This window comes from Bubalus bubalis, chromosome 14 (assembly GCF_019923935.1).
Source record: "Bubalus bubalis isolate 160015118507 breed Murrah chromosome 14, NDDB_SH_1, whole genome shotgun sequence".
NCBI lineage: Eukaryota > Metazoa > Chordata > Mammalia > Artiodactyla > Bovidae > Bubalus > Bubalus bubalis.
The window spans coordinates 35288470-35360558 of record NC_059170.1 but is presented as its reverse complement, the minus strand read 5'-3'; positions in this window follow the sequence as shown (position 1 = coordinate 35360558).

Here is a 72089-nt window from a genome sequence, read left to right as displayed (position 1 = left end):
TTGCTTCTTTTTTTTTTCTTATTAGACACAGTTTGGATTTGGAAGAGAAACAAAGCTATAGACCTTACTGTCAAACAGTTAACATAAGAGCAGAATACATCAGTTTTTCTTTAAAAATTCAGAATTTTTTCCCATATTCCCCAAAGTATGTATTTAATTCTCTTGGCATGTTACACAGCAAACTGAAAGTATTTATGAATGTGGCTACTTCTTTTAACAAGTTCCAATAACTGCTTCCTAAACTTGTGTTTTTATATCAATTACATACAGTAAGCACTGAAATCAACCAAAGAGAACTGCGGAGGCCAACTTGAGATATTCATGTTCAATGAGGACTGAGCCTGCCAGAAATAAAATGTGGATATAATTTTATAACACCATTTTATAATTAAAGTCATAAGTGAGGTTTCCTGCTATTGTTTAAAAATGTGTCACGATAAATTTAAATCAAAGATATGGGCAAAGAAAGGTCTGTAAAGTAACAGATGAAGGCAACTAAGATGGTACAGGAACACAGCCCAGTGCAGAAAAGAAACACATGCAAACAATTTTAGTGAAATAATTACATTTATTGTAGATGGAGTTCTGTTTTAGAAACTATAACCACTTAGAAATGGTTTTCATTCATGTCAGACTGAGGTTAACTTGTTGGTACTGTCTGTCTATAGAGAGATTTTTTACCAGCAGAGAAACTTAATACACTGATTTAATGATAAGACTATGTCTTCTGACCAAATAGCCACCAAACAAAATCCCCTAAAACAGAAGAACGTAGTTCTTGCATGTGGTCCACAGTTAATGTCACCAGATTTAGCAAATAAAAATACAGGACACCCAGTTAAATTAGAATTTCAGATAAATTACAAATACATATTTAAGGGTAAATATGTCTCACACAATATTAGGAACTAAATTCTAAAAAAGTTATTTGTTGTTTATTTGAGATTCTAATTTAACTGGGTGTCTTGTATTTTATCTGACAAGTTTAACATTAGTAAAAACCACAAAGTTTGGCAATGGATTTTTGTAATTTTAAGCTAAACATTTGAATGACAATACATTTAAATGATCAGAGCAGAGAATGAGGTAAATTTATTTTTGCACTGTCAGCTCAAAAAATTTCTAATGTTCATAGCTATACGGATGAGGGATGATTTCTGTTCAGTAATGGAGAAGATTTTTGTTTTGCTAGTGAACACAGCTCATTTAAAAGAACTTCTTCCCATAGGATATACGTTGATTCACATAGATGGATAGATTTAATCATTAGGGCATTCCTGGCTTTAATAAGGCATGTTTGTCTAATGCACAGGCCGTTCCCAATGTATCAATTCATTCATCTTGTCTCTAATACAAGCCATGTGTTTCTTATGGGAGTTGAAAGGACATTAATCAGAATCTCCCCCTTCAGCCAGTCCAAGGGGACACAAAGTTCTTGGTTACATCTCAAATGTCAAGATATGGGGAAATGGAGAATAACATTCAAAGCCTATCAGTTGTAATTCATACCGTTGTTACAATTGCTGTGAAATGTGTTGGGGGTGGGGCAGCAACGAACCATAAAGCAAGGTCTTTTCTGTGGAAACTGGCTGGAAGGGCCTGGAGGGCTGTATCTGTTTTTCCTCAACAGACAAAACTTCCACTGAATCCACGAGAAAGCAGGATTTGGTATCCAAACTTATGTATAGCTTGATTGTCCTTTAAGAGTAAGGGAAAGATGTAGTCATCTCTGACTTGATTTCCTTGTTATATATCAGTGGTTCTAAATCTTGGCTGCAGATAGGTACCACCTGGGAGCTTTTAAAACTCCTGAGGTTTTTGCCACACTCCAGACCAATTAAATCACAATCTCTGGATTGGGATCTAGGCATAAGTCCTTATCAACAAGTCCCCACGTAGTGCCCGTGTGCAGCCAGGCTGGAGAACCACTGGCTCATCACAGGAAATTGTGTTTATAAACATGGAAACACTTACTGACTTGATATTCATGGCATTTGATTTCATATAAATTTATGCTGTTATTTGGCAACTTCTCTATATTTACAAAGTTTTGGTAGTTCACTATCATCATTCATATTATGAATATCATCTCTTATGCACTTAGAGGAAAAGTGATGGCAAACAATTAAGCATAATAAATATCTTGTAATGAGATGCTGGTCTTCCCTGGTGGCTCAGTGGTAAAGAATCTGCCTGCAATTCAGGAGAGGCAGGTTCAATTCCTGGGTCGGGAAGATCCCTTGGAGAAGAAAATGGCAACCCACTCCAGTGTTCTTGCCTGGGAAATATCATGGACAGAAGAGCTGGCAGGCTACTGTTCATGAGGCTGCAAGAATTGGACACAAGTTAGTGATTAAATCACCACCAATGAGATGCTAATATTTGAAATGGATGGAATATACCAGGTGGTGGGCTAGGGTAATCAGAAAAGCCCTCCTCTTCAGATGACTTTCAAGTGAAGCTATAAAACTGGTTCTCAAAGTATGGTCCCAGCCTCCATGTTACCTGGAAACTTGCTCAAAATGCAAATTCTCAGGTCCCACCCACTCTAGCATTCTTGATCAGAGACTCTGGGAGTGGGGCCTAGAGACCTACATTTTGACAAGCTCTTCAGCTGCTTCTGATGTTTGGGCAAGTTTGAGGTTATACATTGGAGAAGGCAATGGTACCCCACTTCAGTACTCTTGCCTGGAAAATCTCATGGACCAAGGAGCCTGGTGGGCTGCAGTCCATGGGGTCGCTAAGAGTCGGACACGACTGAGTGACTTCACTTTCACTTTTCACTTTCATGCATTGGAGAAGGAAATGGCAACCCACTCCAGTGTTCTTGCCTGGAGAATCCCAGGGACGGGGGAGCCTGGTGGGCTGCCGTCTATGGGGTTGAACAGAGTCGGACACGACTGAAGCGACTTAGCAGCAGCAGCAGCAGCAAAGGTTATAAATATTTCTCCTAATGTTGATTTAAAGCAATCCCATAGGAATTGCTGTGCTCTTATTAACTTTCAGTTTTGATCTACCTTTTAATTTAAGGGTGATAGAGAAGAATGTTTTAGATTCCAAGTTGGGTAACTTTTGGTTGCTAATTTCCAGTTTTTTTTAATTTAAATTTTATTTTTTTAGCACCAAAAATATTTTGTATTGAAAGTGTTAGTCACTCAGCTGTGTCCAACTCTGCAACTCCATGGACTGTAGCCCACCAGGCTCCTCTGTCTGTGGACTTCTCCAGTTAAGAATACTGGAGTAAGTAGCCATTCCCTTCTCTAGGGGATCTTCCCAACCCAGGGATAGAACCCAGGTCTCGTGCGTTGCAGGCAGATTCTTTACCATCTGAGCTATATAAATATCTTATTTTGTACTTGGATATAGCCTATTAATAATGTTGTGATAGTTACAGGTGAACAGTGAAGGGACTCAGCCATACATATTCATGTATTCTCCCCCAAGCTCCCCCCTCCTATTCAGGCTAGCACATAAAATTGAGCAAGGTTCATGTGCTATACAATAGGTCTTTGTGATTATCCATTTTAAATATAGCAGTGTGCACATATTGGTACATGTTACCCTTGGCAACCATGAGTTTGTTTTCTAAGTCTGTGAGTCTCTGTTTTGTGAGTAAATTCCTTTGTATCATTTCTTTTTAGATTCCATATATAAGGGATGTCGTATGATATTTCTCTTTCTCTGTCTGACTTACTTCACTCAATATGACACTCTCTGTGAAAGTGAAAGTTGTTTGTGTCCGACTCCTCGTGACCCCATGGACTATACAGTCCATGCAATTCTCCAGGCCAGAATACTGGAGTCGGTAGCCTTTTCCTTCTCCAGGGGATCTTCCCAACCAGGATTGAACCCAGGTCTCCCGCAGTGCAGGCAGAATCTTTACCAGCTGAGCCATAAGGGAAGCCCAAGAATACTGGAGTGGGTAGTCTATCCATTCTCCAGCGGATCTTCCTTACCCAGGAATCAACCCGGGGTTTCCTGCTTTGCAGTCGGATTCTTCACCAGCTGAGCTACCAGGGAAGCCCATGACATTCTCTAGGTCCATCCAAATTGCTGCAAATGGCCTTATTTCATTCTTTTTAATTAATTTCCAGTTTTATTGTATTGTCTTTATATAACATCACATAGATGATTTCTTTGAGGCTATCAGACCAATTTTACAATATTTCATGGATTTTTGAAAATAATATATATCTTTTGGAGTACATATTCATATCTATGAAGTCAGGCTTGCTTATTCAGTAATTTTTTCTGTGCTTGATCTGTCAATCTCTGATGATGTGAAAGGCTTCGACTCTGGGGCTGGCTGTTTTTCACCTTTCCAATATTTTTGTTTCATGTGTTTCAAAATGATGTCCTTACATAAAAATTCGTGTGTGTTTTACCTTGATAATTCTATTAGCGTTTATAGCATTTTATCAGCTTGTCATTCCCTATTAATGTTATTTTTGCCATTCTATTTTGTCTATTTACTTTGCTTCATGCATCTTTATTCATCACCTTAAAATAATTTTATTCATTTATTTTTAATTTAATTTTATTTATTATTTTTGGTTGTGCTGGGTCTTCATTGCTGCATGGGCTTTTCTCTGGTTGTGGTGAGCGGGGGCTCCTCTTTTTTGCACTATGTGGGCTTTCCGTTGTGGTGGCTTCTCTTGTTACTGAGCATGGGCTCTAGGGTGTCCGGACTTCAGTAGTTGTGGCACATGGGCTCAATAGTTGTGGCTCCCGGGCTCTAGAGCACAGGGTGATAGCTGTGGCGCACAGGCTTAGTTGTTCTGTGGCATACGCGATCCTCTGGGATCCGGGATCGAACCCATGTCTCCTGCATCAGCAGACAGACTCTCTCCACCACTGAGCCCCACTAGGGAAACCCTGTCCGTCACTTTTGCTGTCATATTTCTTTTCATACATTATGTCTCTTAAGACAGCCTACAGTCTGTAGATAGTTACTGGTTTTGTTAGTTTTGAATCTAATTAGAAATCTCTGTTTTTAACAGCAGAAACTAGCCATTCATATTCATTGTACTTTTTGAAACATTAAAACTGCCATGTTATTTTGTGATTACTAGTTTTTAAATTTTGTTATTTCACTTTCCCTCTGACTTTTGATAGAACTATATATATATATATTTATACATATATATATTTATATATATATTTAAAGCACTTTTTCTTCTTTTGATAGGACTACGTATATATATATATATATATATATATATATATATATTTAAAGCACTTTTTCTTCTTAAAGCACTAGTAAGTTTTTGGAAATAATACATCTGAAACAACTTAGAAATCTGTCTTCAAGTTCTTTGACACTTTTGCATTAAGAAGTGAGGTCTAAACCCCCTTCTCCTAAATAAATGCCAGGTCTAACAAATAGAATGTGATAAAATGATACAGGTACCACATCTTCTGTCTGGTGTTCTCTCTCTCAGTTTCTCTCTCTCAGAATGCTTGCCACCGGAACCCAAGCACCAGGCTACAAGGAAGCTTGGTCTGCATGGTGAGGCCATGTGCAGGTGTTCTGAGTGATAGCTCCTGAGGTTCCAGCAGAGACTCAGCATCAACTAACACATGTATAGATGAAGAACCTTCAAGCCTAGTTGTGCTCAATCATCCCCCAAACCATGAGAGAGGAAAAAGGAATGGTTATTGTGTTTTTATATTTGTTAGTTTTACATTTATACTGATGACAAAATCAAGCATTAATCAATATTTATTGTCTATAACCTGAGCAAGGCAAGGTCTTTAGCAAATTTATACTTAACCTCCTTCTCCCTTTTGGTTTATTGGAAATAAATATGGGATTGTTATTATATCTTAAATTGTGTCTTTGTTATTTAATATTTTATTATTAATAGTGTTTTAATTGTCCTATGGATATTACCAGCAATTGTTTAGATTCAATTGTAAGTTTTGTTGCCTATCTTACTCACTACTCTTCCAGGTGTCCCATGTCTCTCTCTTTCTTGTATTTATTATTTCATTTCACTTTGGTATATACTTGGATCATTTTTCAAAGAAGATATATGAATATTGAATATTTTGATCCCTTACCTATCTAAAGCTTTAATTTTGTTCTCACATGTCAATGATGTTTCTCCTGGGAGTAGAATTCTCAGTTCTAAATAATTTTCCTTCAGAAATATGAAAACAATTCTCCATTGTCTAGTAGTACCTCCTGTCAATGACAAATCAGATGCCAATTCAGCATTTGTTCTTTTGTTTATAAGGTGCTTTTTTACTTTTGGGATTTTCAGTTTAGTTTTTAATATAAATATTTTTGCCAATCTGAACCTCTGCATATGACTTAAAATTATTTCTGCTTATGCTTTGATGGTCTATTTCAGACTGAAGACTCAAGTCCTTTAGCTCAGGACTTTTTTCCTATTATTTCTTTGGTTATTCTTTTTGTCCTCCATTCTCTCTTTTCTCTGTTTCTTGAATGCCTACCAGATGAATGTTGGCATCCCGGGACTCTCTTCCATGTTTTTCAAATTATATTTTTGTATTTTCAATCTAATCAGTTTCTTTCCTTCTTTTCCTCTCCCTCCCTCCCTTCCTTTCTTGTTTTCTCTGTCTCTTCCTTTCTGTCTCTTTCTTTTTGTGCTTTATTATGAGAATGCCTATTCTTATGGGTCAACTGTCTTATCATAATTAGAACTTAAAAAATTATCATCTATTTCTTGTATTGTTGATTTCTGCTTATATCGATTGTGCCTTTGTATCTTCAGATATCTGGTGATAGTGACCACCTGTTCATAAAAGGAGGATTAAATTGTTTACTAAAGTTATGAGGCACATGTACTATCTGGAGGTATTTTTCCACAACAGGCGTGTTTCTTTTTAACTTGCGTGAACAGAAAGCAGTGAGGAGAGAGAAATCTGGATGAACCTGGAGTCTGATTTCCTTCTGATAGTTTAGCAAAGAACTGACTCAGCAGGCCTGAGTTAGCTTAGCAGGCAGATAGCAGGCACTCAGCTTCCAAAACTGCTTCTAACAATGTCTCTTCCCTGGCCAGAATATTCCAAAGTAACATATTTTTCATAGCCATTCCCTTTTCTTGATGCTATAAAAACATATACTATCATGGGCTAGAGTCCTATGACTGGAATTTTGGCCATGTTCACACACTTTATCCATGCTTGGCGTAAGCATGGCTTAATGAGAGGCTCAAAGACTCCATGCGCTCCACTACTTCTTTGCTTATAATCACTGTTTTTCACTTTGGTAAACTCTAGTGTCTGCACTAGATACATGGATCTATGGCCCACCCATTTGTATGACAAACAGGCTTGGGGAACCCTAAGTTATCCAAAGCTGAGATAGGTTTGCTCTAGGCATGGATGATGTTTTTATTTTCTATGCATTGCTGCCTTTCGCTTTTTTCTTCATGCTTACTGTGGAGTTAGGGACTTCCCTCTTTGGACCTAAGTTCTGCCCTGGAGTCTTCCCCCAATACTCTTCTCCCACAGTTGTGATTGACCTGGAAGCAAAAGCAACTGAAGCAGCTCTGTACATAGAGGGTCAGGACATATGTTCATTTGGGTGTTTTGACATCAACTATAAAAGACGCTTACTCATTGAAAGGAAAGTTATGACCAACCTAGACAGCATATTAAAAAGCAGAGACATTACTTTGCCATTAAAGGTCTGTCTAGTCAAGGCTATGGTTTTTTCAGTGGTCATGTATGGATGAGAGAGTTGGACTGTAAAGAAAGTTGAGGGCAGAAGAATTGATGCTTTTGAACTGTGGTGTTGGAGAAGACTCTCGAGAGTCCCTTGGACTGCAAGGAGATCCAACCAGTCCGTCCTAAAGGACATGAGTCCTGGGTGTTCATTGGAAGGACTGATGTTGAAGCTGAAACTCCAATACTTTGGCCACCTGATACGAAGATCTGACTCATTGGAAAAGACCCTGATCTGGGAAAGATTGAGGGCAGGAGGAGAAGGGGACGACAGAGGATGAGATGGTTGGATGGCATCACCGACTCAGTGGACATGGGTTTGGGTGGACTCTGGGAGTTGGTGATGGACAGGGAGGCCTGGCGTGCTGTAGTTCATGGGGTCGCAAAGAGTTTGACACGACTGAGTGACTGAACTGACCCAGAGGTGGGGGGCAGTTGGGGGTTGGGGGGCAGAGAGAGAGAGAGAGAAAAGGAAACTAAAAGTATTACAGTGACGAAACTTCCAATCTATTCAGTGGTGAAGAACAAGAGCAGGTGTGAATCTGTTTTGGTTCCAACATGCCACTCAGGTTGAGCATCTTATCAGACTGAGTGTGATTCTAACCTTTAAAAATATCTTTTATTTTCTGTATGCTCTTAATGTATGTCATAAACTATCTGGGCCTCCAGTGAAAAGCTATGATCTGTCCCAGTGCTGGACGAAAATCTATCAACTTGTAGACTCCATGGTGACCGAAGATATTTTCAAGGTGATAATGACTCCAAGCAACTTCTGCCTTATGTGATGATCTTAAAAGGCTCCTTGAGAGCCTGACTCACTCACATGGGTCAAACTTTATTTAAACTCCTGTAGAATTGTTCCAAAACCCAACCCTATCCCCTGCTTTGGTAGCTCAGAGCTTGGAAATTCTTTGGGACTTTTGGAAACGAGGTTATTTATCCTATATAAATTTATTTGCAAATTCTATTTTAGGTTGGAATATTTTTTCTCTTCTATATTAATCTTATTCCATCTACTTACATTGAAAAAATATTATTTTTGTACTATAGCAAAAAAAAAAAAAAAGAGAAAGTTCTCTGTAGGTGGAACTAATTGAGGGGTATAAAATAACTGTTAACAATAAAAATTTTCACTAAAAAAATATTATTTTTTAAATTATCCATTCTCAACGTAAAATTTCAGTCCATCAGATCAGATCAGATCAGATCAGATCAGTCGCTCAGTCATGTCTAACTCTTTGCAACCCCATGAATCGCAGCACGCCAGGCCTCCCTGTCCATCACCATCTCCCGGAGTTCACTCAGACTCATGTCCATCGAGTCAGTGATGCCATCCAGCCACCTCATCCTCTGTCGTCCCCTTCTCCTCATGCCTCCAATCCCTCCCAGCATCAGAGTCTTTTCCAATGAGTCAACTCTTAGCATGAGGTGGCCAAAGTACTGGAGTTTCAGCTTTAGCATCATTCCTTCCAAAGAAATCCCAGGGATGATCTCCTTCAGAATGGACTGGTTGGATCTCCTTGCAGTCCAAGGGACTCTCAAGAGTCTTCTCCAACACCACAGTTCAAAAGCATCAATTCTTCACCGCTCAGCCTTCTTCACAGTCTAACTCTCTCATCCACACATGACCACAGGAAAAACCATAGCCTTGACTAGACGAACCTTTGTTGGCAAAGTAATGTTTCTGCTTTTGAATATGCTATCTAGGTTGGTCATAACTTTCCTTCCAAGGAGTAAGCGTCTTTTAATTTCATGGCTGCAGTCACCATCTGCAGTGATTTTGGAGCCCAGAAAAATAAAGTCTGACACTTTCCACTGTTTCCCTGTCTATTTGCCATGAAGTGGTGGGACCGGATGCCATGATCTTCGTTTTCTGAATGTTGAGCTTTAAGCCAACTTTTTCACTCTCCACTTTCACTTTCATCAAGAGGCTTTTGAGTTCCTCTTCACTTTCTGCCATAAGGGTGGTGTCATCTGCATATCTGAGGTTATTGATATTTCTTCTGGCAATCTCGATTCCAGCTTGTGTTTCTTCCACTCCAGCATTTCTCATGATGTACTCTGCATATAAGTTAAATAAACAGGGTGACAATATACAGCCTTGACATACTCCTTTTCCTATTTGGAACCAGTCTGTTGTTCCATGTCCAGTTCTAACTGTTGCTTCCTGACCTGCATACAAATTTCTCAAGAGGCAGGTTAGGTGGTCTGGTATTCCCATCTCTTTCGGAATTTTCCACAGTTTATTGTGATCCACACAGTCAAAGGCTTTGGCATAATCAATAAAGCAGAAATAGATGTTTTTCTGGAACTCTCTTGCTTTTTCCATGATCCAGTGGATGTTGGCAATTTGATCTCTGGTTCCTCTGCCTTTTCTAAAACCAGCTTGAACATCAGGAAGTTCATGGTTCACATATTGCTGAAGCCTGGCTTGGAGAATTTTGAGCATTACTTTACTAGCGTGTGAGATGAGTGCAACTGTGCAGTAGTTTGAGCATTCTTTGGCATTGGGAATGGAATGAAAACTGAAATGAAAACTTTCTTTGGGATTGGAATGAAAACTGACCTTTTCCAGTCCTGTGGCCACTACTGAGTTTTCCAAATTTGCTGGCATATTGAGTGCAGCACTTTCACAGCATCATCTTTCAGGATTTGGAATAGCTCAACTGGAATTCTATCACCTCCACTAGCTTTGTTTGTAGTGATGCTTTCTAAGGCCCACTTGACTTCACATTCCAGGATGTCTGGCTCTAGGTCAGTGATCACACCATCGTGATTATCTGGGTTGTGAAGATCTTTTTTGTACAGTTCTTCTGTGTATTCTTGCCATCTCTTCTTAATATCTTCTGCTTCTGTTAGGTCCATACCATTTCTGTCCTTTATCGAGCCCATCTTTGCATGAAATATTCCTTTGGTATCTCTGATTTTCTTGAAGAGATCTCTAGTCTTTCCCTTTTTGTTGTTTTCCTCTATTTCTTTGCAATGATCGCTGAAGAAGGCTTTCTTATCTCTTCTTGCTATTCTTTGGAACTCTGCATTCAGATGTTTATATCTTTCCTTTTCTCCTTTGCTTTTCGCTTCTCTTCTTTTCACAGCTATTTGTAAGGCCTCCCCAGACAGCCATTTTGCCTTTTTGCATTTTTGTTCCATGGGGATGGTCTTGATCCCTGTCTCCTGTACAATGTCACGAACCTCATTCCATAGTTCATCAGGCACTCTATCTATCAGATCTAGGCCCTTAAATCTATTTCTCACTTCCACTGTATAATCATAAGGGATTTGATTTAGGTCATACCTGAATGGTCTAGTGGTTTTCCCTACTTTCTTCAATTTCAGTCTGAATTTGGCAATAAGGAGTTCATAGTCTGAGCCACAGTCAGCTCCTGGTCTTGTTTTTGCTGACTCTGTAGAGCTTCTCCATCTTTGGCTGCAAAGAATATAATCAATCTGATTTCGGTGTTCACCATCTGGTGATGTCCATGTATAGAGTCTTCTCTTGTGTTATTGGAAGAGGGTGTTTGTTATGACCAGTGCATTTTCTTGGCAAAACTCTATCAGTCTTTGCCCTGCTTCATTCCGTATTCCAAGGCCAAATTTGCCTGTTACTTTAGGTGTTTCTTGACTTCCTACTTTTGCATTCCAGTCCCCTATAATGAAAAGGACATCTTTTTTGGGTGTTAGTTCTAAAAGGTCTTGTAGGTCTTCATAGAACTGTTCAACTTCAGCTTCTTCAGCGTTACTGGTTGGGGCATAGACTTGGATTACTATGATATTGAATGGTTTGCCTTGGAAACGAACAGAGATCATTCTGTTGTTTTTGAGATTGCATCCAAGTACTGCATTTCCGACTCTTTTGTTGACCATGATGGCTACTCCATTTCTTCTGAGGGATTCCTGCCCGCAGTAGTAGATATAATGGTCATCTGAGTTAAATTCACCCATTCCAGTCCATTTCAGTTTGCTGATTCCTAGAATGTCGACATTCACTCTTGCCATCTCGTTTGACCACTTCCAATTTGCCTTGATTCAATTTTTTTTTTTTTTTGCTATGGACTAAAGTTTCAGTGCATAGCAAAAAAAAAAAAAAAAGAAAGGCTACCTTCGACATCCAACCTAGAGTTGACCTGAATTTCTATTTTCCCCCATTACTCTGTTAAATGTTTATTCAAATGTATTTTTAAAATTTGATCTTCTTTATCCAAATATGTATATATATGCATAGTTTTAAAATGTGTTTCAGCTCTCTAGTGATCTCTGTCTACAAATCACTCCAAACTCAGTGGCTTAAAACAACATATATTTTATTATATCTCATGATTCCATGGATTGACCATGGTTAAGCTCATCAGTTTTTCTACTGGCCTTGCTTGGACCCTGTAGATAAAAATGTCCACAACAATATTCCCTATTCTACATGCTACACTCTGAGCAAATGGTGGAGATTATGTCCCCTCCTCTTAAGTTAGGTAGGCCATTGTGAATTGCTCAATACTAATAGAACACAGTATAGCAGAAGAGATTCTATGTAACTTCAAGGCTAGTTCATGAAACGTAATATGGCTTCCACTGGGACACTCTCTTGGGACAATTTCTCTTGGGACACTCACACTTGGAACCCCGCCTGAAGAAGCCCAGGTTATATGAAGTCTCAGTTCTGGCCACACAACTTAGCAAGCTTGTATGTGAATCCTTTAGCCCTCAATCAAGTTTACTCCAGGTGGCACAATGCATAGCATCAGGCAGCGATGCCAAGCTCTGCACAAGTTGAAGATGTATGAGTAAGTAAATGTTACTTTTGAGCCACTCCAAATGTTCTGGAGTGGTCTGTTATGCAGTAGTAGGATAATGGGATAACTCTCATGCAGGAGCATCTGATGGTGGTGTGGAGTAAGATGTATGGTGCCTTGTATTCCTCAAGGCAGACTCTCACCCCGATGGGAGCCTGTACACCTTTCGTGGAAACTCAGAACTCCAAAAAGGAGAAAGTGGAAATTTCCAGGCCTCTTTCATGCCTCAGCTTGGAAGTCCCAGAATGTTACTTCATCCACACTTGATTGGTCAAAGCAGTCAGAGACTCAGCCCAAATTTCAGTGGGGAGACATAGCTCCAGCTGCTGATGGGAGGAAGAAAGAACATGATGTGCATACAGGAGGGAGAGGGAATTGATGTTGGCCATCTTGGAAACCAACAGCCAAACTGTCCTTCATTAGAATATCAGGTCCACACAAGCTCCAGCCTTGCCTGTCTTGTTCACCATCGCATCCCCAGCACCTACTGCTGTATTTGGCACATGGTTTCTGTGAAAATATTTATTGCAAAAGTAAATGAGTATACAGAACAAAGGAAAAGTGTTTTTGTATGAGATGATTTCTTTTGACCAGAACACTTCCTTCTCTCTCCCCTGTTGACTATTTCTCTCTCCTTTTCAAACCTCAGTTTATGTGCTGTTTCTTTTATGGCTCTAGGCAGGGTCATTCTCTCCTCCTGGATTCCTCGGTCCATTGCTCATGTCTCATTGTTGTGTTGGGCATTTCTTGGTTTCCTTCTGGGAGGACCTCAAAGGGCAAAAATCGTGTCTTCATCATATATTTGAGTGATTTCCAGTGTCTGGCAGGTAGTATGCTCAGAAATAGAGCCATGCTTAGATGAACACTCAAAAATGGAATCAATTACTTCTAATTCTGGGCTCCATCACTCAACAGAGAAATGAAAAATTTGAAGTACATTTTAAGGAGAGGTTAAAGGCATTGGAGTGGGAGTGGGGCAGGCAAAGACAGAGATCAAGAAATCAAGAAAAGACAGAATCAAGAACATGCAGTTATTTCCAAGGAAAAACATGGAGATTACTAAAATGTTAAAAAGAATTACATGAACTTGCAACAATAGGAATGTATAACCTTCTAGACTTCATCTGTAAATTGGGGATAAAATAGTTCTTATAAAAATTTAAGGTTGATGTGAAGAGTAAATGAAATAGAATATGCATAGTGCTTGGATCAATGTGTGGAGCATACTAAGTGTTTGATAAATGCTAACTTTAATGAAGAATTGATGCTTTTGAATTGTGATGCTGGAGAGACTCTTGAGTCCCTTGGACAGCAAGGAAATTAAGCCAGTCAATCCTAAAGAAAATCAACTGATTGGAACTATTACAGCTATTCCAACTATTCATTGGAAGGACTGATGCTGAAGCTAAAGCTCCAATACTTTGGCCACCAGATGGGAAAAGCCAACTCATTGTAAAAGAGCCTGATGCTGGGAAAGATTGAGGGCAAAAGGATAAGGGAGGTGGCAGAGGATGAGGTGGTTAGATAGTATCACTGACTCAAAGGACATGAATTTAAGCAAACTCTGGGAGATAGTGGAGGATAGAGGAATCTGGTGTGCTATATAGTCCATGAGGTTGCAAAGTGTTGGACACAACTTAGCGACTGAATAACAACAACAACAATAATGAAAACTCTAGCAATATTTGCCATTGGCTGACTGACCACTTTGTGCCAGAAACTTGTCTCACAGATATGGATGCCAAGCAATGGATGTTTGTTTACTACAGTAATTCAACATGATGCAAGAAAGGGATGGTAGCCTTTCCGGAAACAACAAGTTTGTGGCACTTCAAGAAGTTCTCTCCTGTCATTTATCACTTGGCACTTTCAGAGTCTAGAATCTTCTCCAGTGCAGGAGGGAAGAGCAGGTGAACCTGAGGTTGGCAGTTTCTGCAACGTGGTGAATGGGAGGAGAAGCCTAGGACTTGCTTGTCTGTCACTTAGAACAGAAAAAATCCATGTCTGAAGAGAAATCTCTGGGTCTAAGATTTCTAGATTTTGGGAATTTGAAGCTTGTTTTATGTAGCAATTCCTTTCCATCCAGCTACTAGAACAAAAAATGTCTGCTATATTAAAATCAGTCTTCCTGAGACTGGTTATTCTGAATAGAGTTATGAGTGAGAGTTATTCTGAATAGCCGAGTTATTGCTCACCTGATGTAGGACCCAGCGAACATGTCACAGGCAGTCTCTCATGCATACTCAGCAACACCCTCAAGGTTTCTTGGAGAATCCATCGTCAACTGAAATTGCTTTGTCTGATACCTTACATGGCCTGTTCAAGGCAAGATGGCCCAGACAGACCTCATTGCTAACTGGCAGCTAATTAGTTTACCTCCAAAATACAAAATAAGGTCTACTGTTCATATTGTTTTTTCCTCTTCTTTCTCACCACTGTTTTTTTTCCAGTCCTGCTTTTACGTCTGTTCACTGACAACAATCCAATAGCCATCTCCTTTACATACAAGTGAATTGTTTGTCATGCAGATAATTAACTACATGTCTCTGAGTCATTCTTTGACATATGACATCATGGAGATTTACTGTCATCTTATATGCAGTCCCTTAAAATATTAGTAAATATTCTGTTTTGATATTTTCAATATAAATGCTACTTTTGGAGACTGATTTTAAAATACAGAAATGAGGGTAGATGCCTTTTTGAAATAGGATGCATCATTATATAAATGGCCTTTGGACACTGGTTGATCTGGATGCCAGATTTTGAAAATACCTGGAGATGTATTGGTTGAAGATACAGGTAAATATTTTAATCAGCATTATCCAGTTAATATCAATATATAAGTGAAAGAAGATTAATTATTTTCTAAGATCTCTAGGATAGTGGTTTCTCAACTAGAGGACAGTTTTGCCCTCCAGGGAACACTTGGCACCATCTAGAGACATCTTTGGTTGTCGCAAATGGCACAGGGTGGGGGAGGGAGTAGAGTGCTACTGGCCTCTGGTGGGTAGAGGCCAGGGATGCTGCTAAAGATCCTACTGTGCACAGATCCTCACAATTACCAATTATCTGGTCCCCAATGTCAAAAGGGGCAAAGTGGAAAACCTGATCTAGGGTTACAAGTCTCCGTGACCATCACCCCAGGTAGCACTCATTAAGTTAAAAGTTCCTTTTTTCTCCTTCCACTATCTCTACCTATGTTGTTTTGTCAACTAAGCCAATGTCAAACACAGGGCCTGGCATACACTGAACACTCAAACACTTCTCTTTGACTTCTGTGACTTTGGTGAATATTTGTTAGATGAGTCAAGGGTCTAACTTTACCAGCTAACTGCAGTGTTTGTCCTCCTCAAACATTGTGAGCTTTCTGTTTTCTTGCCTTAGATGACTTTCCTCTGGGTTCACTGGGATTCACATTTGCAATTACCCAAGACATTAATTGGAGAAGGCAATGGCACCCCACTCTAGTACTCTTGCCTGGAAAATCCCATGAACGGAGGAGCCTGGTGGGCTGCAGTCCACGAGGTCGCTGAGAGTCAGACACGACTGAGTGATTTTACTTTGACTTTTCACTTTTATGCATTGGAGAAGGAAATGGCAACCCACTCCAGTGTTCCTGCCTGGAGAATCCCAGGGATGGGGAAGCCTGGTGGGCTGCCGTCTATGAGGTCGCACAGAGTCGGGCACGACTGAAGTGACTTAGCAGCAGCAGTAGCAGCAAGAGTAATTCTCCTGGGATTTGGAAAGATAGTAGTGAAGCTACAAGTGGCAGGGAGGTAAGTAAGTAACATTTCTCTGATTCTAAGGTTACTAGGCCCTCTGGATTACAGTGAATTTATAAGGGATTACATGATTTGCAGAAATATTCACACATTAAATACATTTGTTAAAAACTCACTTGAATTAACTAATCCCCATAATGCTCGTGCAGCAGATCTTTTATTAATCTTTATGCCTATGAGAATTTATTGAATGCCTTTTACAAACCAAACCCAATTATTTCCCCAAACTTTGATGAAACCAAGAGACTTTATATCATTAGCTGGTGAGTTGTTCCAAAATTGTTGGCTTATTCATGACCAGAGAATTCCATCTCTTTTGTGGCCTTGGCTAGATTTTATAAAGCATAGCTTCTTGTTTATTTATAATGAACTTTGAGATCCTTGGACGAGATGTATTACATATGTGCGAAGGATTAGAGGGCAGATTTTAATAACAACAGGAATAATACTGCTTTGTACTGCTAAACTGTAGATCTTTTCTTCTAAAGATTTAAAGCCCATTATAGACATAATTTGATTGTTGCTCTATTGCAACAGTGTTTTTCCTTCTCTCCCTGTCCAGTCAGATTTTTTTCTTTATTAAAGATGGCACAGATACTTTCTCATGTTATGACCTCTTTGATAAACAGCTCAGGATGTTATAAAAGCAAAGCAGGAGATGTCCCAAATAATTAACGACAGAAGGCTTGCTGATGCTTGGGTGTTAATGTTGCCAGAAAGCTCGGCTATTTGTGGGTTGCTCAGTACGTTTTTGTACAGATGTGCATGAGGTTGAGTTTCAGCCATATGCCTGTAACAGCATCAGGAAACATTTTGTCATGCTACTTCCTTGGGTGATCTTTTATGACCAAAAGAAAAAAAAAAGTCATATTTCTGTCTTGTGAAATTGAGCTCGAATTCTGGGTAGTTTAACAGTAATCGGTATATGCCTGAATCGCAGCTGCATGGAATGGTTTGTATTATATACCAATGGCAACTATTGCTCTAAATATGGAAATTAAATACTTTAGGTTCAGGCTGATTCAAATCTGTGGGTAGGAAATGTCTGATTTTTCTCAAGATAAGTTTAAAGTGTGTGGAGGTTTCTCTAGGGCTACAAATCCTGTTCACATTCATATGTATTTCTTTGGGGATGGTCCCTTGAGACCTCTTGGCAGACCTCCTTCTTTAATATAATGGAGAGACTGAGATCCAGAGGAATGCCAAAAAAAAAAAAAAAAAAAAAGAAAAAAAGAAAATGTCCTCAGAAGATTACCAGAATGTGGTTGATCTAGAAACCAAATCAGACAGTTCCAAGCCTCAAAAGATAAGTATCAAGCAATACTTGGCTACCCTCCCTCCAGGCATCATGAGACATCCACATTTAGCCAGAGTCAGTTCGGAATTTGGAAGCTTCTTACATTACTGACATTCTCAGATCCTGCACCAAATTTCTCTTCTACTCTCCTAATCATAAGTAGTTATGTGTAGTATTACGCTTGTAGTCTTGATGCTTCTATTATCAGCCCATCATTCTAGATGTATTTCTTGAAGCCTCTGTAGTCATGACACACACTCTAATACAAGATGGCACACACTCAAATATACACACTAATACTCTAATACAAGATGACCATATGAAACTCACCTAGTAAGCTTTCTTAATGTGGTTTTCTTTTCTAAGAAAAACAATTTTTAAAATTTTGTATTGCGGTATAGAAGATTAATAGCATTGTGATAGTTTCAGGTGAACAGCGAAGGGACTCAGCTATGTATATATTGATACATACATTCATTCTCTCCCCATACATACATTCAAACTCCCCTCCCATCCAGGCTGTTAATGTGACTTTCTTAATTAGTGTATATTAGAGCTCACTTGAATTTTTGTTAAGGGGTGAAAGTGACATGATATCTCAGAAGTTATTTATTAGTGCCTTGCTAGACCATCTGAGTCTATGACCCTCTAGACACCTAGCAGACTGTGCTGTACTCTGTCTTTACTAACTCCATCCACCCTAGTGGTTGTGGGCAACTTTGTGGACACTTTCTGTCACACTCATGACTTCTGACCACAAGCACTTGTGTTCTCTGCCTGAAGCTTTCTTTGGACTGAGAACTGACTCATCCTGGCTTGGGGCAGAGCAGGGGAATTAGGATTGGTCCTCAATTGTTGAGGGATGAGAGCTGGTGGATATGAACCCAGGCTTCCTCACTATCTAGGTCAGCCCTGAGCTATATTCTGCACAGTGTCTGAGAGGGTGCCCAGGGGACTGAGCCCTACAGCCTGTAGCAGTGTGCCATCTGTAACAGCTTCTCCTAATTCCTTCTTTCACCTTCCCAGTCCTTGCTGCTATCACTTCTCACATAAACTACCTGCACCCAAATTCTTATATACTGGGATCTGGGATCTCGTATTGGAGTAATCCAGACTAAGGTAGCACTTAGTACAGCAGCCCTTCTGGGGCCCTGCCTCTTCTTAGTGGGCTACTAAGAGCTTTGGCTCTACTTTCTACATAACCTTTGAATTTTCTCCTTTTAGGCTTCCCTGGTGAGTCAGCAGTAAACAACTCACCTGCAATGCAAGAGACACAAGAGATGTGGGTTCAGTCTCTGGGTTGGGAAGATCCTCTGGAGAAGGGCATGGCAACCAACTCATTTTCTTGCTGGGAAAATCCCTACAGTCCATGAGATTGCAAAGAGTTGGACATGACTGAAGCGACTGAGCTCAGCATGGCACTAACTCTAGAAGTTGGTTCAAATCGGTAGAATCCCACTTAGTTGATTACAGCGGCATTCTATTTTAATCTATCTCCATTTAAATCTATCTCCTCATAACCAGTCTTCAGAGTGTTGCCAGAGATAAGATTCCAGGAAGCATACCTGATCCTTCAAACCTTCCAATGGCTCGGCCATTTATCACCCAGCCCTGGCTTACCCATCCCACACCCATACTCCATACTGTTGCACATGTTCTGTGGCATCAGTGTGGGATTTACACTCCACTTTTGCTCACCAGTGAACTTCAGCACAATTTAAGGACAAAAAACGTTACTTTCTCTTTGAAACAGTCCTTTGGTAATCACACTCAGAGGTGGCTTCTTCCATGCTTTGTCTTGTACACATCTCCACAAATGCTTTTATCTCTGTTTATTGTGTGAATGTATCAACCTTTACCACTCCACTGTGAGTTCCTCAAGAGAACTCACCATCTATGATTCTAGGCCACTGGCTCAGCACTAGGCATGAAATCAGTACTTGATCCTGACAGGGACATGTTGGACATTCAGTTTGTCTCTTGAAAGATTGCTCTGGGAAATATGGTGGGGTTGAAAGTTGGGAGGAGGCTCTTTATTTTCCTGACCCATAAGAACTGCTTAATGAAGAGAAACAAATTGATAATGATGGTTGCTTGACCCAAAGATTTGGTGGGACAATGTGGTTAAAATAATCATTAAGTATTTTATATTGAAAAAGACCCATTCTGGTGCTTTGTTGTTAAACCTACTTGTTTTGCTATGTTGAATTTCTGTTCAATGGACACATTTATTAGCCTTTGCTGACCATGTAGGAGGAAATGAAGGTAAATTTGCAGGAAACTCCTGTTCTCTGGGATTTATTCTGTCCCTACCCCTAGATTTGTTAAGACTTGGAGTCAATAAAGTCAAGTGGTAGAAAAATTATAGAGTAAAATAAAACAATGTTTAGTTCTGTCTGATCTCAGCTTGGAAGGTACTTGGATTTCTGTTGGTTAGTTGTACGTCTCTGGGGGAATGTGGTATTGGGCAGCCAAAATACCCAGCTCTGTTCCTTCTGAGGGAGAACTTGTGGGAGGACCCTGTTTTCCTGGTGCTGTGACTTGGGTATGGGCTTTAGCTCCCTTTCCTGTGAAAGTGTCTCCATTCTAGAAGCCAGATTCCTATCTACAGTCCCAGGGAAGGTGTGGCACCAAATTTCACCAGTTTATACATGGTCTAGTATGGGGAGGTTGATTCCAGTTTTTTGAAGCTGCTCTCCTTAACTTCAGCACCATCCCCTAGAACTCTTAGTATCAGGGCAATATGGTGGAATGGAGAAAGCATGGCACTTCCTAACTGTCTCCTTGGAGTCTCCATTGGTAAGAGTTGAGAAGGAACAGAGTTGCTAAGCAAGGGTGAGGTCAACCATGGTCAGCACAGCCGCTTCCTAGCTGCACTGAAACACACAGCCACACTCACGGTGGTGGCTGAGACATGTCTCCTGGGCAGGATGGGAAGCTAGGTGTTCCCAGCCTTACAAGGGGCTGGGAACTGCTTTTAATTGGGTAGAGCCCTGAGGCTTGGGTGATGGGATATAGGCGTACTCTGCAATACAAATAAAACCACAGGTGTGGGTCTACCCCGAGGAATGGAGACAGGAGATAGCAGCCAAGCCTAGGCAGAGAGGAGGCTGGGAAACCACTGCCTGTGAGCAGGGTGTGAGGGTCCAGTTCCCACGCACACTGAGTGCTTCGCCTCCTGCCTGAGTTCCTAGTGGAGTAGCCCTCAAAGACCCAGCCTGAGGTTTCGCTTGCTGGTATTGGTTTCCTCACTCTTTCCATGGGGAGTCTGTTGTGCTGTGTCACTTGTGTGTTTTCTCACCCTGCCCGGCCCATCTGAGATTGAAAGGTGGTGGTGAGTCCTGAGCTCCAGTCTGAGATCTTCCCCTTAACCTCCATGTTCTCTCCTGTTCTCAAATAGAGTCTTTTAAAAACTAAAAGCAATTATATATATTAAAAAATTATTCTATCAATGATAATAAGACTTCTGGTTATTTTGTTCTATACTGAAAAGTATCAAAGAATTAGATTTTTCCATTTTAACAAAAATAAACATAATGGTTTACATTTAAAAAATGTTTTCCACGTGGCTTGGTACAACGTTAAGAGTTTTGTTTCCATAGTTTTGTTTAATTTTCATGACAGTTCTCTGAGGAAGATATTACTATGAACTCCATTTTATAGACAAGGAAACAGAGGAATAGAGATATTAAGTAACTTTCACAAGGTCACACAATAAAAGCAGAAAAGCTGGACCTGCATTATTCACTCCATGCTAAATAAATGTAAACTATGCAGACTCAGCATCGGGGGGATTCTCATGGTAGAAACAGCAGTGCTGCTGGGGTACATTCTCCTTGATGCAAAGGACAATGGAGGCTGGGGTCCATATTTTAATGGGCCTCTTACCCTCTTATTCACATTTGTCTCTCTTTCTGGGATACTCTCACTCCCTCTCAACTTAGATTTTCAAATTCTTTTTATTTCCCTTCCCTCACCTCCAATGGTCCCCTATTTCCTCTCTCACAGAACAATGGCAACCAGATGGCATCACTGCTTGTCACAAACCTGTGGGAAAGAGTGCCCACATTTATTCTACTTATTCAGGAAAGCCCAAACAAGCAATTACTATCTTCTAAACTTGCACTTTCCAACATGGGAGCCACCAGATCCATGTGGCTGCTGAGCACTAGAAATAGGGGGTGTTGAAGCTAGAATGTGCTGTGAGTGTCACCAGCGTATACAATTTCGAGGACTTAATATGAGAGAAAAAAGAATGTAGGATATCTTGTTAATAGTTTGTTAATATTGACTACAGGTTGAGTATTGGCTTAAAGTACATTATTAGACTTAATTTTGCTGGTTTCTTTTGACTTTTTCTAATGAGGTTACTAGAAAATTTAAACTTACCTGTGTGGCTTTGCCTGACGTTTCAGTTGGATGGGGCTGGTCTAGACCCTACACTCCCTGTTTAGGGTAAAGAAAAGAGAGAATTGCAATTCTTCCCTGAGGGATTCCCGGGGTGTGTGGTGTCGGTGTCGGGCCTCTTCTAGATGCTGGTGCTCAGGAAGGATGCAGATTCTGTGGGGGGGCCCTGTGAGGACCTTCTGCATATTTAGGGAAGGCAGATGCTTTCTTTAATCTAATGGAGGGAGTTCAGGCATCAGCGTTCAGCTGCAGAATCAGTGTCAGCTGTCAGGTTCTGGATGGCAGAGGCCACGCCTTCTCTGCAGTTTCTTGGCATGGAGCCTCAGTAGCTTTTCAGTGCTTAAATGTATTTGAGTTCACAAGGCTTCTGTCTGGTATCCCATGAGCCTCCTCATGTGGGCAGCCTCTGTTTGTTCCTGATGGATTTCTCTGACCCTGTTGCCACGTCTACCTCATCACCAGGCCTGCCAGTCCCTCCTCTCATTGCTCTCAAGTACCCTCTCCATGTCCCAGTCCTAACCGGACCCTCATCATCTCTCACTTAGATCTCCTTTAGTTTTTCCACCTCCAGACTAGCACAGGGGTTCTCAAACTCCAGCAGGAGTCAGAGTCATCTGGAGGACTCCTTAATGCATAGCCTGCAGGGCCCCACCCTCAGAACTCTGACCCAGGCCTGGGTTGGGACTTGAGAATGTGCATTTCTAATTAGTTTCCAGGTGATGTAGATATTGATGGTCCAGAAGCCACATTTGGAGGATTGCTGGCCTAGGAATCATCTTCCTAAAATACAAATCTGATCATGACATTTTTCATAAGACCCACCAATAGGTGTTTAGGCTGCCTCCATGGGCCTTTAGGGTCTGTTCCCTGGGTACCATCCTAGTTCCATCGATGAGGCCTTTGCTTCCTCAGAGTGCCTGCCATTCTCCTGATTAACCAGGCTCTAGCCCCACTCTAGGTGCCCTGCATGTTGTACATATCCCCCTCTTATCCTGTAGGCTGCTTTCCCCAGGCTCCTCTGACTGCTAACTTCATGCTGAATGGGGCCAGTTGGAAATAATTGAAGGTGGGAAGGTGGTGGGAGGAAGGTCTATTTTTCTCTCTTCTCTACTCTTTGAGCAGCATCTCTAGGAGTGGCTGTGTCTTCTCCATGGACTCAATTTCTGTCAGATCACTCAGTCATAGGGTACTGGAAATAAAACATTTTCCTAAGATCCCTGTTGTCTTGGGGCAGAGCAGCTTCCTGCTGTCTTTAGTACTGGTTGCTTCTCTGGCCTCATTTGGCTTCTCAGCTCTTCTATCTTCAATATTCTGTAATATAGCTCTCTCTAAAAGTTATACCAAGGATATCCAATGGAAGTTTTTGTATAAAAAGTTATACCAAGGATATCCAATGGATGTTTTTGTCATGATGTAAATGTTCTTTCTAAATGCAAATGACCAATAGGCACATCAAAAGATGCTCATCATTGTTATTTATTAGAGAAATGCAAATCAAAACTACAATGAAGTATCACCTCATGTTGGGCAGAATAGCCATCATTAAAAAGTCCTCAAATAACAAGTGCTTGAGAGGGTGTGGAGAAGAAAAGGGAACATTTTACATCTTACATTGTTGGTAGTGACATAAGTTGGTGCAGCCACTGTGGAGAACAGTATGGAGGTTCCTTAGAAAATGAAAAATAGAATTACCATATGATCCAGCAGTCTCATTCCTGGGCATATATCCAGACAAAACTATAATTCAAAAAGATACATGCATCCTTATGTTCATAGCAGCACTATTCGCAATAGCCAAGACATGGAAACAACCTAAATGTCCATTGACAGATGAATGGATAAAGAAGATATGGTACATAGATACAAAATGGAATACTACTCAGCCATAAAAAGAACAAACTAGTGTCACTTGCAGCCACATAGATTGCAACTAGAGATTATTATACTAAGTGAAGTAAGTCAGAAAGACAAAGACGAATGCCATATGATATCACTTACATGTGAAATCTAAAATATCACACAAATGAACCTATTTATGAAACAGAAACAAAATCAGAGACATAGAAAATAGTCTGCTTATTGCCAAGGGGGAAGGGAGTGGGAGAGGGTTGGATTGGGAGTTTGGGGTTCGCAGATGAAAACTGGTACAAATAGAATGGATAAACAACAAGATCCTATGGATAGCACAGGGACCTGTATTCAATGTCCTGTGATTAATCATAATAGAAAAGAATATGAAAAGGAATGTATATGTTTATGTATAACAGAGTCACTTTGCAACACAGTTGTGATTAACACAACATTGTAATTCAACTATACTTCAATAAAAATAATTTAAAAAGAAAATGTTTTTCCTGTATCTGCTTTGTTTAATATGGCAGCCACTAGCCGCATGTGGCCATTCAACCCTTGAAATGTGGCTAGTGCAACTGAAGAACTAAAAATTTAATTTAATTTAATGTAAATTAGATATAAATAGTCACATGTGATTAATGGCTACTGCATGGGACAGTGTAAGGCTAGACCCCACTTAATATACAGCTGCTGAAATTGGCATAGAAAAGAATAAAGAGGTTTTCTCTACTCTGTACTGTACAATATCTTGCTCTCTGCATATCAGTTTCATGACTTTTAAAGCTTTTAAATCACTTTCTAAAATGTAGATCTTTGCAGCTTAGATTAAAAAAAGAAGAAAGAGTAATAAGAATTAGGCAAAGTAAACTAAACAAGTCACAGAACAATGTGTCCAGTACCATCTGATTTGGTATAAATAAAAATAAGTGGAAATGTGAGTCTTCATATGAAAATACTTGAAACGATACACTAAACACTGTTAATGGCAAAAATAGGGGTAAGAAGGTAGAAGAGAACTACTATTTTTCATTTAACATGCTGTATGTCTTTCTTTACTGTTTAGTGATCTATTATCTGTCTGCCTCTCTCTCTCTATTTTTGCTATGAGTCTGTAGTCAGTGAAGTCGCTCAGTCATGTCTGACTCTTTGCGACCCCATGGACTATAGCCCACCAGGCTCCTCCATCCATGGAATTTTTTAGGCATGAGTACTGGTGTGGGTTGCCATTTCCTTCTCCAGGGGGATCTTCCCGACCCAGGGATTGAACCTGGGTCTCCCACATTGCAGGCAGACGCTTTACCATCTAAGCTACCAGGGAATCCCTATGAGTCTGTAACACTTATACAAAGAAAGTATCAAAGCAAAAAACCAAAAACAAAACAGAAAGAAATGTTATTCTGTTTATGTAGAATGGATTATATATATATTTGTGTTTTGTCATTTAGATTCTACCAGGATTTAATCATTTTCTTGATGACTTAGAGTTGTCACTATGAATTTCATGTTATATACTATGATGTAATATGATGTTTCAAGAGCAGCTGATATTTGTTTTAATCAGGGGTCATAAGACATGTGGAAATGGAAATGATGGTCATGAAGTAAGAAGTTTTTAACTCATAGACACCTAGAAACAGGATGCATGTCATGTCATACAGGGCCACATGGGGAAGCACCAGTGTTGGCCAGGACACAGAAGTGGAAAACCTGGGCAAGAACTTTTACGTAGTCTCCATGGGAAGGAATAAATGAGGCAGGGTACATAGGCTTAGGCTTGGCTAGTTTGAATAATTTCAGCAGGCTCTGGAGCATAGGAGATCTCCCTGGCGGCCTGGTACCTGGCCCTGGGGTGAATAGAGCAGATGGAAAGTGGCATGAGTGTGAGAGCTTGATAAAGGAGGTAGCTGGGGTTTGGGTTCTGGGTTGATTAGTTTGATATGATTGACAGGTTCTCAAGTGAGTTGTCTACTGTTTCTAGGAATTGACTAGCCCTGGGAGGTTCAGATGGCTGGATGGCATCACTGACTCGATGGACGTGAGTCTGAGTGAACTCCGGGAGTTGGTGATGGACAGGGAGGCCTGGCGTGCTGCGATTCATGGGGTCTCAAAGGGTCGGACACAACTGAGTGACTGAACTGAACTGAAGTGGGAGGTCCAGCAAAGTCCTAGTCGGCAGATCACCAGAAATATGGAAAATAAAAAAGCATGACTAAAAGCAAAAACAAGACCTGGAGCTGACTGTGGCTCAGATCATGAGCTCCTTCTTGCAAAATTCAGGCTTAAACTGAATAAAGTAGGGAAAAACACTAGACCATTCAATATGACCTAAATCAAATTTCTTATGATTATACAGTGGAGGTGGCAAATGGATTCAAGGGATTAGATCTGGTAGACAGAGTGCCTGAAGAACTATGGACAAAGACTGTATGGGAAGTGCCGGGAGCCGGCATATTGCATATTGAGTGAGGATCTGGAATAGCTCTATCACTGCTGGGGGCCAGCGTGAGGCACTCCACCTGTGGCAAAGGTCATGAGGAAGGAGGCTCGGCACACGCAAAGGCGGGATCGAGCCTCAGGAGTCCCCCTGGAAATTCTCGAGCATCTACCCCCAAAACCAGAGTCTGCCTACTTTCTGCTTTGTGCTCTCACCTACACCTCTGACTTTACGGGGGGCTGTCCCCCACTACCTCTCTCTGAAAAAAGAGTTAGCTTACAGCTCCAGTTAATAATTCCTGGGTGCGACAGTGTTTCAACCTACAAACTCCTTTGGAAGTCCTCTAGCCTGCCTGAATAGGTTTTTCCGGCCACATGTGATTGTTCAGAGCCTCCCAACTGTGAGAGGCAGGAGATGTTCCAAACTGTCTAAACACAGATTCCTTTGAGTAGTTAAAAGATTGATTAGAAATTGTATTGGTGAAGGGTTTTTCACTTCTTGGGCCAATGTTTGCTGCGAAGTCTGCATATCCCTTACCTACTGTGTCCTTGGCAGTGTATTGATTGATATAATGGGTGTATAGAAATGTAAGTAGTAGCCTCAATGTTTGTAACCTTGGACCCTTGAATTAATTCTTTTCTTGATTGAGCCCACCTCACCTTTTGCCCTATAGGAATGCAACTTTATCCAATGCTTTTTGGAGGCTGGCGCCTGACTTTAGAATAATCACCTTTAGAGAAAAATAAGTTTCTTAAAATGTTAACCGGCCTCCTGGCCAGAAGATGATGTAAATCACTTAAACTTTTGCATATGATAAGTTTGAAAGCCTGGCTTCAATAAGGATCAGGAACTGCTGTCTTTGCATGACTCTACCCCTTCCCCCATTATCCTCTATGCACAACTTAAGGTATAAAACTACTTTGGAAAATAAAGCATGCCCTTTTTTTTATTGTTCACCGAAATTTGGTCTCCCCATGCCGTTCTTTCTTTCACCTTCTAGCTGAACTTTTTCTCTGAGGCAGGGAAGCTCGTCAAGCCTACTAATTTTTCCTGGGCTTCTAAGATCTGACCGGGGAGGCCTTAGTGTCTCCTCTCCTTCGGGAGAACGGGAGGACGCCTGCAGCCTTCGTAGGTGACGTAAATTCCCTGCTTTGGAATTTTATTCAGCCTCTTTTTTTCACTGAACTTCTTCGCTGAGCTATCCTTATTTCACCACTCTTTATATCCTTAATAAACGTTTAATTAAGCAGTTGTTTCCTGATTTTCGCCGACGCTGTCCCCGCTTCAAATTCCCTGGATCCACTGGGGCTGGACCCCGGCAGGGAAGTGTTGATCAAAACCATTCACCTCCCAAAAAAGAAATGCAACAAGGTAAATTGGTTGTCTGAGGGGACCTTACAAATAAATGAGAAAAGAAGAGATGTGAAAGACAAAGAACAAAGGAAAAAAATATACCAAGCTGAATGCAGAGTTTCGGAGAAAAGCAAGGAGGAATAAGAAATCCTTCTTAAATGAACAATGCAAAGAAATAGAGGAAAACAATAGAATGGGAAAGACTAGAAATCTCTTCAAGAAAATTGGAAATAGCAAGGGAAAATCTCATACAAAGATGGGCACAATAAAGAGAGAAATGGCAAGGACCTGAGAGATGCAGAAGAGATTAAGAAGAGGTAGCAAGAATACACAGAAGAACTATACCAAAAAGAATTTAATGACCTGGATAACCATGATGGTGTCATCACCCACCTAGATCCAGATATCCTGGAGTGCAAAGTCAAGTGGGCCTTAGGAAGCATCACTACAAACTAGTGGAAGTGATGGAATTCTAGCTGAGTTATTTCAAATCCTAGAAGACGAAACTATTAAAATGCTCCACTCAATATATCAGCAGATTTGGAAAACACAGCAGTGGCCATGGGACTGGAAAAGGTCAGTTTTCATTCCAATTCCAAAGAAAGGAAATGCCAAAGAATGTTTAAACTGCCATGCAATTGTGCTCATTTCACATACTAGCAAGGTAATGCTCAAAATCCTTCAAGCTAGGCTTCAACAATACTTGAACTGAGAACATCCAGATGCACAAGCTGGATTTAGAAAAGGCAGAGGAACAAGAGATCTAAATGCCAACATCCATTAGATCATAGAAAAAGCAAGAGAATTCCAAAAAACCATCTAATTCTGCTTCATTGACTATGCTAAAGCCTTTGACTCTGTGGACCACAACAAACTGTGGAAAATGCTTAAAGAGATGGGAAAAACAGACCCCCTTACCTGCCTCCTGAGAAACCTGTATGCAGATCAAGAAGCAACAGTTAGAACCAGACATGGAACAACAGACTGTTTAAAATTGGGAAAGGAGTACATCAAGGCTATATATTGTTACCCTGCTTATTGAACTAATGTGCAGGGAGCATCATGTGAAATGTCAGGCTGGATGAATCATAAGCTGGAATCAAGATTGCTGGGAGAAATATCAGCAACCTCAAACATGCAGATAATACCACTCTAATGGCAGAAAATGAAGAGAAAAATGAAGAGCGTCTTGGAGAGGGTGAAAGAAGAGAGTAGAAAAGCTGCCTTAAAACTCAACATTCGGGGAGGAGCTAAGATGGCAGAGGAGTAGGACAGGGAGAACACTTTCTCCCCCACAAATTCATCAAAAGAACATTTAAATGCCAAGTAAATTCCACAAAACAACTTCTGAATGCCGGCAGAGGACATCAGGCACCCAGAAAAGCAACCCAAGACTTCAAAAGGAGGTAGGAAAAAATATAAAAGACAAAAAAAGAGACAAAAGAGGGAGGGATGGAGTTCTGTCCCGGGAAGGGAGTCTTAAAAAGAGAGAAGTTTCCAAACACCAGGAAACCTTCTCACTGCCGAATCTGTGCCGAGCCTTGGAAGCACAGAGGGCAACATAACAGGGAGGAAAAATAAATAAACAATTAAAACCTGCAGATTGCGAGCCCTATGGTAACTCCCCCAGTGGAGAAGCAGCGCAGACGCCTGCACATGCCACTAGCAAGCGGGGGCTGGGCAGGGAGGCGCGGTGCAGGCTGCATCGCTTACAGTAAGGATCTGGCCTGAATACCCCGAGCGCTATCTGAGCAAAATAATTTGGGCTAGCAAACCAGACTGTGGGATATCTACCACGCAAAAAGCCAGCCCTAACCTAAGACACTGCCAGGCCCGCGTACTGTACAAAGGACTGAACAGAGATAGCCGGCTGCAGGCCATCCCCCTCCGGTGACAGGCAGCCAGAGCCGGAAGGGGGCAATTGCAGCCCCAGAGAGACATTATCTATAAAACTGTAAGCAAGCTTTTTTGCTAACTAAAACTTCTTGGGGTTCTGGACGGTCAACATCCACCTGAGAAGGTGTGCCGGTTGTACACCTAGATAACCCAGCGGCGGGGAGGCAATAAGTCGCAGCAATCGCGCTCGCCAAACACCTCATCACCTGAGCTGCTCGCAACTGGGAAGGGCACAAAACGCAGGCCCAACCGCGTCTGCGCCTCTGAGGACTACCCGAGTGCCTGAACCTGAGTGGCTTGGACCCGGGAGGTTCAAGCAGCCCAGGGCCGGCCACGGATGGTTCCCGGCGGAGCAACCTAGAGCCAGAGCAATGTGGGCAGGGAGCCTACACTTGCCGTGAGCAGGGGCAGACCCAGTGTGGCTGAGGCACTGCAAGCACACGCCAGTGTTATTTGTTTGCAGCGTCCCTCCCTCCCCACAGTGTGACTGAACAAGTGAGCCTAAAAAAAAAAAGTGTCCACCACCATCCCCTTTGTGTCAGGGCGGAAACCAGACACTGAAGAGACCAGCAAACAGAAGGGGCTATACCAGAGGGAACCACCTTGGAAGCTACAGGCAATAGATTAAACCCTGTGGTTAGTACCGACTACATAGGAAGGGGCCTATAGATCTTGAGAAATATAAGTCGGACCAAGGAACTAGCCGAAAATGAACTGACCCCACAATATTCACAACAAAACCAGAGAAAGTCCTAGATATATTTTTACTATTTCTACGATCATTCTTTCTTTTTTTTTAATTAAAAAATTTTTTAAGTCCTCTATTATTCCTTTAATTTTCACTTTTATAACCTACTATTACTTTGCAAAAAAAAAAAAAAAGATCCTATTTTTTTTTAAAGGAAACTTCATATATATATTTTTGATAATTTTTGTGACCTTTTTTTTTCTTTTCTTCTTTTCTTTAACATTGTATTTTTGAAATTCCAATCTCTACTCTAGATTTTTAATTTTAGCTTTTTGGTATTTGTTATCAATTTTTACCTATTTTTTTTTTTATAATTTTTGTGACTTTTTTCTCTCTCTCTTTCTTTCTCTTCTTCTTTTATATAACATTGTATATCTGAAATTCCAAACTCTACTCTAGATTTTTAATTTATGCTTTTTGGTATTTGTTATTAATTTTGTACCTATATTTTCTTTATAATTTTTGCGACTTTGTTTTATTTTTTTCTCTCTTTCTTTTCCTTCTTCTTTTCTTTAACATTGTATTTTTGAAATTCCAAACTCTACTCTAGATTTTTAATTTTTGCTTTTATGTATTTGTTACCAATTTTGTACCTTTAAGAACCCAAATCTTCAGTATCCACTTTTCACTAGGGAGCAAGATTACTGGCTTGACTGCTCTCTCTCCCTTTGGACTCTCCTTTTTCTCCACCGGGTCACCTGTGTCTCCTCCCTAACCCCTCTCTATTCTATCCAACTCTGTGAATTTCTGTGTGTTCCAGACGGTGGAGAACACTTAGGGAACTGATTACTGGCTGGATCTGTCTCCCTCCTTTTCATTTCCCCCTTTTATCCTCCTGGCCACTCTGTCTCCTTCCTCCTCCTTCTCTTCTCTGTATAACTCCATGAACATCTCTGACCGGTCCAGTTGTGGAGTGCACATAAGGAAGTGATTACAGGCTAGCCCACTCTCTCCTCTATTGATTCCACCTCATCTCATTTGGGTCACCTCTAACTCCCTCCTCCCTCATCTCTTCTCCATGTAACGCTGTGAACCTCTCTGAGTGACCCTCACAGTAGAGAAACTTTTCATCTTTAACGTAGATGTTTTATCAATGGTGCTGTATAGAAGGAGAAGTTTTGAAACTACTGTAAAAATAAGACTGATAACTGGAAGCAGGAGGCTTAAGTCCAAACCCTGACTCCAGGGAGCTCCTGACTCCAGGGATAATTAATTGACAGGAGCTCATCAAACGCCTCCATACCGACACTGAAACCAAGCACCACACAAGGGCCAACAAGTTCCAGGGCAAGACATACCAAGCAAATTCTCCAGCAACATAGGAACACAGCCCTGAGCTTCAAGATACAGGCTGCCCAAAGTCACCCCCAAACCATAGACATCTCATAACTCACTACTGGACACTTCATTGCACTCCAGAGAGAAGAAATCCAGCTCCACCCACCAGAACACTGACACAAGCTTCCCTAACCAAGAAACCTTGACAAACTAGCTGGACAAACCCACACACAGCGAGGAAACACCACAATAAAGAGAACTCCACAAACTGCCAGAATACAGAAAGGACACCCCAAACTCAGCAATTTAAACAAGATGAAGAGATAGAGGAATACCCAGCAGATAAAGGAACAGGATAAATGCCCACCAAACCAAACAAAAGAGGAAGAGGTAGGGAATCTACCTGATAAAGAATTGCGAATAATGATAGTGAAATTGATCCAAAATCTTGAAATCAAAATGGAATCACAGATAAATGGCCTGGAGACAAGGATTGAGAAGATGCAAGAAAGGTTTAACAAGGACCTAGAAGAAATAAAAAAGAGTCAATATATAATGAATAATGCAATAAATGAAATAAAAAACACTCTGGAGGCAACAAATAGCAGAATAACAGAGGCAGAAGATAGGATTAGTGAATTAGAAGATAGAATGGTAGAAGTAAATGAATCAGAGAGGATAAAAGAAAAACGAATTAAAAGAAATGAGGACAATCTCAGAGACCTCCAGGACAATATTAAACGCTACAACATTCGAATCATAGGGGTCCCAGAAGAAGAAGACAAAAAGAAAGACCATGAGAAAATACTTGAGGAGATAATAGTTGAAAACTTCCATAAAATGGGGAAGGAAATAATCACCCAAGTCCAAGAAATACAGAGAGTCCCAAACAGGATAAACCCAAGGCGAAACACCCCAAGACACATATTAATCAAATTAACAAAGATCAAACACAAAGAACAAATATTAAAAGCAGCAAGGGAAAAAACAACAAATAACACACAAGGGAATTCCCATAAGGATAACAGCTGATCTTTCAATAGAAACTCTTCAAGCCAGGAGGGAATGGCAAGACATACTTAAAGTGATGAAAGAAAATAACCTACAGCCCAGATTATTGTACCCAGCAAGGATCTCATTCAAATATGAAGGAGAAATCAAAAGCTTTACAGACAAGCAAAAGCTGAGAGAATTCAGCACCATCAAACCAGCTCTCCAACAAATTCTAAAGGATATTCTCTAGACAGGAAACACAAAAATGGTGTATAAATTCGAACCCAAAACAGTAAAGTAAATGGCAACGGGATCATACTTATCAGTAATTACCTTAAACGTAAATGGGTTGAATGCCCCAACCAGAAGACAAAGACTGGCTGAATGGATACAAAAACAAGACCCCTACATATGTTGTCTACAAGAGACCCACCTCAAAACAGGGGACACATACAGACTGAAAGTGAAGGGCTGGAAAAAGATTTTCCATGCAAATAGGGACCAAAAGAAAGCAGGAGTAGCAATACTCATATCAGATAAAATAGACTTTAAAACAAAGGCTGTGAAAAGAGACAAAGACGGTCACTATATAATGATCAAAGAATCAATCCAAGAGGAAGATATAACAATTATAAATATATATGCACCCAACACGGGAGCACCGCAGTATGTAAGACAAATGCTAACAAGTATGAAAGGAGAAATTAACAATAACACAATAATAGTGGGAGACTTTAATACCCCACTCACACCTATGGATAGATCAACTAAACAGAAAACTAACAAGGAAACACAAACTTTAAATGATACAATAGACCAGTTAGACCTAATTGATATCTATAGGACATTTCATCCCAAAACAATGAGTTTCACCTTTTTCTCAAGCGCACATGGAACCTTCTCCAGGATAGATCACATCCTGGGCCATAAATCTAGCCTTGGCAAATTCAAAAAAATAGAAATCATTCCAAGCATCTTTTCTGACCACAATGCAGTAAGATTAGATCTCAATTACAGGAGAAAAGTTATTAAAAATTCCAACATATGGAGGCTGAACAACACACTGCTGAATAACCAACAAATCACAGAAGAAATAAAAAAAGAAACCAAAATTTGCATAGAAACAAATGAAAATGAAAACACAACAACCCAAAACCTGTGGGACACTGTAAAAGCGGTCCTAAGGGGAAAGTTCATAGAAATACAGGCATACCTCAAGAAACAAGAAAAAAGTCAAATAAATAACCTAACTCTACACCTAAAGCAACTAGAAAAGGAAGAAATGAAGAACCCCAGGGTTAGTAGAAGGAAAGAAATCTTAAAAATTAGGGCAGAAATAAATGCAAAAGAAACAGAAGAGACCGTAGCAAAAATCAACAAAACCAAAAGCTAGTTCTTTGAAAGGATAAATAAAATTGACAAACCATTAGCCAGACTCATCAAGAAACAAAGGGAGAAAAATCAAATCAATAAAATTAGAAATGAAAATGGAGACATCACAACAGACAACACAGAAATACAAAGGATCATAAGAGACTACTATCAACAAATATATGCCAATAAAATGGACAACGTGGAAGAAATGGACAAATTCTTAGAAAAGTACAACTTTCCAAAACTGGACCAGGAAGAAATAGAAAATCTTAACAGACCCATCACAAGCACGGAAATTGAAACTGTAATAAAAAATCTTCCAGCAAACAAAAGCCCAGGTCCAGACGGCTTCACAGCTGAATTCTACCAAAAATTTAGAGAAGAGCTAACACCTATCCTGCTCAAACTCTTCCAGAAAATTGCAGAGGATGGTAAACTTCCAAACTCATTCTATGAGGCCACCATCACCCTCATACCAAAACCTGACAAAGATCCCACAAAAAAAGAAAACTACAGGCCAATATCACTGATGGACATAGATGCAAAAATCCTTAACAAAATTCTAGCAATCAGAATCCAACAACGCATTAAAAAGATCATACACCATGACCAAGTGGGCTTTATCCCAGGGATGCAAGGATTCTTCAATATCCGCAAATCAATCAATGTAATACACCACATTAACAAATTGAAAAATAAAACCATATGATTATCTCAATAGATGCAGAGAAAGCCTTTGACAAAATTCAACATCCATTTATGATAAAAACTCTCCAGAAAGCCGGAATAGAAGGAACATACCTCAACATAACAAAAGCTATATATGACAAACCCACAGCAAACATTATCCTCAATGGTGAAAAATTGAAAGCATTTCCTCTAAAGTCAGGAACAAGACAAGGGTGCCCACTTTCACCATTACCATTCAACATAGTTTTTAAAGTTTTGGCCATAGCGATCAGAGCAGAAAAAGAAATAAAAGGAATCCAAATTGGAAAAGAAGAAGTAAAACTCTCACTGCTTGCAGATGACTTGATCCTCTACATAGAAAACCCTAAAGACTCCACCAGAAAATTACTAGAACTAATCAATGACTATAGTAAAGTTGCAGGATATAAAATCAACACACAGAAATCCCTTGCATTCCTATACACTAATAATGAGAACACAGAAAGAGAAATTAAGAAAACAATTCCATTCACCATGCAACGGAAAGAATAAAATACTTAGGAATATATCTACCTAAAGAAACTAAAGGCCTATATATAGAAAACTATAAAACACTGGTGAAAGAAAGAAATCAAAGAGGACACTAATAGATGGAGAAATATACCATGTTCATGGATTGGAAGAATCAATATAGTGAAAACGAGTATACTACCCAAAGCAATTTATAGATTCAATGCAATCCCTATCAAGCTACCAACGGTATTTTTCACTGAGCTGTAACAAATAATTTCACAATTTGTATGGAAATACAAAAAACCTCGAATAGCCAAAGCTATCTTGAGAAAGAAGAAGGGAACTGGAGGAATCAACCTGCCTGACTTCAGGCTCTACTACAAAGTCACAGTCATCAAGACAGTGTGGTACTGGCACAAAGACAGAAATATAGATCAATGGAACAAACTAGAAACCCCAGAGATAAATCCACGCACCTATGGACATCTTATCTTTGACAAAGGAGGCAAGAATATACAATGGAGAAAAGACAATCTCTTTAACAAGTGGTGCTGGGAAAACTGGTCAACCACTTGTAAAAGAATGAAACTAGAACACTTTCTAACACCATACACAAAAATAAACTCAAAATGGATTAAAGATCTAAATGTAAGACCAGAAACTATAAAACTCCTAGAGGAGAATATAGGCAAAACACACTCTGACATACATCACAGCAGGATCCTCTATGACCCATCTCCCAGAATATTGGAAATAAAAGCAAAAATAAACAAATGGGACCTAATTAAACTTAAAAGCTTCTGCACAACAAAGGAAACTATAAGCAAGGTGAAAAGACAGCCTTCAGAATGGGAGGAAATAATAGCAAATGAAGCAACTGACAAACAACTAACCTCAAAAATATACAAGCAACTCCTGCAGCTCAATTCCAGAAAAATTAATGGCCTAATCAAAAAATGGGCCAAAGAACTAAACAGACATTTCTCCAAAGAAGACATACAGATGGCTGACAAACACATGAAAAGATGCTCAACATCACTCATTATCAGAGAAATGCAAATCAAAACCACTATGAGGTACCATTTCATGCCAGTCAGAATGGCTGCAATCCAAAAGTCTTCAAGCATAAATGCTGGAGAGGGTGTGGAGAAAAGAGCACCCTCTTACACTGTTGGTGGGAATGCAAACTAGTACAGCCACTATGGAGAACAGTGTGGAGATTCCTTAAAAAACTGGAAATAGAACTGCCTTATGATCCAGCAATCCCACTGCTGGGCATACACACTGAGGAAACCAGAAGGGAAAGAGACACGTGTACCCCAATGTTCATCGCAGCACTGTTTATAATAGCCAGGACATGGAAGCAACCTAGATGCCCATCAACAGATGAATGGATAAGAAAGCTGTGGTACATATACACAATGGAGTATTAGCCATTAAAAAGAATACATTTGAATCAGTGCTAATGAGGTGGATGAAACGAGAGCCTATTATACAGAGTGAAGTAAGCCAGAAAGAAAAACAGCAATACAGTATACTAATGCATATATATGGAATTTAGAAAGATGGTAACAATAACCCTGTGTACGAGACAGCAAAAGAGACACTGATGTATAGAACAGTCTTTTGGACTCTGTTGGAGAGGGAGAGGGTGGGATGATTTGGCAGAATGGCATTGAAATACGTATAATATCATATATGGAACGAGTCGCCAGTCCAGGTTCGATGCATGATACTGGATGCCTGGGGCTGATGCACTGGGACGACCTAGAGGGATGGTATGGGGAGGGAGGAGGGAGGAGGGTTCAGGATGGGGAACACATGTATACCTGTGGTAGATTCATTTCGATATTTGGCAAAACCAATACAATATTGTAAAGTTTAAAAATAAAATAAAATTAAAAACAAACAAACAAAAAAAAACCTCCTCAACATTCAAAGAACCAAGATCATGGCATTTGGTCCCATAATGTCATGGCAATTGATGGGAAAAAAGCAGAAATGGTGACAGAATTTATTTTCTTGAGCTCTAAAAATCACTGCAGATGGTGAGTGCACCCGTGAAATTAAAAGACATTTGTTCCTTGGAAGAAAAGCTATGACAAACTAGACAGTGTATTAAAAAGTCTTTGCTGACAAAGACGTAGTCAAAGCTATGTCTTTTCCAATAGTCAACTGTGTGGAGTTGGACTATAAAGAAGGCTGAGCACCAAAGAATTGATGCTTTCGAATTGTGGTGCTGAACATGACTCTTGAAAATCCTTTGGACTGCAAGGAGTTGAAGCCAGTCAACCCTAAAGGAAATCAACCCTAATACTCATTGGAAGCACTGATGTTGAAGTGGAAGTGTCATTACTTTGGCCACCTGATAGGAACAGCCAACTTGGAAAAGACCCTGATCCTGGGGAAGACTGAGGGCAAGAGGAGAAGAGGGAGACAGAGGATGAGGTAGTTGGATGGCATCAATGACTCATGGACATAAACTTGAGCAAACTCTGGGAGATAGTGAAAGATAGGGAAGCTTGACATGCTGCAGATCATGAGGTCACAAAGAGTCAAACATGACTTAGTGACTGAAAAACAACAAAGATGAATTATAGTCTTTGAGTTCTTACTCCCTGCTTGTCAGGGTTCAGGGATCCTTTCTCTTGCTGTGTGTGGCCTTGCATATGCTCTATTTCTTCTCTCTTTTATGTTTGTTAGACTTATATGTCAAACAAGAGTAAAAAGGTTCTAACTGGGGAACGAAGGTATTTGCTTTTCTTTTAACCTTCATTATGATATCTCTGGTGGGCTATCAATTTTTGGGAAAAGATCACCCCTCATCATTTTAAAGACAAATTGTTTCTAAGGACTTGGAATTGCATCAGAAACTAAGTGACAACTCAGTGCAGGGGTGCATGCACTGTAGTTGATCTTTCTATCCCAAGTTCCTTCTCTTCATGCCAAACTTGGAGGACCCTGCCATAGGCCAAGTGCATTGCTCTCAACACTAAGCTCTTTTAACACATGTGACCTGTATGCTGCTCTGGGGAAATTTTCTGCAAACAAACTGTGCCCCAAATAGGAAATGTTCATAGCATTCAGGTCCTTCCTAATTTTCCAACCAGCCTCAGGAGCAACAAGGCCATGTCCCCATCCTGGGGTCTCCAGTGTTTTAAAGACTTGGGCATATTATTATATGTCCACTTTCAGCTTTTCAGGATGCTGGAAAACCCATATATTTTGTTCTTTTTCTTTTTTTTTTGTCTTAGCTGTGCACTATATTCTTGAGTCTGTGGCTTATAGATAAATATAATTGCTATTTTATAGGGCATCTCCATTGTTCAGTATTAAAATGACATAAAACAAGCCAGTGGACATAGCAGCATGACTTTGGTAGCTGCAGAACTTGGGCAAGTTACTTAACTTCCCTGTGCCTATTTATTCAATTGTAAAATGAGAATAATAATGGGACCTAGCTCTTATGTAGCTGTAAATGTTAAATAATTGAGTTTTTGTAAACTCAGTACTTTAATAATTCAAGACAAAAAATGTCATACTCAATATGTGGAAGCCTGCTGTAAAGAAATTAGTAAAGTAGGAAGTGAGTTTAGTATGGGCTGTAAAATGCATGTGGGATTTTGAGAATTTCCTGTACTGGAAAATAAATCCCTTAAGTGGGGGCTGTCCTACTTAAGGGTGGGATACCAAACCCTGGCCCATGGACTGGTACCATTAGTAATCAGACTTTGGAACAGGAGGTGAGTAGCAGGCCAGCGAGTGAAGCTTCATTTGTATTTATAGCTGCTCCTCATCCCTCATATTACTGCTTGAGCTCCACCTTCTGTCATATCAGTGGCTGCATTAGATTCTCATAGGAGTGCAAATTCTACTGTGAACTGCCCATGTGAGGGATCTAGGTTGCATGCTCCTTATGAGAATCTAATGCCTGATGATGTCTGGTGGAGCTGAGGTGGTGATGCTAGGATTCGGAAGTGACTGCAAATACAGATTATTATTAGCAGAGAGGTTTGACTGCTTAGACACCATAGTAAATCAATTACTTAGACTCATATCAAAACTCTATCATTGAGTGGAAAGTGACAGTTAAGCTGCATCTGGTGAAAAGCTGTATAGTGGCAAGTGAGTTGATGTACTTCTATTGTACAGTTGCATCTGGTGGCAGGCTTTAGGTCAGAATTCAACACTTATTTTAGTCTGAAAATGGCTTGCCCATTATTTTATTTACCACTTCCATCTATGCATCTTTCTCGCACTGTGCACTTGTCTCAGTCACAGTTTTGATAAGCGCACAAGCTAACCCTAACCAAAATGAGTATAAAACAAACATTACTGGAGAGCTTCTTTGAAAAGGGGGGAAAGGCCCAGGGATAAGACAGCAGAAGACTCTAAGACTGCCAACAAAAAGAAAGCTGCTTTTAAAAGAAAATACAAAGAGTCCTACCTAAATTATGGGTTCCTTGCAATAAGTGATTCACATTCTCCAAGCCTGCTTATATATATAATATGTGGTTGACTGGCTATCCAATAAAGCCATGAAACCTTCAAAACTGCTTCACCATGTAGAGACCAAGCACCCTGCATTAAAAGAAAAGCCTTTGGAGTTTTTCAAAAGAAAAAAAAAACATGAACATGAAGAACAGAAGTAATTATTGAAGGCCACCACTTACGTGTGGAGCACAACAAATTGTGGAAAATTCTTAAAGAGATGGGACTACTAGACCACTTTACCTGCCTCCTGAGAAATCTATATGCAGGTCAAGAAGCAACAGCTAGAACCGGGCATGAAACAATGGACTGGTTCAAAATTGGGAAAGAAGTATGTCAAGGTTGTATATTGTCACTCTGCTTATTTAACCTATATGCAGTGTACATCATGTGAAATGCCAGGCTGAATGAATCACAAGCTGGAATCAAGATTGCCAGGAGAAATATCAATAATTTCAAATATGTAGATGACATCACCCTAATGGTAGAAAGTGAAGAGGAACTAAAGAGCCTCTTGATGAAAGTGAAAGAGGAAAGTGAAAAAGCTGGCTTAAAACTCAACATTCAAAAAACTAAGGTCATGGAATCTGGTCCCATAACTTCATGGCAGATAGATGGGGAAAAATTGGAAACAGTGACAGACTTTATTTTCTTGGGCTCCAAAATCACTACGAATGATGACTGCAGCTACGAAATTAAAGGATGCTTGCTCCTTGGAAGTAAAGATATGTGAAACCTAGACAGCATATTAAAAAGCAGAGACATCACTTTGTTGACAAAGGTCTACATAGTTAAAGCTGTAGTTTTTTCAGTAGTCATGTACCCATGTGAGAGTTGAATCACAAAGAAGGCTAAGCGCTGAAGAACTGATCCTTTCAAACTGTGTTGCTGGAGAAAACTCTTGAGAGATCAAGAGAGCAAACCAGTCAAAATAAAGGAAATCAACCCTGAATATTCATTGGAAGGACCAAGGCTAAAGCTGAAGCTGCAGTACTTTGGCCACCTGATGTGAAGAGCTGATTCATTGGAAAATACCCTGATGCTGGGAAAGATTGAGGGCATGAGAAGAAGGCGGGGAGCAGAGGATGAGATGATTGGATGGCATCATTGACTCAAAGGACATGAATTTGAGCAAGCTCTGGGAGACAGTGAAGGACAGGGAAGTCTGGCATGATGCAGTCCATGGGGTCACAGAGTTGGACATGACTGAGTGACTGAACAACATCCACTTCATCAAATGTGTTGCACTCATAAATCAAATAAGATCTTCTATGACCCACCGCTGAAAGTAATGGACATAAAAGCAAAAATAAACAAGTGGGACCTAATTAAACTTAAAAGCTTTTGCACAGCAAAGGAAACTACAAACAAGGTGATAAGACAACCCTCAGAATGGGAGAAAATAATAGCAAAGGAAACAACTGACTAAGAATTAATTTCCAAAATATATAAGGAACTCATATAACTCAATACCAGAAAAGCAAACAACCTGATCAAAAAGTGGGAAAGGGATCTGAAGAGACATTTATCTAAAGAAGACATACAGATGGATAACAAGCACATGAAAAGATGCTCAACATCACTCATTATTAGAGAAATGAAAATAAAAACTACAGCGAGATACCACCTCACATCAGTCAGAATGGCCATCAAAAAGCCTACAAACAATAAATGCTGGAGAGGGTGTGGAGAAAAGGGAACACTCTTGCATTGCTGGTGGGTATGTAAACTGATACTATGGAAGATGGAAGCCACTATGGAAGATGGTATGGAGATTCCTTAAAAAGCTAGGAATAACATGGAAACTTACATTACCATATGTAAAATAGATAGCCAACAGGAATTAGCTGTATGGCTCAGGAAACTCAAACAGGGGCTCTGTATCAACCTAGAGGGGTGGGATGGGGAGGGAGATGGGAGGGAGGTTCAAAAGGGAGGGGATATATGTATACCTATGGCTGATTCATGTTGAGGTTTGACAGAAAACAAAAAAATTCTGTAAAGCATTTATCTTTCAATAAAAAAAAAATAAAAAGAAAAAAATAAAGAGATAACAAATGCTGGCAAGGAAAAAAAAAAAAAAAGCTAGGAATAAGACTACCACATGACCCAGCAATCCCACTCCTAGGCATATACCTTGAGGAAATCAAAATTGAAAAAGATAGGTGTACCCCACTGTTCATTGCAGCACTATTTACAATACTTACAACAAGGAAGCAACTAGATGTCCATTGACAGATGACTGGATAAAGAAGATGTGGTACATATATACAATAGAATACTACTAAACCATGAAAAGAACACATTTAAATCTGTTCTAATGAAGTGGATGAACCTAGAGCCTATTATACAGAGTGAAGTAAGTCAGAAAGGGAAATATAAATATCATTTACTGACATTTACTGATATATATGGAATCTAAAAAGATAGCACTGATGAATTTATTTTCAGGGCAGCAGTGGACAAACAGACATAGAGAACAGACCTATGGACATAGGGAGGAGGAGAGGAGGGAGAAGGGAAGATGTATGGAGAAAATAATATAGAAATTTACAATACCATATGTAAAGTAGATAACCAATGGGAATTTGCTGTATGACTCAGGGAGCTCAAACAGGGGCTCTGCGACAGGCTGAAGGGTGGGATGGGGAGGGAGATGGGAGAGAGGGATGGAAGGGAGGTCCAGGAGGTACATGGATGTACCCATGGCTGATTCTTGTTGGTGTATGACAGAAAACCACAGATTTCTGTAAAGCAATTATCCTTCAATTAATAAATTAAAAAAAAAATTAACTTGATGTTAGGGGTAGCTGTTATAAAGTAAAAATTATACATTTTATGGAGATGTTTATTAAATGTATCAATTGGTGATGGCAAAAAAAGCTTTTTAAAAAATTATTTATTTTAATTGGAGATTAATTACTTTACAATATTGTATTGGTTTTGCCATACATCAACATGAATCCGCCACAGGTGTACACCTGTTCCCCATCCTGAACCCCCCTCCCACCTCCTTCCCCATCCCATCCCTCTGGGTCATCCCAGTGCACCAGCCCCAAGCATCCTGATCCTGCATTGAACCCGGACTGGCGATTCATTTCACATATGATATTATACATGTTTCAATGCCATTCTCCCAAATCATCCCACCCTCACACTCTCCCACAGAGTCCAACAGACTGTTCTATACATCTGTGTCTCTTTTGCTGTCTCGCATACAGGGTTATCATTACCATCTTTCTAAATTCCATATATATGCGTTAGTATACTGTATTGGTGTTTTTCTTTCTGGCTTACTTCACTCTGTATAATAGGCTCCAGTTTCATCCACCTCATTAGAACTGATTCAAATGTATTCTTTTTAATGTCTGAGTAATTAATACTCCATTGTGTATATGTACCACAGCTTTCTTATCCATTCATCTGCTGATGGACATCTAGGTTGCTTCCATGTCCTGGCTGTTATAAACAGTGCTGTGATGAATATTGGGGTACACGTGTCTCTTTCAATTCTGGTTTCCTCAGTGTGTATGCCCAGCAGTGGGATTGCTGGGTCATAAGGCAGTTCTATTTCCAGTTTTTTAAGGAATCTCCACACTGTTCTCCATAGTGGCTGTACTAGTTTGCATTCCCACCAACAGTGTAAGAGGGTTCCCTTTTCTCCACACCCTCTCCAGCATTTATTGCTTATAGACTTTCAGATCGCAGCCATTCTGACTGGCATGAAATGGTACCTCATAGTGGTTTTGATTTGCATTTCTCTGATAATGAGTGATGTTGAACATCTTTTCATGTGTTTGTCAGCCATCTGTATGTCTTCTTTGGAGAAATGTCTGTTTAGTTCTTTGGCCCATTTTTGGATTGGATCGTTTATTTTTCTGGAATTGAGCTGCAGGAGTTGCTTGTATATTTTTGAGGTTAGTTGTTTGTCAGTTGCTTCATTTGCTATTATTTTCTCCCATTCTGAAGGCTATCTTTTCACCTTGCTTATAGTTTCCTTTGTTGTGCAGAAGCTTTTTAATTTTAATTAGGTCCCATTTGTTTATTTTTGCTTTTATTTCCAATATTCAGGGAGGTGGGTCATAGAGGATCCTGCTGTGATTTATGTCGGAGAGTGTTTTGCCTATATTCTCCTCTAGGAGTTTTATAGTTTCTGGTCTTACATTTAGATCTTTAATCCATTTTGAGTTTATTTTTGTGTATGGTGTTAGAAAGTGTTCTAGTTTCATTCTTTTACAAGTGGTTGACCAGTTTTCCCAGCACCACTTGTTAAAGAGATTGTCTTTTCTCCATTGTATATTCTTGCCTCCTTTGTCAAAGATAAGATGTCCATAGGTGCGTGGATTTATCTCTGGGGTTTCTAGTTTGTTCCATTGATCTATATTTCTGTCTTTATGCCAGTACCATACTGTCTTGATGACTGTGACTTTGTAGTAGAGCCTGAAGTCAGGCAGGTTGATTCCTCCAGTTCCCTTCTTCTTTCTCAAGATAGCTTTGGCTATTCGAGGTTTTTTGTATTTCCATACAAATTGTGAAATTATTTGTTACAGCTCAGTGAAAAATACTGTTGGTAGCTTGATAGGGATTGCATTGAATCTATAGATTGCTTTGGGTAGTATACTCATTTTCACTATATTGATTCTTCTGATCCATGAACATGGCATAATTCTCCATCTATTAGTGTCCTCTTTGATTTCTTTCACCAGTGTTTTATAGTTTTCTGTATATAGGTCTTTAGTTTCTTTAGGTAGATATATTCCTAAGTATTTTATTCTTTTCATTGCAATGGTGAATGGAATTGTTTTCTTAATTTCTCTTTCTGTTTTCTCATTATTAGTGTATAGGAATGCAAGGGATTTCTGTAAAAAAAAGAGCTTGAACCAAAAAAAAAATTGTTGAGCACATCATATTAGTAGTTAATTGCACTGGAAAGCTAAGATGCCCTTTACTATTGGTGAAAAGTTGATCTTGACTGCTACTATGGACATTTTTCATGAACTTTTAGGAAAGGCTGTAGTTCAAAAGGTGGCATATGTTCCTCTTTCAGCTAGCACCATAACTAGATGAACTGATGAAATAGCAGAGGATATTGAGGAACAATTATTAGAGAGGAGTCACTGTACTATGTTCCAGGTTGACGAGTCTACTGATGCTGACAACAAGGCAACAATGCTGGTTTTTGTGCAATATATTTTTTCAGGAGAATGTGCATGAGGATATGTTATGTGCACTTTTGTGGCCAACCAACACCACAGGGAACTATTCAATTTGTGCTGTTACATGCATGAACAGAGCAGCTGCCATCATTGGACAGTCTTCTGGTTTCTCTCAGTTCAGTTCAGCTCAGTCGCTTAGTTGTGTCCAACTCTTTATGACCCCATGGACTGCAGCATGCCAGGCCTCCCTGTCCATCACCAATTTCTGGAGCTTGCTCAAACTCATGTCCATCGAGTTGGTGATGCCATCCAACTATCTCATCCTCTGTCATCTCCTTCTCCTCCCACCTTCAATCTTTCCCAGCATCAGGGTCTTTTCCAATGAGCCAGTTCTTCACATCAGGTCATCAGAGTATTGGAGTTTCAGCTTCAGCACCAGTCCTTCACTACTTGGGTCATAGAGATTGCCTCTGAATGTGAGTCTATGTACTGGGTTATCCATACAGAAATGTTGACTAACTCTAAACTGTCACCTGAGCTTAACAATGTTTTGGAGGATTATCAATCACATTAAAGTACATACCCTTAACTCATGTCTGTTTGTGCAACTCTGTGAGGAGATGGATGCAGATTACACACATCTTCTCTTATACAGAGAAGTGAGATGGCTTTCTAAGGGTTGATCACTGGCCAGAGTTTCTGAGTTATGAGAGCTGCTCCAGAGATTTCTTTTAGGAAAACAGTCTCCACTGGCAGACATTTCAGTAACCCAGAATAAGTCTCAAAATTTGCTTTCAACCTGCTTAATGAACTCAACTTGTCACTTCAAGGGAGAATGACAACTGTGTTCAAGTCAGCAGTTAAAATGTTTTCATTCGAACCCAAATTGGAATTATGAGGGAAACAAGTGAACATAGGGATTTTTGAAATGTTTCAAACATTAGCAGAGATTTTGAAAGAGACTGAGCAAGAGCCTTCTTTCTCCCACCTGGTTCACGATCACCTATCTTAGCTTTCAGAAGAGTTTGAACATTATTTCCCAATCACAAAAGACGTCCAAACTGTCAAGGAATGAATCTGCGACCCATTTGTGAATAAACCAGGTGAATCAACTTTGTGTTAGAAGAGGTCAACTGCTTGAGATTGCAAATGATGGTAGCCTTTAAAGTATATTTGAGACAACTTCAAATCTCCATATGTTCTGGAGTCAAGTCAAAGAGGAATATCTTGAGATTGCCAAAAAAGCACCAAAAAGCCTGATTCCATTTCCAACATCCTATCTATGTGTAGCAGGGTTTTCTCTAGTGACACCAATCAAAACAAGGTGATAAAGTAGACTGGAAACAAGCAATGCACTTCGTGTGTCACTGTCTCCCATCACCCCCATATGGAACTCTATAGTTGCATAAAAACAAACCCATGACCCCCACTGATTCTGCATTATGGTGATTTGTATAATTATTTCATTACATATCACAATGTAATAATAATAGAAATAAAATGCAAAAGTTATCTTCCATGATACCAGTCCCTAGTGACAAAAAGGTTGGGAACCACTGCCCTAGAGGTTCCTATTAGGATTTCATGTTCAACTGAATATCTTTTATGTTGAATAACCTACTACTGTGAACTGACTCTGGTATCCTCATCCAAGTCTAGGGGAAGTCCCCAGCTCTGATAATCTATTTGTTGTAGGTAAATGAACACAGATAGCTGCAAATTCCATACTGAGATCAAGTGCATGAAGGCTCTGAACATGAGGGACCACTGGGTTGGAACAGTCTGCCTCCCAGACCCTGCTTCCCTGGCTTTTGGGTGTCCTAAAGCTGCCTACTGATCTTAGGTTTTCCAGGTAGTGCAGTGATAAAGAATCTGCCTGCCAATGCAGGAAATGCAAGCTTGATCCCTGGATCAGGAAGATCCCAGGAATAGGAAATGGCAACCCACTCGAGTATTCTTGACTGGAAAATTCCATGGACAGCAGAGCCTGGCTACCGTCCATGGGGTTGCAAAGAGTTGGACACAACCGAATATGCAATCACACTGAACTCAAGCCTAATCTCCCTCCCATAATCTTAGTCTGCAGATTTATTACCTTAGATTTCTTCCTTCATGGCATAGGTTTATTGCTTTCTAACTGTAAAATAGAAAAGAAAGATTCACTATACAGACTTTCTATAGCTAATTATAAACCCTTTTAACATGGGGTCTACAAGGAGATTTATAGCAGACTTGTGTATAATTGCCCAACCCTGGAAACAACACAAAAATCCATCAATTAGAGACTGGAGAAAAACAAATTGTGGTGTATCCATCTAATGGGATACTTTTGAAAGGGCTTCCCTTTTAGTTCAGCTGGTAAAGAATCTGCCTGCAATGTGGGAGACCTGGGTTTTAAGCTCTGGGACGATCCCCTGGAGAAGGGAGCAGCTACCCTCTCCAGTATTCTGGCCTGGAGAATTCCATGGACAGAGGAGCCTGGCAAGTCCGTGGGGCCGCAAAGAGACACTTACTACTCAGCAATGGAAAGGGACAAACTAACACACACAACAACATGGACTGAAGTAAAAAAAAATTTGAACAAAAGTAGCCGGGCAGAAAAGATATACTATATGACTGCATTGATATAAAAACCTGTTATAGTGAGAGAAATTAAGACAGAATTTGCCTCTGTTGGGAGATAGTGTAAAGCCTAGACTGACTGGAGAACCTTTTGAGGTGCAGAAAAGGTGCTGTCTTTATCTGAGTGAGATTTGTAGGAGTTAAATGGCAAAATTCATTGAGCTGTAGTCTTGAGGTTTGTGCATGCTGCTGTTGCTGTTAAGTCACTTCAGTCGTGTCTGACTCTGTGTGACCCCATAGACGGCAGCCCACCAGGCTCCCCCATCCCTGGGATTCTCCAGGCAAGAACACTGGAGTGGGTTGCCATTTCCTTCTCCAATGCAGGAACGTGAAAATGAAAGTGAAGTCGCTCAGTCGTGTCCGACTCTTAGCGACCCCATGGACTGCAGCCTACCAGGCTCCTCCGTCCATGGGATTTTCCAGGCAAAAGTACTGGAGTGGGGTGCCATTGCCTTGTGCATGCTACTGTATATAAATACCTCAATAAAGTGCTATTAATATTATCATATTAAAAAGTTTTAGAACGGGGAATATGTGTTATGTGGGAAATGAAAAAGAATGCTTAAAAATGCTTTCTCAAGTGAAGAGCCTAAAAGTGAAAATTCTGTATAATGTGTCTGGATGTACTGTTAACCAGGATTTATTTCAGGGAATAATTAGCTCAGGACCTTTTGTTCCTTTCTTTCCCTTGTTTGCTGGACTGATTTCACTGCTTATTGGCATCTTAGGCGGCACATTGAAGGAAGAATGAAAGCGTGGGTGGGGGCGGGAAATTTGCAATTGGAAGGCACTGCAGCATCCAGAAATGGACAGAGTTTAGGTGGGTTTCCTAAAAGTAGAGCTGGAGTGGGGATTTTTGAGCAAGTGATTTATGGAGGCAGAGGTCTTAGGCGAACCTGTGAGGGAGGCAGGATGGCGTCCAGGAAGATGCTGGGCAAAGACGTGGGCTGGGTGGAGTCTGGCCTCCACCAGAACACTCTGGCGCTTGAATGACACCACAGAGTTGTTTCACTGGTGGTAAGAAGCTTGGGCTTCTGTGTCCCTGTCTCTATGGGTCATGGCAGGGGGTAGGTTGGGTTGGGGAGGTCTGCCGCATATACATGTATGCTCGCGTGCATCCACATGTGGGGCAACTTCTAGGCATTTCCTGTACTTTTCCTGAAATGGGAGCAGCTGTGAACTATCAGCAACCAGTGCTGACAGCAGCGGGTCTAGGGGATCTGGGCAGGCAAGGACAGCTCCCAAGGCCATCACAGGCCTGGTGCAGCCAGTATTGAGGATAAACTGGTAATACCAATTCAGGTCCTTAAAAGGCAAGCAGACTAAAGAACCCACAAGGAGGTCCACAGAGCCCCGGAGCACTGGGAGAAGATGGCATGGGCCATGGGCTTGCTTTGGAGAAAGTGGGATATGCTGGCATCTGTTTGGAATTTAAAAAGAAACTCTAAAGAGAAAATCAAATTCTGGATTCCAATTACAGGTGTTCAAAATACCCTGTATTTTTTCTTCACTGTAGTTATCACAATTGAATTCTAATTGTTTTTGGGCTTATTTAATGTCATCCCTACGATACAGTAAATGCTAGGAAGAGGCTCATGATACCACACAATTACTCCTATATCTCTCATGCCTAGCACATATTAGGTGCTCAATAAATATAGATGAAAGAATGAGTGGGTATGTTTAAGAAAATGGAAGAAAGGGGTTCATAGAGGTGATGTCTTAGCTCAGTTGTTTTGACTTTCCTGGAATGCCTTCTCTGCTGCCCATACCAACCCAAGCCCATTCTTTAGTGTCCAGTTCATTACCTATCTCTGTCAGATGTCTTCTTCCTAACTCATCATGCACAGTGCCATTTAGCACTTATGAATATGTGAAGTCTGTAAACCTTGCTTTTGTAAGTGGTTTTCTGTATTTATCTTTCATCTAGCTCATTACAGAAAGGGACTGGTTGGAATTTTTTTGATGGCCAAGTTCCTGTCTTGCCCTTTGTTTCTAGGATGCTTCTTTTCTTCTGCCTTTCCTGTTACCTGCAAAGTACTTCCCACAGCAATCATCATCTACTAAAATCCTTAAAAGGCCTGTTCATGGGACATTCCTTTACTGGCTGATCCAATTGGAAATCATCTTTCTCTCGTCTGAATTCTACCATTCTGAAGACACTAACTTTTGCTTCATTGCATGGTAGTTATTCCTATATATGTCATAGTTTCTCTCTAGGTCTGTTGGTTCTTTTGTAACAAGACCACATGTTGAACATCTTAGCACTGTATGCACTATAGATGCACAATAAATGTCTTTTATACTGTTAACATAAATGTATAGATTGTTGTTGTTTTTCAGTTGCCCAGTTGTGTCTGGCTGTTTGTGATTTCATGGACTGCAGGACACCAAGCCTCTCTGTCCCTCACCATCTCCCAAAGTTTGCCCAAGTTCATGTCCATTGCATCAGTGATGCCATCCAGCCACCTCATCCTCTGACACACTCTTCTCCTCTGTCCTCAATCTTTCCCAGTATCAGAGACTTTTCCAGTGAGTCAGCTGTTCACATCAGATTATCAAAATACTGGAGTTTCAGCTTCAGCATCAGTCCTTCTAATGAGTATTCAGGGTTGATTTCCCTTAAGATTTCATGATCACTGCCTTGTCGTGATGAAGGGGCTTGCAAAATGCAATGAAGCTATGAGCCATGCTGCGTAGGGCCACCCAAGATGGATGGGTCATAGCAGAGAGTTTTAACAGAATGTGATCCACTGGAGGAGGGAATGGCAAACCACCCTAGTATACTTGGTGTGAGAAACTCATGAACTGTATAAAAGGACACAAAGATATGACACTGAATGATGAGTCCCCCAGGTCTGAAGGTGTCCAATATGCTACTGGGGAAGAGTGGAGGGGTACTACTAATATCCCCAGAAAGAATTAAGTGGCTGGGCCAAAGCAGAAATGGCGCTCAGTTGTGGATGTGTCTTGTGATGAAAGCAAAATCTGATGTTGCAAAGAACAGTATTGCATAGGAACCTGAAATAGTAGGTCCATGAATCAAGGTAAATTGGATGTGGTCAAGCAGGAGATAGTGAGAATAAACATTGACATCTTAGGAATCAGTGAACTAGAATGGACAAGAATGACGAGTTTAATTCAGATGAGCATTATATCTACTGTTGTGGTTGCGAATACCATAGAAGAAATGGAGTAGCCCTCATAATCAACAAAAGAGTCCAAAATGCAGTGCAACCTCAGAAGAGACAGAATGATCTTGGTTCATTTCCAAGGCAAACCATTCAATATCACAGTAAGCCAAGTCTATGCCTCTACAACCGCTGCTGAAGAAGCTGAAGTTGATCAGTTCTATGAAGACCTAGAATACCTCCTAGAACTAACACCAAAAAAGATCTCCTTATCATAGGGGATTGGAATGCAAAAGTAGGAAGTCAAGGGGTACCTGGTATAACAGGTAAGTTTGGCCTTGGAGAACAAAATGAAACAGGGCAAAGACTGAATTCTGCCAAGAGAATGCATAGGTCATAGCAAATACCCTTTTTCAACAACACAAGAGATGACTTTACACATGGACATCACCAAATGATCAATAATGAAATCAAATGTATACATACTAGACAATATATCAAGACTATAGGATGACTTATAGTAATAAGGGTGAAAATTGGACAGGAGAGAAGGTGAATTCTTTAAGTTTTTGAAGTGACCCAAATTCAATATTTAATCTTTGAAGAAGAGGCAGAGGAAGAAGAGAGATGGCAATGGAGGAAGTATAGCAGAGAGTCGTCTGTCCACAGACTACTTGGGATCAAGAGGGTCCCAGAGCAGGATGGAGCATAGCTCCGTGAGTTTCCTTTGCTGTTTTTGTATCTAGTGGGTGATATGTGCCAAACTTGGGTGATAGAGACCTTACCCTGGAACTTCACCAGTTTTACTTTTTAGGGCAGTTCTTCCCAGAACTGAATCCCATGGTTTGTGGTCAGTGAGGCCCAGCCTGTCTTACTAGATTTGGCACAGATGTTGATGATTGTTCCTTCAGCTTTGAAACAAGGGTTTATAGTGCCAACAATTCATATTAAACAAAGCCCGTTTCCTCTATAATGTGAGAGCACTTTCCTGATCACTCTTTAATGAAAACAGATGTTTTTGAAACAGCCTATAACAGGATATGGAAAATTTGGCCAATAATCAAATATAGATTCAAAGGGAGATCCTTGATGGCCCCGTTTGCACTGTGGGCAATGGCTAAAAATAGCACATTGATACAGTACTTTTAAAATGTAACAACTGTTAGAGATTGCTGCTGAATTCCTGAAATCTGATGTCAGGAAGATGCTCCCCAGTGAAGGGGACAGAGTGAGGTGGGGGTTTCTTCCCTGTGGAGGTGAGTCCTGTCAGTGCTGTGCTCTGCCAGGTGTACCTTCCCTCTCGTAGCCTCCCCCTGACTTAGGAAGCTGAGTCATTTCCTTCAGTGTATATAGTTTCAGAAACACAGAGAGCAGGCATCTCACCTCAAACCTGGTTAATAGTAGGGGAAATTTAATGCTACAAATACTAATTAAATACCTGTGCTAACTTGCTACTGTCCTGGATCCAAAGATGCACAAATAAAGCTAAGTGTTGAAGCAGGGAATATTAGTAGAATTATAGAGTTAGATGGGATTTTAGGAATTAGCTATCACAAAACCCTCATTATAATGATGGTGAGGTGGGAAGGGAGGGGAAAATAAATTATCACTTATTATGTGATGATTATATGTCAGGCGTGTATATTCTATTATTTTGTCTCCCAAAAACTCTGTGTGGGAGAAGGTGGGAAGGAATACATGAAAAAACATTTTTTTAAAAAATTGCATACAATGGAGACATTGTAGCTTTGAGTAATTTGAATTCTCCCAAAATTTCTATAAGATGGATGATATATTTTCCATTTTGGAGAAGAGGAAAATGAAACTCAGAGATATTAAATGTCATTACTGAGAAGTGGCTGAGCTGGGATTTGAATAGCTCATAATCAAAGCCTTTGCTCTTTCCTGACTCCAGTATTTCAGATAAAGACACAAATATGCACAGGGTATGGCATGTTTCAAACAAGACTTCTGATCCATGACTCAGTTGTCTTAAACCCAGGGATCAAACCCAGGTCTCTCTCATTGCAGGTGGATTCTTACCAACTGAACGACGAGGGAAACCAATTCACATTGAATGCGTCCATGATGGGGACTAGGAGGAAGCAGGCATCAACTGACCAAGCATGTTGGACCCCAGTTCAATCCTTCCTAGATTATATGCCCTCGGTCAGTAACTGTAATCCCAAAGTTTCTATGGGAACAAATCCCAGAGACCAACAAACATCACTTCTTTTTAAGATGTTTTCAAAGTTGCTGATAAAGCTATTTAAAATATTTCATTTGCTCAACTCTTTGTGCATTTATGAAATTTTTTTGAAACATAGCTTTTTTTTTAAGTGGAGGGAACACTCTACAGTGAATTTGATCTATAACTGGTTTTCTCAAAATGCATTCTAAGGATTTATGAAAATTTAACCCATTCTTTTCAATGCAGTTTATGTTATCAGAAATCTGTTTCTAGCCTCCCACTATGTGTCCTGGTCTTTCCTCTTGCTGGTATCTCTTTAGGTCCCTGTGGTTATAGTTGGAATAACTTCCTCATTCCTTTTCAGATGTGTTAGAAAAATGCAATAGTTATTCTCTGAAAAGCACCCATTCGATAGTTGGAGGTAGTTGGGGAATCCTCTTTCACCTTTTAGTAATATGAGCCTTCCCATTAGAGCTAGTTTTTTAGAATGGAGAACTCAAATATGTTCAGACATGTCTTTATGCATTAGGGAGGGGGTGTGTAGAGCATAGAGGGTATGTGGAGGCTTCTCCATCTGTGTTTGAACATAGGGGAATCCAAATATGCTTGGATGAAACCTACACTATGGTAGAGATAAAAGCTGAAAGACTTTATAGCACTGTGTAAATCTCAGATGGTCCTTTGCTGATCCAGGAAAGAATCAAATTAGTCCAATGGCAGGTGTTAGGGAACCAATACTTATTTGCTATGATCAAGAATGTTTATCTGGATGCTTGCCTTTAATTACAAGACAATGTGGTCAATGGGATTAGTACTGGCCTAAGACTCAGCATACCTGGTAACTAATTAAGTAACCTGGGGAGAGCCTCTTCATCTCTCTCCTCTCTCCTTTCTTTGGGATGAAATGAAGAATTGGAATAGCAGTCCCCTAGTGCTCACCCAGATTAGGCAATCCATATTCTGGAGAATTTCTAGGAGGGGAACAGTATTGCTTCAATTCCCCACATCCTGGATGAGCACAAAAGGGATGTGTTGTGTCATGTATTGGTGGGGGGAAATGACTGGTATTTTATTGGAAAATTTACCAGAAGAAGACAACATGAAATTAAAAGACGCTTACTCCTTGGAAGGAAAGTTATGACCAACCTAGATAGCATATTCAAAAGCAGAGACATTGTCTTTCCAACAAAGGTCCGTCTAGTCAAGGCTATGATTTTTCCAGTAGTCATGTATAGATGTGAGAGTTGGACCGTGAAGAAAGCTGAGCGCTGAAGAATTGATGCTTTTGAAGTGTGGTGTTGGAGAAGACTCTTGAGAGTCCCTTGGACTGCAAGGAGATCCAACCAGTCCATTCTAAAGGAGATCAGCCCTGGGATTTCTTTGGAAGGAATGATGCTAAAGCTGAAACTCCAGTACTTTGGTTATCTCATGCGAAGAGTTGACTCATTGGAAAAGACTCTGATGCTGGGAGGGATTGGGGGCAGGAGGAGAAGGGGACGACAGAGGATGAGATGGCTGGATGGCATCACTGACTCGATGGACGTGAGTCTGAGTGAACTCCGGGAGTTGGTAATGGACAGGGAGGCCTGGTGTGCTGCGGTTCATGGGGTTGCAAAGAGTTGGACACGACTGAGCGACTGAACTGAACTGAACTGAACTGAACTGAATACCACAGAAGTATGTTCAGATGCTATTCAAAAGAGGAGACAAAAATTAGTATGCAGTAGGGAAAAGTACAGACTTCCCCAGTAGCTTACCAGTAAAGAATCCACCTGCAACGCAAGAGCTTCAGGAGATATGGGTTCAATCCCTGGGTCAGGAAGATCCACTGAAGGGCGTGGAAGCCCACTCCAGTATTCTTGCCTGGAGAATCCTATGGACAGAGGGGTCTATGGACAGTGGGCTACAGTCCATGCCATCACACAGGTCAGACACAATTGAAGTGACTTAGCACACATGCAGGGAAAAGACAGGGAAGGCTACAGAAGTTACATTGGTCTACTGCTCTCCAGATAAGAGAACTGAGGGGGAAGGATGGCCCAGGCAGAGGAATGAACCAAGGTAGGGAAGGACAAGGACATCTGAGGCAATGACTCTGGGGCAATAACATAGGATGCATGAAAGAGGTAAGGGAGAGATTAGTGGAGTAGAATTGAGATCACACCATTCTGCAGTGGACATCTGTGCCTTGCTAAGGAACGGGAACTCTATTCTGCATACAGTGAGAATTCACTAATTGATTTTAAGGTTGTGGCAGGATGTGATTTGTATATTATGAATGAGAAAACGGACACAAGAGAAAAGAGGCTAGTAAATTAATTAGAAGCTCCTGCAAATATTAATATCTAAGGAAGAGGAGCCGAGAACTTGAAATAAAAGCCTTAGTAGAGGAAATGATGGAGTAGGCTTCAGGCTAGGGCTTGTCTTGTAGGTGGAATCAGAATGGGCTACACAATTTGTGGGGCCCAGTGCAAAATAAAATCCAAGAGCTTGTTCTTAAAATAATAATTTCAGGATGTTGACAACAAAGCAGCAAATCAGGTGAGGGACCTTCTAAATGTGGTGCCCTGTGTGGCTGCACAGGTCTCATGCCCCTGAAGCTGGCCCCGAGCAGAGGACTCCTTACTTTATTTCCTAGGTGTGCTTACTTTATTTCTAGGTGTGCTGTAATCCTAGCTGGAAAGACTGATTAAAATTGACAAGATTATATATTTTTGGGAGAAGGTCCATATTGCCCATCATTTCATTCAGTCTACTCTGCCATCTGTCCAAATTTTTTTTTATCTTATGTAATCTTCTTTTGAGTTCTCACACCAAGAGATAAACCAGACTGATTGGGATCTCTGTTGTTGTTCAATTTCAAAGTTGTGTCCAACAGCTTTGTGATCTCATGGACTGTAGTGTGCCAGGCTTCTTTGTACCCCACTATCTCCCAGAGTTTACTCAAATTCATGTCCATTGAGTCAGTGATGCTATCTAACTATCTCATCCTCTGGCACCCCACTCTTCTTTTGCCATCAATCTTTCCCATCATTAGGGTCTTTTCCAATGATTTGGCTCTTCACATCTGGTAGCCAAAGTATTGGAGCTTCAGCTTCAGCAACAGTCCTTCCAATGAATATTCAGGGTTGATTTCCTTTATTTTGACAGGTTTGATCTCCTTGCAGTCCAAGGGACTCTCAAGAGTCTTCTCCAGCATCACAATTTGAAAGCATCAACTCTTTGGTGCTCAGCCTTCTCCATGATCCAACTCTCATATCTGTACATGACTACTGGAAAAACCACAGCTTTGACTATATGGACCTTTGTTGGCAAAATCGTCTCTGCTTTTTACTATGCTGTCTGAATTTGTCATAGTTTTCCTTCCAGGGAGCAAGTCTCTTTTAATTTCATGGTTGCAGTCATCATCCACAGTGATTTTGGAGCCCAAGAAAATAAAATCTGTCATTGCTTCCACTTTTCCCCCTTCTATTTGCCATGAGGTGATGGGACCAGATGCCATGATCTTACTTTTTTAATGTTGAGTTTCAAGCCAGCTTTTTCAATCTCCTTTCTCACTCTCTGCTTTCACCCTCATCAAGAGGCTCATTAGTTTGTCTTCACTTTCTGCCATTAGAGTGGTTTCATTTGTATATCTGAGGTTGTTGATATTTCACCCAGAAATCTCAATTCTAGCTTGTGATTCCCTGAGCCCGGCATTTTGCATAATGTGCTCTGCGTATAAATCAAATAAGCAGGCCTCTCAGCAGACTTGAGGTTTTACTGTTTTTTTTTTTTCTCTTGAATCAAAAGACCCTATTTTAATTTTTTTATAGGTTTTAAAATCTATTTTTAATTTGATAAGTATCATTTTGCTGATCAAATAATTCAATGTTATTTTTAGGTGCAGTTTTTGTTTTGATTTGATGGTTTCTAGTTTTTGGAAGAATTTGCTTAATGATTTGGAGGGGTTTTTTGAGAAGGTATTTAACATTTTCTGTTGGGATTTAATAACCAGAAACTTTTCAGATTCAATAAAAGTTTATTTCTTCCAATCAATAAGCAGTTTAGGTCTTTGCAAATATGCTTCTGGGTTGTCATTGACATTGAAAAATGCTAATATTGAAATAAGGTGGGCTAAGTGTGGTTTGCCAACTAGTATATGTAGAAAGGATGATGGTGTTAGAAAATCCCTATTTTCTAACATTTATAGTAATTAAAATTTGCATCATTGTTAATAATTGATTCAGGAAAAATCATCAATACATCCTAGTGGTTGAAATTTGATGAGAATTAGTATATGTTCATGGGCTTCCCAGGTGGCACAGTGGTAAAAAATCTGCCTGACAGTGCAGGAGACACAAGAGACACGCGCTTAATCCCTGGGTCAGGAAGATCCCAGTAGGAAATGGCAACCTGTTCCAGTATTCTTACCTAGAGAATTCCAGGGACAGAAGAGCTTGGGGGGCTACACTCCATGGAGTCTCAAAGAGTCAGACACGACTAAGTGACTGAGCACTGAGCACTGCACGGAGGATATGCTCATAGTCTCAAAGTATCCCCCACAAATATTTATTGCTTATGAAGGGAAAGCTTCCCAGGTGACACAGTGATAAAGAATCTGCCTGCCAATTCAGGAGCTGTGGGAGACACCGGTTTGGTTCCTCGGTTGGGAAGATCCGCTGGGGAAGGGAGTGGCAATACACTCCAGTATTCTTGCCTGGAAATCCCATGGCAATATGGGCTACAGTCCATGGGGTCACAAGGAGCTGGACATGACTTAGAGACTAAACGACAACGATGAAGGGAAAAAGTGGGTGAGCACCATTTCACACCAAGTGATTGAAGTTAGTATTGCCAAATCATGAGACAAACTGAGAACAAAGCATCTGTCCTGTGACAGGAGAAGGCAAAAGACCATAACCCTAAGTGGACAATGTGTATAAAAGAGCTGGATGGATTCTTTTAAAAATGTCCAGATCATGAAAGATAAAGAAAGGCTGAAGAACTACTCCAGAATAAAGGAGACTGAAATGCAAGATAGGAATCTTGTATGGATCCTGGACCAGGATAAAAAAGATAGCTGTAAAGACATTATTGTTATGATTGGTGAAGTCTGAATGTGGACTGTGGATTAGATAGCAGAATCACACCAATGGTAAAATCACCTAGGTTTTGGAACTGTGGTTAATGTAAGAAAATATTCTTCTTTTAGGAAATACACACTGATGTATTTAGGAGTAAAGGAGCAAGATATTTTGCAAACTATTCTCAAATGGGTTGGAAAATGGAGAGAGTGACAAAACTAATGGAACAAAATTTTTATGGTTTGCCCCATTGTGAATCTGGGTAAAGCATGCATGAATGGTATTGGCATTCTGGCAACTTCTCTAGAGGGGTTAAAATTATATCCAATTAAAGTTGTCTCCAAAACCCCATAAAGACAAAATGTTCTCTAAATATAAAGGTGCAAAATAGAAATGCTATTGGTGGTATAATTACATTATATTGCATTACCCTAAAACCAAAGCTGTACATATTTTTGAGCAGCTAAGTATGATTAATGAAATCAGGGAAAAAAAAACCCTTTAGATTTAGCAATAAGAACCTTGTATGCCTGGACATGACTGACTTAATAGTTCTCAGTGTTCTTCCCTAGTATGTCCTACTTCAGTTACACCTCACAGTTGAAAATGGAAAATGGGAAATATGTATTTCTTTTCAGCTGTGGTGGAGAGAAACTGGCTTTTACCTGAAAAGCAGCTGAGACTCACAGGAAGAACAAATGGGTAGGGAAGGAAAACATGTTTCCTAGTTGGCATTTCTTAGTCCCATGTTGAGAGAACAGCACTGTCTATTGTGGTTGAGGTTCTAGAAATTACACAAGAAAGTTTGCTGTACTGTAGAGACATTGATTTGGGGGGTTTGATAGCAGTGGTCAAAGTCAAAATGGAAGAATTAATTCCATTGGAAACTGTTTCTTGAACCAGATCCTGTGGTTGAGCCACGAGGAAGGACAATGTAGCAGAGAGTTGGACCATTTTAACAAGAGCGTTCAGCTAAAGATTTGGATTCTCTCACTTCTATCTTGCCTTTGGATCCCATGTCACCATTTTCTTCAAATCCAGGCAAAGCAAGATACCATGAGGCCTCATGTTTGTGATTATTTTGCCTGTGGTTTAAAGTCTGTTCTTTCCCCAAAGCTGTGTATTCTCCAAGGACTTCTCCAATCCACCTCACTTCTCAGCTGGTGTTGGCAACGACTTTGGTAGATGTTTCAAAATACTTAACAGTTTACTCCTTGCCTGCTTTTATGTCCCTCTTTTCTACATGTAATGCATAATGTTTGGGCTATACATGTTTGTTTTGCCAGTGGTGGAAACATTTAACTAAATGTTTACTGAAATCAGTTAAGTATATGAGTTTTATTTGGAAGACAAAGCTGTTTCACTGGATCTTCATTTTTATTTTTGAGTGCTGAAACCAGGTTGTCATTTTTGAGGAAGCAGTAGGTGGAGCTACAGGCTTTTTATCACTAAAAAATTCTCAGTAGCTGCCCATTGCGGAATAACCTGAACAAGCACATCTTTCCAAAAATAACAGAGGCATTTCCAAGTATTCCAGAAATATATGCAAGACTGTTTAGTCATTCATAATCACCGCTTTGCAAGTACTAGAGAGATTCTTTAGAAAATATTTCAGAAGCAGAAAAAGATTCACAGAATTCCTTGTATTTTTAGAAAAGAGATTCTTAAAAAAAAATGAATTCAAGAGGGAGGGAGAGGCCCTTATTCTGCGTAATCATGTACCATTATTTTTTTTCCAGGTGGTGAAAGGGCCCAGAGGGGTAACCAGGGGCGGAAAAAAGTCTTTTCCATTTGCGTCAGAACTCTGAGGAGCTCTTTACTCCCCACTCGATGAACTTTTTTGAGGCTCTAAACTGTGGTTTTGATTCTCTCTGAATTACAGAGGGTGGCCTGGGTTAAGTGATTCTGAGGAGACCAGAAGGCACTTGTGAGAGGTCACTCTCAAGTGCCGTTCCTCTCACTGGGTACCCTGATGTTCTTGACCATTTCCCTGCTGCTGCTGCTACTAAGTCGCTTCAGTCGTGTCCGACTCTATGCGACCCCAGAAACGGCAGCCCACCAGGCTCCCTGGTCTCTGGGATTCTCCAGGCAAGAACACTGGAGTGGGTTGCCATTTCCTTCTCCAATGCATGAAAGTGAAAAGTTAATAAAAAATACATTTTTTCATTACTATGGAAATGTAGATTCTTTTCACGTAAAAAATCACAAGTTCTGATAAATGCTCTAATGGTTTATATATATATATATATCTTATTATATGTACTGTTGGTTCTCTCTCTGTGTATATATACATATATATGAGTTTTGGGACTATCACTCTGAGAAGATGATGAAAGAAATGAATCCTAACTCCAGAAAAAACACAAACAAAATTTCACATATACTTTATATAAATATATACATATATAGGTATATATATATTTATATACAGAGATGAGAGAGAGGGATTTATTTTAAGGAATTAGATATGTGACTGTCGGGTTTGGCAAGCCCAAGATTTGCAGGGCAGGCTAGTTGGCTGAAAACTCTGGCATGATTTCTATGTTACAGTCTTCACGGCAGAATTTCTTCTTCTCTGAGAAACCTCAGTTTTTACTCTTAAAGTCTTCAACTGATTGGATGAGACCTGCCCACATAATGAAGAATCATCGGCTTTACTCAAATCTAATGGCAAAACCAATACAATATTGTAAAGAAAAAAAAAAGCCATTAAAAAAAAAAAGAATCACAACTACATGATTTTTTAGATTTTTGGTACATATGTGAAGAATTGTGTACAAACTGAAATGTCTGTATAGTGATCCTCAAAACGACCAATAAAATCTCAATTATATATATATATATATATATATATATATATATATATATAAACCCCAATGGTTGTAAATGTTAGTCACATGTACAAACATCTTCACAGCAACATCTAAACTAGTGATTGACCAAGGAATTGGACACCAGAGCCTGACCATATTGATAGATGATGAAAATAACTATTACAGGTCCTATTGCTATAATCTGGTTTCAGGAACTTCACAAAGAAATGATGAAAAACACTTTCAAGCACATCATTGCCCTGGGAATTGTGTGAAGAAAAGGCCACAGGATGCTTGTGTTGGAAGAGCTAGGGTACTTGCTCCATCCTCTCTGTGGGGACAGTAAATCATGACACAAAATAGCAATGAGGCAGAAAGAGAGATATTGCTACAATTTGATGGATAAAATGTTGCAAACACCAGGCTTCTCTGCCTTCAGCTCTTCCAGATGCTGCTGGAGATGGTGATGTGCAGTAGTGGGGAGAGTAGCCATGATGTCTTATGACAGACTGGGTCAGACTTAGCAACTGTGGAAGCCAGCTGCTTCCTTATGTTGTGTTCTTCACAGCAAGTACAGAAAACCTTTGATTTATAAATGGGGAAAGGGTTCAGAAAGACTCATTGATTTATCCGTATACTGGGCAGTGCTCTGGGTGCTGGGAATAAATACCAGTGTGATTAAAACAGACACATTTCTCTAATGGAGTGACAGAAAACAAAACAAGTAAGTAGAAAAGTAAAAATTGCAAGTTGCAGTAATTGATGGGAAGCAAACTACTAACTAACTAAGTGGACTGAGATAGTATTTGCTGGTGAGATGGTGGGAAACTTACTTTAGGTGTTTCCTAAGGAAGCCTTCTGTGGGGTGTTGATGTGTAATCTGAAACCTAAATAAACTTAATGGATGGGCTAAATCCTCCTCTGATAAGAGCTGGAGCTGGGATGCACAACCAGGTGGTCTGAACTCTAATTTATCTATTCATCTTTATCTTAGCTTAGAAGTTGTGTCCACCAGAAGAAGTCTGGCATTCTTTCTCAAAACTGAGGAAGAATTGTGTGTGTGTACTGAAGGATCGGTATGCACACACAAAAGAATATATGTTCTGAATCTCCTAGTGTTTCCATCATTCCTGTTAGGTGGTTCTTCCTCTCTGTAGCCTGGATTTTTCAAGCTGTACCTGATATTTTCTTTCTTTTGCTTTGTTCTTTGTTCACGTGGACAGACACTCTGCTTGTTGCCTTTTGCATTGGGTTGACCTTAAAAACTTCATTTGCATTTTTCCGCAATGTCTTATGGACAACCTTGAAGAACCTTTTTGGCCAACCCAATAGAAAAGCTGTTTGTCAAGCTGTCACTTGCATTAATATATCATTTCTTTTTTAAATGAACCTATCCTTCTGGATCTTATTCTCTGATTATTTAATTATCTTCCAGGCTCTACATAGGTTGTGTGAATTGTCCTTGGAACAACCCCCAAGGGCACTATTCACATAAAGACATTATAGATTGATATGATCACAATTGGGCTTCCCTGGTGGCTCAGATGGAAAAGAATTTGCCTGCCATGTGGGAGACCTGAATTCAATCCCTGGGTTGAGAAGATCACTTGGAGAAGGGCATGGCATATTAGAATAATAAAAATAATCATACTTGTCTCAAATACTTTATCCATTATAGAACCATGTAACATGAATAGCTGCTGCTGTGTCGCTTCAGTCGTGTCCAACTCTGTGCGATCCCATGGATGGCAGCCCACCAGGCTCTGCCATCCTTGGGATTCTCCAGGCAAGAACACTGGAGTGGGTTGCCATTTCCTTCTCCAATGCATACAAGTGAAAAGTGAAAGTGAAGTCACTCAGTCGTGTCCAACTCTTAGAAGCCCCATGGACTGCAGCCTACCAGGCTCCTCCATCCATGGGATTTTCCAGGCAAGAGTACTGGAGTGGGTTGCCATTGCCTTCTCCACATGAATAGCTACTATTTATTAAATGCTAGATAAAGCACTAAATTCTTTTTGTGAATTATGTCATTTAACCCTTACAAAAATCTTATGAGAACTATTATCTATATTTTATAGATGAAGAAACTGAGGATTAAGGAGGTTAGTAGCTTCACCAAAGTCAAAAGCTAATAAGTGATACATCTGTGACTTGACAAAGCCACATTCCCAGGAGTCAAAATTTCTTTGATTTCCACTCCAGTATTCTTGCCTGGAGAATCCCATGGACAGAGAAGAATGGTGTCCATTCTTCTACAGTCCATTGGGTCGCAAAGGGTCGGACACAACTGAGTGACTAAGCACAGCACGTGATCACGAGGGGGCTTCCCAGGTGGGGCTAGTGGTCAAGAACCCTCCTGCCAATGCAGGAGATGTAAGAGATGCAGGTTTGATCCCTGGGTTGGGAAGATCCCCTGGAGAAGGGAATGGCTAACCACTTCTGTGTTCTTGCCTGGAGAATCCCGTGGACAGAGGAGTGTGGCGTGGACAGAGGAGTCTGGCATGCTAAAGTCCACAAGGTCGCAAAGAGTTAGACAAAACAGAATTGACTTAGCACATATGCATGATTACAATGACAGTATATTGGCAGATGGCTGATTTCTCTGCTTTGGGGATAGGGGGTGATTTCTCTGCTTTGCACAAAACAGCCTTACCAGCTAGAGGTGTCTGCATGTCTGTCTGTCGTATCAGCCTTCTTTCTTTCTAATCCAAAGATACTTAGGAAGATGAAAAGTGAGTTTATGAATCTTTTCTCTCCCATTGGCATTATAAAGGTACAGGGAGCATATCTTACAGGAAGACTTTGTTCATTTTCCTTCCTTTTTTGACTGCTTTTTTGTTTGATGTCCGGTAACCTCCTGAAATTATATGTGAAATGTTGTTTATGGTAATTTAGTAGTTTTTTGCGTTACTTGTTCTAGGAAACAACCTTACTTGTGTTAATAATAATATGAGCAAATGACATTTGGAAAGTACTCTTACCGGAGGGAGAGATTGGTACCTTAAACCAAAAGAGGGATGTCAGGTCAGAGAGTCAGTGGTGGGGAGAGAAGGTGTTGGACAGATGGTGCTGTAGGTACTTGTTAAAAATTCAACCTTTGTGTAGAGTTGAGTAAGGCAGGGTCTTCCCAGGTCTTTGTATTATAGGTCAATGTCCTCAATGGAAGGAGTTCACCATGCTTTATTCACTCTCTAAAAGCCCAAGTAGAAACTTTGAACTGAAGATGCGATTATAATCTGCAGGTGGGCTTGTAAGAAATTTTGATTCCTGGGAATGTGGCTTCATCAAATCACAGATGTACCACTTATTAGCTTTTGACTTTGGTGAAGCTACTAACCTCCTTAATCCTCAGTTTCTTCATCTATAAAATGTAGATATAGTTCTTATCTCATAAGATTGTTGTGAGGGTTAAATGACATAATTCACACAAAGAATTTAGTACTTTATCTAGCACTTAATAAATAGTAGCTACTCATGTTACATGATTCTGTAATGGATAAAGTATTTGGAACAAGTATGATTATTTTTATGATTCTAAAAATGAAGACTAGAAAATAAAAAAGTAAAGTCTAGATTGTTTTAAATTTGTATCTCATTTTTTATTCTAGAAGAGAGCATCTTGCATCTTGAAGTGTTCTTCATATTGGTAGGAAATAATTCTGAGCAACTCTTTAAAACCGTAAAGATAGTAAGCCTAAAAAAAGAGTTAAGTTGTTCATTTTCTTTATATTTAATAGATTAGCTTTGTGATTGGTAAGTTACACCAGGAGCAAGCTACTTTTTACAAAAACTTTAAAAGAACTAATGGAATTTCAAAATGTGAAACTCAAAGTATATTTAGGGAACTGTGCATTGTCTCATTAGTTTAGAGCAACATGCTCATTCAAGAAGGACTTGTAGATAAGACTGGAAAGAGAAGTTGAAAGGGAAGGATTTTGCTTGCTTAAGTGGAGACGTGTGAACTCTTTTTGAACCAGGAGAAAACTAGCAAAGCTTTTGGAGGAGAGTGATTCAACCAGATTGTGGAGATGTCTGCTTTCACTACATGTATTAATATAAGTTGAGATGGATGTTGTTGTTGTTGTTGTTTAGTTGCTCAGTTGTGTCTGACACTTTGCTACCCCATAGACTGTAGCCCACCAGGCTCCTCTGTCCATGGGTGATCTCAAAGCAGGGGACAATTGCAACTGATCAGGCAAAAGGAAAGCAGAGTTTGAGTGAGGAACCTCTGAAAAGTTAGAGCAGACATAAACACTTGGGAAAACTTCACGTGTGTGCTAAGTTGCTTCAGTCATGTCCAACTCTTTGCAACCCAATGGACCATAGCCCGCCAGGCTCTTCTGTCTGTGGGATTCTCCAGGCATGAATACTGGAGTGGGTTGCCATGCCCTTCTCCAGGTGATCTTCCCAATTCAGGGACTGAACCCATGTCTCTTACATCTCCTTCATTGGCAGGCATGTTCTTTACCATAGTGCCACCTGGGAAGCCCTCCTGGGAAAACTTTGGGTGGGGGTCAAAGGAGAGGGAAACAGGGAATTTGCTGCTGTTAATAGTGAAATTCTAGTTAGGCTGAGTGGCTTTCGATACATTGTGTTTGTTTGGACCTGTGTGATGGAACACACAGGTAGGAGCCCTAGGCCATTGGAAAGAGCTCAGAAGGGACATCAAGGCTGGTGATAGATTTTTATGTCTTCAGAGAAGTCATGTTTGAAGTCATAGGATGGAATGGATTTCCTAAAACCTTGGGAAATGCTACATTCAGAGCAGAAGGAGGTGGACAGGTAATCAGTAGAGACTGAGAAAGAGCTGTGGGAGAAATAGGGAACAAGTGTGAGGAAAGATCACCGAGACCAAAGCAGGAGGGCATTTCTCCAATGAATGAGTAGCCTGACAATGACCAGGTCATAAAGCATAGCAAAGAGAACAATTTTGATGGGGAGGTTAGGGAATAGGCAGCTCAAATAAGTAGAGAGAGTGGATGTGATGAAGGATAGCCAGGAAATAAGACATCTAGTGGTGCAGTGAATAAGAGAATTATGTTCCTGGTAGGGCTGGATCAAAGAAATGTTGGAATTAGGGAAAAGGAAACAAAATACCAGGAAGAGAGGATAATTAGTAGAACAATATTGCAGATTCTAAGGCCCATAACTGGTAAGTAATATTGCCTTTCTCAGTGTTTGAGACCCATCTCATATTTCTCTCATGTTTTTCTGTCACTGCTTATCTTAAATTTACTCTGTTTTTTCACTTTAATCTATTATAATGTTCTCTGTGAAAACTCCTACAGCTATTTTCAATATATATTATATCTCTTATTTTTAACATCTGTTGCATGAGTTGTTTTCATTTACTTTCTCAACATTGAGCGTTTCTGTTGTATTTTTATCCAACCTAATTTCTTTTTTTTTTATTTTAAGAATTTCTTTTTTTTGTTTTAATTTAATTTTTTAACTTTATAATATTGTGTTGGTTTTGCCATATATCAAAATGAATCTGCCACAGGTATACATGTGTTCCCCATCCTGAACCCTCCTCCCTCCTCCCTCCCCATACCATCCCTCTGGGTCATCCCAGTGCACCAGCCCCAAGCATCCAGTATCGTGCATTGAACCTGGACTGGCGACTCATTTCATTTATGATATTATACATGTTTCAATGCCATTCTCCCAAATCATCCCACCCTCTCCCTCTCCCACAGAGTCCAAAAGACTGTTCTATACATCAGTGTCTCTTTTGCTGTCTCGTATACAGGGTTATTGTTACCATCTTTCTAAATTCCATATATATGCGTTAGTATACTGTATTGGTGTTTTTCTTTCTGGCTTACTTTACTCTGTATAATAGGCTCCAGTTTCATCCACCTCATTAGAACTGACCAACCTAATTTCTATCTCTTTACATATTAAAGACATGCTTCTGATAACTTTAAATCATCCACACTCCTGGTACACATCCATCATGTCTGTACTGAATGACTAATTATTTATAATGTTTACATCTTGACTGTTTCAAAATTTGGGGGGATGGTCAGACATTCCAGTTTCACCTTATTTCTGTTTCTAGACTGACAATAGATTGACATTTCAATTATTTTTCAATAAGCATATCATTTCAAATGATATGCAGCATTTAACATTATCTTTCACATGCAGTTGGTGATCACTAAGTGTCTGTTGGTTGCTTGAAATGGTTGTTTTAGTTTAGAATGGACTTGATTATATGTGTCTTGTATTAATAATAGCTGACACATACCTGGATTTAATCACTTAAAATAATATAATCTAGTGATAGCTGAAATTTATTCCTAAACTTTTGCAACAAGTGAGCAACTTGCTGCAGATGTCACTAGGACTCACTATCATTTGGTTCTCCTTTCTTCCCTGGGCACACAGTAGATTATATTCTCAGACCTTTTGAAACTAGGCGGGTCATATGACTTGTTCTGGCCAATAAGATATGAGTATAAGTGAAGTATATTGCTTTCAGACCTTCTAAAGTCTCCTGTTTCTCTTTTCCTCTTTCTGATCATGAATATACCTTCATGTTATTATGAATTTGCCTTTATAAATCAAGCACCAGCTGGAGGATGATTGGCCTGGAAGGTCACCTGGACTTGAGGTTTATTTTGTTTGACTGATAAGGTTTTGGTGTGAAAAGCCACTGGGAATTTTTTGTTTGTTTGTTTGTTTGTTTTTATTGCAGTATAACCTATCTTATCTTGACTATTACTGTTAAAAGCTAATAGTGAACTAAACAGACATTTCTCCCACAGATGGCTAACAAACACATGAAAAGATGCTCAATATCACTCATTATCAGAGAAATGCAAACCAAAACCACAATGAGGTGCCATCTCATGCTGGTCAGAATGGCTGCTATCAAAAAGTCTACAGACAATAAATGCTGGAGAGGGTGTGGAGAAAAGGGAACCACTGTTGGTGGGAATGCAAACTAGTACAGCCGCTATGGAGAAGTGTGGAGAGTCCTTAAAAAACTGGAAATAGAACTGCCATATGACCCAGCAACCCCACTACTGGGCATACACACTGAGGAAACCAGAATTGAAAGAGACATGTGTACCCCAATGTTCATCAGAGCACTGTTTACAGTAGCTAGGACATGGAAGCAACCTAGATGTTCATCAGCAGACGAATGGATAAGAATGGAATATTACTCAGCTATTAAAAAGAATGTATTTTTGAATCAGTTCTAATGAGGTGGATGAAACTGGAGCCTGTTATACAGAGTGAAGTAGGTCAGAAAGACAGAGAAGGCAACTGCACCCCACTCCAGGACGGAGGAGCCTGGTAGGCTGCAGTCCATGGGGTAGCTAAGAGTCAGACATGACTGAGAGACTTCACTTTCACTTTTCACTTTCATGCATTGGAGAAGGAGATGGAAACCCACTCCAGTGTTCTTGCCTGGAGAATCCCAGGGATGGGGGAGCCTGGTTGGCTGCCGTCTATGGGGTCGCACAGAGTCAGACATGACTGAAGCGACTTAGCAGTAGCAGCAGCAGGTGAGAAAGAAAAAGAATACAGTATATTAACACATATATATGGAATTTAGAAATATGGTAACAATGATCCTATATGAAAGATAGCAAAAGGGACATAGATATAAAAAACAGACTTTTGGACTCTGTGGGAGAAGGCAAGGGTGGGATGATTTGAGAGAATAGCATTGAAACATGTATATTTCCATATGTGAAATAGATAACCAGTCAAAGTTCAATGCATGAAACACGGCACTCAAAGCTGGTGCACTGGAACAACCCTGAGGGATGGGATGAGGAGGGAGGTGGGAGGGGGGTTCAGGATGCAGGGACACATGTATACCCATGGTTGATTCATGTCGATGTATAGCAAAACACACTACAATATTGTAAAGTAATTATCCTTCAATTAAAATAAATAAATTAATAAAAAATATCATTGATGCAATAATAAAAAAAGGATAGGAAAAAAAGAAGCTAATGGTGTGCATAATAGACTTGTAGGCATTGGGGAGCTACCCAGGAATTAGGAAGTTGTTAAACGGCAAACAATGATTGTGTAAGTACAAATCTCCCATCTCAGGGAGCTTTACCTCCCTTAGGAGAAATAAAATAATGACTGGGACTCAATGAAAATATGAAAGAATGAGATAAAACACACATAAGTAACTAATAACCTAGAGGTCTAGCTGCCTATCTGGGACATGTGCTATAAGTGCATATTTAACACAAGGTGAAGAAGTTCATCTAGTCAAGGCTATGGTTTTTCCAGTGGTCATGTATGGATGTGAGAGTTGGACTATAAAGAAAGCTGAGCACCGAAGAATTGATGCTTTTGAACTGTGGTGTTGGAGAAGACTCTTGAGAGTCCCTTGGACTACAAGGAGATCCAACCAGTCCATCCTAAAGGAGATCAGTCCTGGGTGTTCATTGGAAAGACTGATGTTGGAGCTGAAACTCCAGTACTTTGGCCACCTGATGTGAAGACTTGACTCATTGGAAAAGACCCTGATGCTGGTAAAGATTGAGGGCAGGAGGAGAAGGGGACGACAGAGGATGAGATGGTTGGATGGCATCATCGACTCGATGGACATGGGTTTGTGTGGACTCCGGAAGTTGGTGATGGACAAGGAGGCCTGGCGTGCTGCAGTTCATGGGGTTGCAAAGAGTCAGACAAGACTGAGCAACTGAACTGAACTGAACTGAAGAAGTTAAGGTAAGGGGTGGGTATGTTTTTGGAGACACCTGGTCAGATTTTCTGAAAGGATTTCTTGAAAAAAATCTGCTCTAAGTTGAGGGGAAGGGATGGAACCAGAAGAAAATAATTTCATGTGATAATTTTAGGGCAGTAGGAGAAAAAGTGTGTAGTATCTTTTTATGTAAAGAAATTAAGGCAAAAATCATACAATTAAGATATAAAAAGAATGATGGATGATAATTGGAGTGAGGGAGGAGAAATAAAAGTAGAAAAACATCTAGCAGGGATAAGAGAGATGAACAGGTTGCCTGGTGGCCAAGGCAAAGCGAGAAACACCATCAGTTCTGAAGAATGACAGTGTCCATGATATAAGAAAAAAACCAGTTGTTTGGAAAAGTGGAGCCACAGGTCTGATGAAAATTCCTAATGTGGGTCTGCAAAATTAGAGGAGTGTGATTTAAAGACTGTAACTTAGAAAAAAATCTTGGCAGTACAAGCTAGCTAGAAGAAGTTGAGAGCTACTCTCCAAACAAAAATAAAACATAAAAGTTCAGAAATCATGTATATGCAATATTTTTTACCCTAAAAATCACCATGTGAGGGAATCCAGGATTTAATATTTCGAGTATATCATGAAGAATACAAGAAAATTTGGGGAAGGTAGTTTCTAGATACTGCATTGGCTGTATAACGTTATGTGGTGTTTTCTTTGGGAAAAGATGCTTGAGTTTTATTGCTGTTTCACTGTGAGTTTGCATGAAAATATTGAGTAACGTTTGGTAACTTAGGAAGAGTTCCATTGCAATACTTGATATGGTTTGTTTTAAAAAGTCCTCTCCAACCTTAAGAAAGATACGCCAGTAGTAATCAAAGTATTTACCATTAAGGACTAATAGACAGCAGCGGTGGATATTCTCAAAAGAGTGACAGTTCATGGAGATGGCGAGATAATTTTATAGTTGTAACAAAAGACCAGAGAGCTCTTTTATAGCTACTTAAATAAGTTAATATTGATTTTATGATGCTTTTTCTATCATTTTATAAGGGAAAGTAGTGAGAATATGAGGTGTTGGCATCTGTTGCCCACTTTTATGAACTGGCCTGCTTGCTTCTTTTTTTATTAACTGTTTCCTGCTTTCCAAGGACAGACTGTTCATGGACTGAGCACTAGGTCAAGAAACAAGTTTTCTTTTTCTTGAAAAAAAAAAAGAAAGAGAAACAAATTTAACTATTTCTATGTAATTTCATCTTGAATCTGGATTATTTTATTTATTGGTTAACAGAACCCGGTCTCTTGTTGAAATGCTAATTGGAGTCTCTCGGGCAAGTCCAAAGCATTTCTTTTTTTTTTTTTTTTTTTTTGCCTTATTCTTTTTTTTAAATATAAATTTATTTATTTTAATTGGAGGTTACTTAATTTAAAACTGTTTTTTCCCCTCACCCATTATTGTACTCAGAACATTCTCAGTTATTGATCTCAGAATATTGCCTAAGCATGTGACCCACAAAAAACTGTGGCTGTGCATAGTGAATTACATAATCCTGCTATGTAATTCTCCTCTTATGCATATACTTGGGGGCCACTATGACTTGATTTAGCCATTGGTTTCATTCTCCTTACTTCAATAATTTTCTTAAGAAAAAAAAATGCTTCTGTTTTGGTTATATATCTCCTGAAATCAGGTTCCAATCCCCTGAAAACATGAGCCATTTGGCACCACTGCCTGCTTAGATTCCTAAGGTCCAGAGTTATCAATTTCCTCCAGATTTCAAGATCTCTCAGGCCATGGTATTAGTTAATCTGTATTTGTACTATATCCTGTTTTCCTACAAATTGTCTTGGCCTGGCAGATCTTTAAGTGAGCCGAGGATAGCCCTCTGAAATGGAGGGTAGGGGTCCAGCCTTGAAATTCACTTCATTCTAAGGAACCGAGCTTCAGTGAAGCTACATGGATCCAGACTGCTTTGCTATCTAACACTGGACCTTCCCAAAACATTTTTTTTTTCTCATTTAGAACTTGATAGTTTTAAAAAAAAATCATCTCTGGTGGGAAATTTTAGCTAAAGAATTTTTATTTTTAGGTTTTGCATTCAACATGTCTTTTTTTGGCAAAGCAAATAACATTTCATCAGACAGGAGGCCACAGGGTTTACCCTTGGATATATAGTGATTACATTTCCAAATGTAAGGCTGATGCCATGTGGGGCTTATTTCAGATGGAGGGAGTGGATGGTGGCATCTTGGTATAAACTCAACAGGACAACCCACTCCTAACCTCCTGTGGGCGACTGAGGCCAGACTACATAAGGAGGCTCATGTACTCCATGTAGGAATATTTAAAAGTTAGAAATAAAGCTAAGAGATCTTTAAAGATAAACATAATTTTGCTTCCTATCTTGAGAAATGTATCTTCTTTACCTGGAAGGCAAGGTTTAAATTTATAATTCTTAAAGTCCTTGGATTCTCTGATTGTGCTACTTGGGGAGAGTTGACCTCAGCTGTAGGCCTTTTAGCTGTCAGCCTGCATCCCTTCTCTCCCACCTCCAGTTCCTGCACTAGCAGAGGTTTCTTCCATGCACCCTGGGATGTATACCACACAAATAGTTGTCTCATGGCCACATCTTGAGCCCATGGCATTCTGCATGTGGGAGGAAAGGCTTGGGGAACTGAAGAATGAAGACCCTAGAATAGGGCTCAGGAGATTCCTGGGTCCTGGGTACTGTGGTGTGGTCTAGAAGGAAGGTGTATTAGATTGCTAGGACTTCTTTAACAAAGTACCACAAACTGGGTAGTGTTAACAGATATGTATTGCCTCACAGTTCTGGAGGCTAGAGGTCTGAG